Source organism: Camelus bactrianus, unplaced genomic scaffold (genome assembly GCF_048773025.1).
Source record: "Camelus bactrianus isolate YW-2024 breed Bactrian camel unplaced genomic scaffold, ASM4877302v1 HiC_scaffold_154, whole genome shotgun sequence".
In the NCBI taxonomy this organism is placed as follows: Eukaryota; Metazoa; Chordata; class Mammalia; order Artiodactyla; family Camelidae; genus Camelus; species Camelus bactrianus.
The window spans coordinates 674,373-746,461 of record NW_027413924.1 but is presented as its reverse complement, the minus strand read 5'-3'; the positions used below and the strand labels follow the sequence as shown (position 1 = coordinate 746,461).

The 72,089-nt window shown below is 39.3% G+C and overlaps 1 pseudogene; it reads right to left on the bottom strand.

Moving 5' to 3' along the window:
- Positions 1 to 14,186: 14,186 nt before the first annotated feature.
- Positions 14,187 to 53,979, bottom strand: LOC141576643 (large ribosomal subunit protein uL16-like; annotated as a pseudogene).
- Between the last annotated feature and the right edge of the window lie 18,110 nt (positions 53,980 to 72,089).

The window sequence follows — 72,089 nt, the reverse complement described above, 5'->3', positions numbered from 1 at the left end:
CTGTGCTGGTTAATTCCAGGACGGTGATGTCTGAGATTTTTGTTTTTGTTTTTTTTCTTTCCCTTTTTAAAGGTAAAATTGCACCATCCTGGAAATAGTTATCTCAGGGTATTAGGAATTATTTTTTAAAGCATTCACCTCTCAAAATTCCTTCACTGGGCCTGGCAGCACACACCATGACTCTATTGCTCTTTAGAGCTGTATTTTCAGAATATTTTATTGATGTATATTTGATTTACAATGTTGTGTTAGTTTCAGGTGTACAGCAGGGTGATTCAGTATACATTTTTTTTTCTTTTTCAGATTCTTTTCCACTGTAGGTTATTACAAGAAATTGAATATAGTTCCTTGTGATATACAGTAGGTCCTTGTGCTTATCTATTTTGTATATAATGGTGTGTATCTGTTAATACAGCCTCTTTTTGGATGCAAAAAACATAGGTTGGGGCTCGAAGCCTTGAAAAACGAACACTACTAAGGCCATCCGCCCAGGCTTTGGGGGCTTTCTGAATTTGTCTGCCCCTGCAGGGGAAGGCAATGGCACCTGTCATGGGATGTGATGGTACTTGGGCATCAGGGCTCTTTCCTGTAGCCACGGCTGGGTGTCCTCAGTGAGCAGGGCAGAAAAATTGATGCCTATGCTGAAGTGGACGGGGGGTTCTGTGGACAGTGTGTTCTCACAATATTACCTTTTTCTGAGTGGCAGGGGATAATTATTTGACAACTTCTGTGTGACTGACAAGAAATGTGTGTGGTAGAGTAGCCTTTCACATCTTACTTCTTAAAGCAATCACTTTCCCTCCCTTTTTGTTACAAAAGAATTTATGTTGTTGGGAAAACTACTCGTTAGGTGGAATTACCATAGTCACAGCCTTATGCCACTTAAACATATTTTCTTCTTGTGCTTTCCAGAACATTGTAAAGCTGATAGAAAGAAAACAAGCAGGAGGGAATACTCCCAAACTCATTCTGTGAAGCCACCATCAGTCTGATACCAAAAACAAGCAAAGACACCACCAAAAAAGAGAATTAAAGACCAACATCACAGAAGAACATAGATGCAAGAAATCCTCAAGAAAATACTAGCAAATAGAATGCAACAGCACATAAAAAAGATCATACATCATGATCAAGTGGGGTTCATCCCAGGGACACAAGTGTGATTCAACACATGCAAATCAATGTGATACTTCACAACAAGAGAAAGGACTAAAACCACATGATAACCTCAATAGATGCAGAAAATGCACTTAATAAAATTCAATGGAGAACTATAAAACATTGATGAAGGAAATTAAAGAAGTTTCTAAGAAATGGAAAGATACCCCATGCTCCTGGATTGGAAGAATCAATATTGTTAAAATGGTCATACTGCCCAAAGCAATCTACAGATTTAATGTGATCTCTATCAGATTACACAGGACACTTTTTATAGAATTTGAACAAATAATCTTAAATTTATATGGAATCACAAAAGACCCAGAATTGCCAAAGCAATATTGAAGAAAAAGAATGAAGCTGGAGGAATAACCCTCCCAGACTTCAGACAACACTACAGAACTACAGTCACCAGAACAGAAAGGTATTGACATAAATACAGGCATATGGATCAGTGGAACAGACTAGAAAGCCCAGAAATAAACCCACAGACCTACAGTCAATTAGTCTTTGACACAGATAGGCAAGAAAATACAGTGAGTAAAGACAGTCTCTTCAACAAATGTTGCTGGGAACACTGGACAGCAGCAGGTAAATCAATGAAGTTAGAACAACTCCCACACACTATACACAAAAATAAACTCAAAATGACTTATAGAATTAAATATAAGACAATGTAAATCTCCTAGAAGAAAACCTAGGCAAAACATTCTCTGACATAAATCATAGCAATGTCCTCCTAGGGCAGTCTACCCAAGCAATAGAACCCCTAGACACCTCTTCATTCCACGATTCCACAGTGTTCAAAGAAGTAATTCACTTGTGCAGCTGGGTAATAAGCCACAGCTGCCAGATCACTGGGCTTTTCTAGATTTCTTGGAATGTCAAAGAAATCCAGAAAAGTCATTAGCTATTTGAAGAAATCTTTGGTATCTCATTTTACAGTTAAAATTTTTTATTCCATTTTTCTAAAATTCAATACTGATTATATTAAAGCATAATCATACAGACATCATTTTCAGGTGTACCCACTACACTTTTTTCTTATCATTATAAACAAATCTCTATTAATCAAGAAGTTACAATGAATTACAAATTATGTGCTAGGAAATGAAGCAGATACATAATATGTGAAAAAGAGCAATCTTTATGATAGTTTGGAATCTAGATGGAGACATAAGTACTATGTTGTACCATCAAACAATTACTTGGTTTTGTGTTATATTCCAGATATATAAAAGAAGTTCCAAGAGAAGAAATCTTGTGTGACTAGAAACATGACATATCTTTGCACCTGAAGGACACTCAATAAATACTAAAGGAGGGAACAAATGAATGAACAAGAAGAACCAGCATAGCTGTGCAGATACATAGTATTGAGCAGGGTTTTCAACAACCAGCAACACAAAATCTGCTCCTCGCCAAAGAAGAGCCCTCAAGTCTAAATACACACCTGAAATATTTCATTGAGTCTAAAGGCACATATATTTTTTCATGTCTCAGCTTCTCAGAAATTGATGAGATGCCATAATTTAAAGAGTAGCATTTTTTTCTTTCTTATAGTTAAAATAAGTGTGTATCTCATGACTCTTAAATTTGATCAAACATATCGATTGACTCTAAACAAATGTTATTGTGTGTAATATGATTTCAAAATTAATCACTTAATACATGCAAATTTAGATCCCTAATTATAACTTTTAATATTCATAACAGCTCAAAAACCTAATGAAAACTTGGGATGTCAAATTCTGTGAGTTCTAATTCTTAACATTTCAAAATATAAAACAACAAAATTACAACCACTACAAACTCATACAGCACATCTTAATATCTAGAGCATGCAGAATCTGCAATGTTACTGCAAACGGTGTTGTGAGGTAAATAACCGCAGATACTGTAAACAAATCTGTTATAGAAACAAAGAAGATATTCTTTCCTTTTTATACTAAAAGGTGGAAAGCTGGGGAAAAGAAAATAATTTTTGTTGCTATAATTTTATCTATAAATAAAAGAATAAAATACTGACCATCTTAACATGAAGAAATTTTACTGAAAAAAATAGAAATGTGTTAACTTCACATTAATGAATTTCATATTCATTTATAAATTACTCTAAAGGAAGACTCACACAATCAACATAATGCAGTAACATAAAACAAGCAACCTGCTATATTTTATTTTGCCCGGGGGAGATGCCATTTTTTTAAAAAGGAAGCAATGAATTTGCCAATGTCAGACTATTATCAGGCAGCTAGGGAAACATTTTATAGTCTACTGGAAAAGTGCAAACAGGCATGAGTTAAACTGCTGACACAACCTTAGTACAGCGTCCTATTCTAATTAGTATAGGAAGTTACATCAAGGAGAGAGCTTCCCTACCAATTTTTTTTTTATCATTATCAGCCTTAATATCTGGATAGAAAAGGATATGAACTAGTGAAACGTTAATCAATTAAGGGAATAATAAACCTTAAATCTGTAGGAGAAGCTGCATTTATCTATGAACCTACAGTTATGTATGTGTGTATAGGAATTTCTCATAAGAATTACATAGTGAATCTGACTTTTGCTATGTACATGGGTAGCTAGTCACTTAGTATTTTTAGCCTTAAGATTCATCACTAGAAAATGAAATAACACTTGTTGAGTTTCTGCAATATGCCCATCACTGTGCTAGATGTTTTATGTAAATTATCTCAATCTCCAAAAGAATCCTACCAGATAATTAGTATTTACTTCACATAACCAAAACTCATTCACCTAAATTTGATTCCACTGGCCAAGTCAGCCAAATCCTAAAGCTCTTTTCCTTTACTACATGGTGCTATGTATATATAAACATGAATGTGCACAAATACTGTCCACTACATGAATCATGACATAGCAATGGGACAGCTAGAGACTGCTGTCTAATTTTTTTTCTACATAACACACTTCTGTAGTGAGAATCAGTTCATTCATCATTAAGTGATAAGGTCAGTATAATGTGAAAGTCACATTGGTCCAGAAATAATTGTCTCCATCATAACAATGTTTTAAAGCCTTGAAGGATGAGCTTTCTCACAGAGTCTTAGCAATAAATGATGACCTTAAGGAAAACACCTGACAATCCTTTGGAAGAGGGCGAACAGAGGCCAGTTAATGGCTTCAAGAACTACTAGGATTTCTACAATGTTAGACTACCTGGCTGAGCTGCGAACACAAATAAACCATGAAAATGTTTCCCCATGTTTTCTCAAAAAAAAAAAAAAAGAGGGTAGTATCTAAAGAAGAAAGGCTACATCCTGGATCAGAATTTTTAATTTTGACAATTTATCTTTAACAGAATTGAATGCCATTGTGGACTTACATTTCAAAGGAGAAGACTAACTGATATTGGGTGCAAATATTCAACTATAGTAGAATTTTATGAGAACACTTACCAGTTTTGCTAGTACAGAGATTACAAAGCTGCATAGTTCTGAGTGGCTTGTCTGTATTTTTAGGGTATGATTTTGCAGAAGTTTAGGTTTTTTCTAGAGACACATATATTGTTTTACAAGAGAACTGCCTGCATTATGGTATTGTAGAAAACTCAGTTTCACCACCAGCTTTATTCAGACCTAGTCTAATTTCTTCAGTATTTGCTGTTACAGAGTAAAACCAATCTAAACTGAGAGGTTAAATAAACTTTATTGCTGCTAAACCCTTAAGAATTACTTTGTCAAAGCAAATCATTGCTCATTTTTATTTTTACTTTAAGAAATAAGAAAGAGTTGGAGTGAAATATTTGAAATAAATAAAAACTAGAAAATAACATTTTAAAATACAGATTATATTAATAGAAGTAGAATATATGATCTCAAAATTCTCAAAATTATTCTAAATTAAATGTAAATTCTTGTATATACTATATATAAAAAAAATACTTTGAGTCTGTTTAAATTTTTTTTAATTCCACAAGGCAGATGACATTCATTACAATAATAATACAGGTTTTTCCCTTAGAATTAGTCTATAGGTAGCATACTTGAGATTATTTTCCTTATGAAAATGTCAAATTATTAAGGAGAAAACAATATTAACCAATATTGGCCACAGGGAATACACTTTACTAAGTTGGCTTCTTCATTTAAATCTTTTTCTGTAATGTGTCTAAGACATCACTAATACTTTAAGAATGTCAAATCCTAATCAAATTTTAATTCTGGTAAAGTAAGTTACTAAAAGTTATGAATATTGAAAGTTATTAAATTTCCACTGTGATAAACAAAATAGGAATCAAAGTTAAACAGTCCTACATAAAATAAAATGTTTATTTAACAACTAGAGCTTACGCTGCTCAGTAAGTGTTTTACTCTCCTCATTGAGATGACTGAAGATTTCAGAGATAGGCTTCTGTCAATTTTCTACCTCTCAATCTCAAAAGGCTTTTGTTTCTTGATTCCTCCTTCCGTCCTTCCTGTCTGTGAAGAAAAAAGTGATCCCTATCATTCCCAAGACTAATATCAGTCCTTTTGATTTTGTCTACGCCATGTCTCCTCCAGAATCTTGCTCTTTTAATCATCTCCCTTCTGCTTTAAAGTTCAATTGCTTTAATCTCATTTGTCTCTCTTTCCATGAACATTATTCTTCCTAAGTTTAAGAGATAATGGTGTTCCATGAAACTTACCTGTGTTTTGTGTATTCAGATACCCTGCTGTAAAATGTCTCTTACTATGACTCATAGTAAAAAAAAAAAAAAGCTTGAAAGTTACTAAACTAATCTTGTGCCTTCATTTCATATATGTGAACATTGAACCCACAGATCTGATCTATCAAAATTCACTCACTCAGTAATAGAATCCTTGGCCTTTCAATTCCCTCTATGGACAGAACTTTTCTTTACTCTTCAAATTATGTCGTGACATGGTGTCATTTAGTGACGACGACCACTTGTCATTATCTTAAGGTTATCTGTCAATAGACACTTTATGTTAATATTAACTGAAAACTCAAGTTACTGGTTCCAAGCAAGGTCAGATTTCTGGATCAAAACTATTAAAATCTCCACTTTGTTCATGTGCATCTGTTTTATTGTAGGTCCATGAAGTGCCATTTTTTTTTCAGTCACTTTTTCCCTTTCTAGGTCATACCTCAGATAATGCTGTCTGCCTCGGAGATCAGACTCCATCCTATCTTGGGTGTCTGACTGTAGAGGAGAAGGCAAATGTGTGTATTCTCCCAGTTTTCTAGGATGCTCTTTGTCCTGTGAGGTGACATATTGGAGATACTTTACATAAATGTGTGCTGTTGGGAAAGTAACAGGACTTGCCTTACCCTGTGCTCAGGCTGGAAATGAAGGTCAGTCGTGGGCTTGGCAGTGGCAGCCGCATAGGCTTACTGAGCCGTCCTCCACCAGGGGGCAGCACTTCCTTTATTGCTCGTGGAAGGGAGGGAGAGAGTGTGGGGGGGCCTTCCAGTACCTTTGCAATAACTGTAGTATGTGCTTTACTATGTTAAAGAGCTCCTCCCTTCACTCTTGAAATAATTTGATTTCTTTGAAATTCATTTTTGAATAAAGATCTACAGAATTAAATCAGCTGTATTCAAAGAAGTTTAAAAACCCTCCTATCTTTAGTAACAAATTTACCATGATTTATCATCATGTTTGTTTAAGGACCATTTAACATTGCTTTTGTAATAGAAGAAAAAACATTTTACTTTCAAAAATAAATTAATTATTTTCTAATGAAGCATTTATTACATTTATTTTGAAGTAAAACTTGTAATCTTTAATCACTTAAAGTAATCACTGTTAACATTTTCCTATGTGCAATTTTTTAATGTATAAATAAATTTTTTAAATATACAGCTAGACTGAAGCAATATGCTGTATACCAGAAATTGACACAACATTGTAAACTAACTGTAATTCAATTTAAAAAAAATCCTAGAAGAAAACATAGGCAAAACATTCTCTGAAATAAATCTTAGCAATATTCTCCTAGGGCAGTAAACCCAGGCAATAGAAATGAAAGCAAAAATAAACAAATGAGACCTAATTGAACTTATAATCTTTGCACAGAAAAGAAAACAATACACAAAACAAAATGACAACCTATAGAATGGGAGAAAATATTTGCAAATGATGAAACTGACAAGGGCTAAATTCCCAGAATGTTAAAAAAAAAAAAAAAGCTGATACAGCTTAATAACAAAAAAACAAACAGTCCTATCCAAAAATGGACAGAAGACCTAAAGAAGTAATTCTCCTATGAAGACAAACAAATGGCCAATAGGCACATGAAGAAATGCTCAGTATCGCTAATTATCAGAGAAATGCAAATTAAAACTACAATGAGGTATCACCTCACACCAATCAGAATGGTCATAATTAAAAAGTCCACAAATGATAAATGCTGGAGAGAGTGTGGAAAAAAGGGAACCCTCCTACAGTGCTGGTGGGAATGTAGTTTGTTGCAGCTATTATGAAAAGCAGTATAGAGATTCCTTAAAAAACTAAAAACAGACCTAACCTATGACCCAACAATCCCACTCCTGGGCATACATCTGGAGGGAAATCTAATTCAAAAAGACACATGCACCCCAATGTTAATAGCAGCACTATTTACTATAAGCAACCTAAAATGTCCATCAAAAGATAACTGAATAAACAAGCTGTGGTATAATTATATAATGAAATACTACTCAGCCATATAAAAGAATAAAATAATGTCATTTGCAGCAACAAGGATGGACTTGGAGATCATCAGTCTAAGTAAAGGAAGTCAGAATGAGAAAGAAAAATACCATATAATATCACTCATATGTGGAATCTAAAAAAAAGTCACTGATGGACTCATCTACAAGACAGAAAGAGACTTGCAGACATAATAAACAGTCTTATGGTTACTGGGGGAAAGGGGATGGGGGGACAAAATGAGAGTTTGAGATATGCAAACATTAACTACTATATATAAAAATAGATTAAAAAAACAAATTTTTTCTGTATAGCACAGGGAAATATACTCAATATCTTGTAGTAATCTATAATGAAAAAAGAGTGAAATGAATATATTTGTGTATATATATGACTGAAACATTATGCTGATCACTAGAAATTGACAAATTGTAACAGTATAATTTTAGAAAAGCTTAATTGACCAAAAAAATAAAGTCAAGGGAAAGAAAAAAATATATATATATGTATGTATATTCAGTTAGATTCCTAGTCTTATCACTTAATGTGTAAGGGGAATGATTTTTTTTCCTTCTGCCACCTTCTTACAGGTTGATGCGTTAGGAGCCTCCCTGGGCCTCTCCATCACCTCTCAGTGTGGAGACTGTCCGCACTTCCCGCTAGAACTTAGGTGTTCTTGTGGCTTTAGTTACTGTCTCTATGTTGGGATCCAAATCTGCATCTCTAGTCCCTAAGACTCTTTTATATTCTTCTAAATGCCTGTCAGAAATTTTCAACTGGATGTTTTATAGGCACCTCTTCATGTAAATCTTTACTCTCCCCTGGGGCTCTTAGTGTGACCTACAAACTGTTTGCAGGCACACTGGTGTATTTCTCTCCTGTCGCCTTACTGTCCTACGTAGTTCTCTCCCAACCCTTCTGGGATGGTTTCCTAGCTTTTGAGTGTCTCCTTCCTTCAACTTGGCCTGGCTAGTCAGACATCAGCTTTCAGAGCCTGATCTCTGGGAAATGTTTTTGAACTCCTCTTTGACCTCCTTAAGACTGGGTCAAGTGCTTCAATGTACCCTGTGATACCTTTTTCCACCATAGCATTTGTCACTTCATATAGTATTATTGTTGCCTGTTTACTAGACATAAACTTCTTATTCACAACTCCCTAACACCTAGTCTGGGGCCTGGCACTTAGTAGGGACATAATAAACATTGATTGGATAAGTGAGCAGTATTATGAAATGTCCCCAATCTAATTAGCTGTAATTAGTCTTCTACAACATTATTTTTAATGTCTTTGATGGTATTGGCATTTAATAGCATAAAGGTTCACCCAGTGTTTGGGCATTTTCCTTTCTTTTTTTCTTTTGAGTACAGCATGAATGGGTTTTCATAGTTCAGTGTTCAGAAGAAGCCTCCCCTTAACTTTCTCATGGGAGACTCAGCTGAGCTTAACATGCCTGGGTGGTGCATCTGATTAGGATAACAGAACCGGAGTTGTTTCCCAGCTCTGCTGTGTCCTGCTTTATTGCCCTATTCAGCTGCTTATATAGCTCTAATGAGAACTTCATACAGGCTTCTGATTATTTTTTAACTTACCTGCCCTCAGACTCAATGGAGGTTAATTTAACAGTCTCATCCTCTCCCTACACGGTGCTGTTAGCTAATAATATGTTTGAAAAGAATTCTCTAACCTAACAACCTCCCCATATCTGTTTAAACTTTGTTGTTGAGACATTTGTGGAGCTGGCTCTTATTTATGATTTCCTCTTAGTATTTTGCTAATACCAGGGTAAGGAATTGGCCCTTGTGTACAGAATGAGGTACTTTTCTTTTGGTGGTTTCTGACCGGCTGGCAGTATGTGGCTCATAAAAAGCGGCCCTTACCCCCACTCCACACTTCTCTAGCCATTCCTTTCCTGGTTCTCTTGTTTCCTGAATATGTATTTCCCAGGTGCTCTTTTGGGCCTTGTCTTCTCTTCATCTTCATCTTAAAACAATTGCAAAGGTTACTGACAAATTTTACTTCTTGGTTATCATCTCAGATTGCAGTTGCTTCTTGCATACCCCATAAACCTGACAGTGAGGCTTAGATAACTCAAGTATCTTACATGATTAACTGATTAAGTGGGGCTCTTCCCCCTTCACTGAAGTTCTGAGTTGCTCCTGTATTTGTAGTTTTTGAAGACTGTGACTATCACTGCTGTCATCTGGGCTCTGAACCCGGCCAGATCATGCCAGTTCTATTTCCCATAACATCTCCTGAATCTCTCTATGATGCACACCCTACCACCGTCAGTTCAGGAATAAATTGTCTCTGACCTGCTCACCACTCTTCCATCTGGCCTCATCCTCCAATGCCTTGTGAAGGTGCACATTCACAGGGAGCCTCGGGGGCTTGACTTTCCTAGCTCTGCAATGCTAACCACCTGTTGCAAATTGCATAGCCCTTAACATTCCTACCAGTTCTGCCCCTCTTTATCAGGGCCTGGCAGTGCCTTTTCATGTAAATTCTCTGATTGTAAAACTTAAGCACCAGATGAAGATCTTTTGTAACTTTCTTTCAAAATTGTTCCAAGCTTAAATAGACCCTTGGCTTTTAGCTATTATCTGCTGTTAAAAAACAGTGCAGTGTTTTTTGACTGGAGACCGTGGGCTCTTAAATACTGGTGCACCTCTAGAAAGATCCAAGAATCATTTGGAACTGTTGTGACCTTGTCGACAGTCTTAAGTGAGTAGGCCATGGGACCGAGGTCAAAGTTCACAATAACTTGCATGTGTGTGAGGTGGGAAGTAAATGTATGCATGTGCCAATAGCATGAGAAAGTATTATGAACAATACGCTTGAGCGGGCATAATAAAAGGACAAGTGCAAACGCCCGAGGACGCGCTTCACCCGCTTGTACTGCAATAAACTGCTGTTTTGCTCCATGTGAGCTCCTCACGCATCATGTCAGCTCCTTGTGCATTTTTTCCAGTTGGGCAGCTCCCCTCCTCGCATCACTCTCCAGCCTCCCGCGGCTGAAAGACCTAACCCAGTATTTCTCAAATTATTTCTAAGGCTGTAGTTTTGTTAATGCTACTTCCCGGTACCCCAAAACTATTTGGATTCCCTCTGCTTTCAGAATGTTTACATAAGTTCCAGATAGCCTGGCATTCTAGGTGCATTACATATTGGCTTAGAACTACGTTTCCAACCTCATAACCTGCCATTTTACACCATATTCCTGGTATACCTCCTGTCACAGCCAGATAGGTGTATCTGAGGCCCGCTGGTCTGGGGTGCCCTGTTCATTCCCTCTCCCACACCCTTCATCCTCTACGTCATAATCTCTTCAGTTCCAGCTCCATCATAAGCCTTCTCTGGCATGCCCAGATGAAAATAATACCACACTTATCACCTCTGACACCTAAAATTTGTAAATTGGATGATAGTTTTTTCTATGCACTGCTCCTACTCACTGGATGTTCTCACAGCCGGACTTTGTATCCCTACAGCACCCAGCACATAATAAGCACTTGCTATTTTTTTGATGAAGAAATTGTCACTTAATCAGTTTCCACCTGTGATCCACCTGTTTGTAAGTTGAGAGTACTGTGGATTCATTAGTTTAGCTCCACACTATGAAAGTCTTCTTTGTGGAAAAACTTGTTCATAAAGGTTTAATTTCCCTTAGCTCACAATGATTCTGTTCCACTAAACTTCTAACTCATTTTGAAGTTTACAGATAGGGCATGTGAGTCAAAGTGAGCCTGTGGGCATATATATTTTTGCTTGATAAGTTGTAGAAATTTACCGGTATATTGAGAAGATGATCAGACTAGGACTCAGAATGCAGACCTAAATTTGAGTTCTACATTTCCACCTAAGGTTAGATAAGTCATTTAAAATCTCTTGGTCTTAGTTTCCTGTATAAGGGAAAAGTTGCATAAGATAGTTTCAACTGTCAGTTTGGAACAAAAAAGCCTATATAAATGCAACTTTTTTCTTTAAAAGACCAGATAGTATTTTAGGCTTTGCTAGCAATGGAGTGTTTCATCTTCTCGACTCTGCTATTAGTAGCTTGAAAGTGGCCATAAACAATATGTAAACTAGCATTTCAGTATTTTATTTATGAGAACATTACTATATAGTTTCATTTTTATGAAATTATAAAACAAGCAATACTTATCTGTGCTTGAAAAAAAGCTCAAAATTATGTCTGCCTCTAGGATGGTGGGTGTGGGGATTGACTGGATAGGGACATAAGAGAGATTTATAGGTGATGGTAATGTTCTCTATCTTGATAGTGGCTTGGATCTTATAGGCTGAACTCAAGTAATGGTACATTGGAGGTTTGTGTATTTCACTGAATATAATTTGCTTTCTCAATTTTAGTTAATATGCATGGAGTGTTTAGGGGTAAATTGTATGGACATCTGCAACATGAAATGCATTAAAAACAGATGGTGAATAGATATAAAATAAATATAATAGACTACTGTAGAATCTAGGTTGGTTTATGGATGTTCACTTACATTTCTCCTAACCTTTCTATGTATTTGCAAATATTTCTAATTAAATGTTGCAGAGAAAATAATAAACGAATAGATTGATATTTCCCTTGACTGCCTTCTACCAGTCACGGATTCTTTCCTGCAGGTAATGATTGCTTGTCAGTTTTCCTACCAGTGATTTTCCAACACATTTATGTACGTCAGTCTGTATGTCTGTATGTGTGTGTGTATAGATGGGTCTATGTGGAATATGTAGGAATCATTTTCTTTTCCACTTTTACATGAGTAATAGGAAGAATGTATGTTCTTGAACTTATTTTTTCCCACTTAATGTCTTGATTGTGTTTCCTTGTCTTTCTGTATATATATTATGCATGTATATCTCCTTTGAATCATTGCAAAATATTCCACAGTAGAGGGATACATATCCAAGACTATATATATATTTCTTGGTGATATATATTTAGATTTTTCCATTTTTCTTTTACAAATTGCTGCAGTGCAATTTGTAAAAGAACAAATTATTTCTCTAGGGTAGACACTGAGAAATGGAATCACCAGTTTGTAGTATTTTATTTTTATATTAATAGATTGTCCTCCTGTAAAGCTGTACCAGTAGTCCCTCCAGCAGAGATTAAATTACCTGTTTCTTTTCAACTTTCTGAGCATTGATTATCACTTTATTTATTTATTTATTTATTTATTTATTTATTTATTTATTTATTTGCTAATTTGATAGGATGCTGGTATCTGGTTGGGTTAATTTGCAGTGTCTCTGGTGACTGCAACTGAGCATATTTTTATGCTTGCACCATTTCCATTTCTTTACAGTCTTGTGCTCATCTTCTTGCTCTCTTCTGTCTTGTAATTCCTTTATTTTAGAAATCGTACTTGTTTTAAATTAATATTTTCATTTTTATGGGCTATTCCTAATCATTTATCTCAAAATATATTGCATAATCTGCCATTCCTCACTATTTCAATTGCCAATTGTGTTGCATGCAAAACTCCATTTTATATAGATCCTTTCCTAGACACTGTTCTGTTTTGTTAATTTCTACCTCTGTTCTGTGCCATTATCACACTGTAGTATGTAAGCTCTATGTAAGTGTTTGTAAAATAAAAGTAATGTGTGAAGTTTGTGTGAGTACCGTCTCTCCAATTTTGGCATCTGTGTAGTATTAGCTTTATAAAAATCATTTAAGTAAACTTGCAGAAAAGGAAAATATGTTTAGAAAAATAATGTATTTCTTGAAAATTGGGAGAACCAACTAAAGACATATGGACATTAGAGATAGAGCTCTATTTATTTTTTTCTAAGAACTCCTGATTTGAAAATGTTAACCAGCTCTTACATAGATGGTACCAGTAGGTCTCACTGCTTTCTCTTCTCACCGTTGCTTTATATAGTATCTTGTCTCAGATTTTTTAAAAGAAAACATTAAAAAATGAAAAATATACAATTACATTAAATTTCTGGAATTTAGTCTATGAGATTTGTCCTTTTTCTCATGTTAGACAGATACTATATAAGAAAGTTTTCTCCCCCAACCAAAAAAAAAAATATATATATATATATATATATGCCTCTAGAGGGCAGCATTCCTCATACATCAGATATGACAAATAAAAAAAGAATTCCACTGTCCAAGAAGTTTAAGAAACAAAACATAAACAAGCTTTTACAAGTTTCTTTCTTGTAAAATGTCTCAGAATCTTTAACATACTATTGTGCATTATGACTCATCAATAGGCCACTATTATGGTACTCAGTGTTTCTTCAAACTTAATCACAGAAAACTTTCTTCAAGGGCCATATCTAGTGACTACTCCTACAGAATGCATTTGGAAACAATCTGTTAGAGAAATTCTCTAGTTGACAAGTTTCAATTCCTTTTTTTATTCATAGACTTGCTCCTATGATTTTTAAAACAGGTCTTTAGACATCCCTCTCTATTCACAGATCATGACTGAGAATGGAATAACTATTTACATTTATTTTGGGGAAATCAGAAACATGGAGAACTTACTGCTTGACTTGCTCAAAGGACAACAACGAAAGAAAGAAAAGAAGATAAAAGAAAAAACAGGAAAGAAAGAGAGAGAGAGAGAAAGGCTGGTGCTATAAATAGTTGAGAGACCCCTAGCTTTAAAAACCACAAAGCAGTTGAGGTATGCATAATAAAACATGTTCATACATACCCAAACTCAGAATATTAAATACTTGAATTCCATTAACCTCTTTCCACAGTCCATGTCAACTGAAATTAAATTTCCTAATTTAAAGATATGTTGTAAGCCTGATGAGACCTCTATAGACTTCTATAGATGAAATGTTCTTAAATTTTAACTTGTGTGAGAGCTCTTAAACAAAATTACTCCCCTCTTTTGTTGTCATTTGGTCTTTCACTGAAATGATGAAAGCAGGTTTAAAATATAGACATGCCCCCACTCCCCAAGTACTCCTGCAGAATACTTGGAGAATAATGGGGGATGAGCCATGACTTCAAATATAATACATGTGTCCAAATGTTTGATTACGAAATAGTATTTATCCATAAACAATGTTTGAAATGTTTTTTCTCTTTTTAATTTTGCATGACTATGAGGTACGCCACAAAGAAAATGCAAGTACAGGCATACCTTGGAAACACTGCAGGCTCAATTCCAGACTATTGCTATGAAGCCAATGTCACAACAAAGCAAGTCACAGGAGTTTTGGGGTTTCCTAGTACATATAAATTTATAGTTGCAATATACTATAGCCTGATAAGTACACAATAGCATTATGTCTAAAAAATATACATACCTTAATCAAAAAATACTTTATTGTTAAAAAAATGCTAATCATCCACTGAGCTGACAGTGAGCTGTAATCTTTCTGCTGGTGGAGGGTCTTGCCTCCATGTTGGTGGCTGCTGACTGACCAGGGCGGTGGTTGCTGGAAGCTGGGGTGGCTGTGGTAATTTCTAAAAATTAACCAGTGATGTTTGCTGCATCAATTGGCTCTTGCTTTTACAAGTGATTTCCCTCTAATGTGTAATGCTGTTTGATAGCACTCTATCCACTGTAAAACTTCTTTCAATTCTGGACTCAATTCTCTCAAACCCTACTGTCACTTTATCAAGTTTGTGTAACATTCTAAATCCTTCTTGGTCATTTCAACAATCTTCATAACATCTTCACCAGGAGTACATTTCATCTCAAGAATCACCTTCTTTGTTCATCCATAAGGAGCAAATCTTCACCCATTCACATTTTATCCTGAGATTGCAGCTAATTCAGTCACATCTCCTTGCTCCACTTCTGATTCTCATTCTCTTGCTATTTCCACCACATCTGTAATTCATTCCTCCACTGAAGGTTTAAACTCTTCAAAAAGTCATCCAGGAGGATTGGAATTAATGTCTTTCAAACTCTTGTTAATGTTGATACTTTGACCTCTTCCCACAAGTCAAAAATTTTCTTAATGGCATCTAGAATGGGGAACCCTATTCAGAAGGTTTTCACTGTACTTGACACAGATTCATCAGAGGAATCTCTACCTATGGCAGCTGTAGCCTTGCAAAATATATCTTAAATAATAAGACTTGAGAGTTGTAGTCACTCTGTCCATGGGCTGCAGAACATGTTTTGTTAGCAGGCACATAACATTGATCTCCATCAGAGCTCTTGGGTGATCAGTTACCTTGCCAATGAGCAAAAATATTTTGAAAGGAATCTTTTTTTTTTCTGAGGTCTCAAATGTGAGCTTAAAATATTCAATAAACCATGTTGTCAATAGATGTGCTCTCATCTAGGCTTTGTTGTTCCATTCATAGAGCACAAGAGAGCAGACTGAACATAATTCTTCAGGGCCTGATGGTTTTCAGAATGCTGGATAAGTACTCGCTTCAACTTAAAGTCACCAGCAATGTTAGACCCGAGTGAAAGTCCTACATGGCATCTTCCAATATAAGGCTGTTCCATCAACACTGAAAACATGTTGTTTAGTGTAGACACCAAAATGAATTCTCTTATTGAGATATTGAGGCTGACTTGCTGTACTTTCTCCATCAGCCTTTATTGTTTCCCCTTGTACTTTTGTGTTATGGAGATTGTGTCTTTCCTTAAACCTCATCAGCCAACCTCTGCTAGCTTCAGCCTTCTCTTCTGCAGCTTCCTCACCTCTCTCAGCCTTCAGAGAATTAAAGAGAATTAGGGCCTTTCTCTAGATTAGGTTTTGGATTAAGGGAATGCTGTGGCTGATTAGATTTTTATCTAGAACAATAAAGCTTTCTCCGTATCAGCAATTAGCCTGTTTCACTTTCTTATTATTTGTGTATTCACTGGAGAAGCACTGTTAATTTCCTTCAAGAGCTTTCCTTTTCTCACAAACTGGCTCATTTGCACAAGAGGCCTAGTTTTCAGCCTATCTCAGCTTTAGTATGTCTTCCTCACTGCACTTGTTTCTAGTTTTTCATTTAAAGTGAGAGACATGCAACTCTTACTTTCACTTGAACACTGGGACCACTGTAGGGATATTAATCACCCTGATTACAATATTTTTGTGTATTAACTAATAGGCAGGCCTGAAGAGAGGGAGAGAGATGAGGGAATGACCAGTTGGTGGAGCAGCCAGAACACACAGTCTTTACCGATTGTGTTCGCCATCTTAAATGGGTGTGGTTTTTGGCACCCCGAAACAATTGCCATAGTAACATCAAGGATTACTGATCACAGATTACCACACCAAGTATAATAATAATGAAAAATTATGAAATATTGCAAGAATTACTAAAATGTAACACAAAGACATGAAGTGAGCAGATGCTGTGATAGCACTGCCACCGGTACAGTGAAGTGAGACTGGAAGAAAACAATGCACGAATTTTAACATGAATAGTAATCACAAGTATCTCTGGTAAAGCAAAATTTAAAAGCTATTACTTATATAAAAATATTTTAAACAAAAAAAGTAGACAATATTAAGAGACATTTTCAGGAAACACATAGTAAATTTTCATAAGAAGTTTCCTAAGTCAAAAGAGAAGCAAAAAACTTATTCACCTGAGATCAGAAGTAAATGTCCAAAAAACATTTTTAAAAGATTTTTAAAGAATATGGGCTTATTACTCTAGTAAGCTATAAAATGACATGGATTCTTGCGAAAAGAAAGGGAGGGAGGGAGAGAGAGAGATGTAAGAAAGAAAGGAAGGATGGAAGGAAGGAAAGAGGGAAGAAACCACATTTAAGTAGAGAGATGGTAAATAAATTATTTCAATTATAGATATGTTATTAGAAAATTATGAGGAATACTAAAACAGATATTATAGAAAAAGTAGAAGGCCTTCAATTAAGCCACCAAACTACTGTCCATCATATGGAAGACCTGTATCAAAAATCAGTAGATTCAAAATATGAGAAATTACTTTTCTTTTAGCTTTAGATAAGCCATGTGATACAAGAGACACTACCAAAGTACAACTTTAGACGCATTTTGTTTGAAAGAACTTCCAAACTTAAGAATAAATGTCAATATGAACCTTAAAAAATCAAAATTGTAGCATGGATTATTTTTCATCTTTTACACAGCCAAAGAATTTCAGCTATATATTAAAATATTAGTCTCTGTCTCAATAGACAGCTCCAGCCATGTTAGGTTAAAAAGCTACACTTATTGGATTTTTAAAAGAAGAAACTGATACTCCTCTTATTGCTCTGCTCCATTATATGACATACATAGAGTAGATTTGTGAGGGGGCGAGTATAGCTCAGCGATAGTGTGTGTGCCTAGCATGCACAAGGTCCTGGGTTCAATCCCCAGTGCCATCATCAAAAATAAACATACAACTAAACCTAATTACCTCCTTCTCAAAAAATAGAATGAGAAAATGTTTGTGCTCAGCATTCTAAAGCTATGAAACATAGCATGTATTAAATTGTTAAACTGATAAGTATGTGCGTGAAAATAATAAGAATCCTAGCCAGCTTGCAAAACTATTGAAAAAATAGAAAACAATACATTTAAGAATCTTGTGTTCCTTGCTCAATGGTTGAGTAGAGGAAGAATTTCACAAAGATTTACTGTATTATTGCCGCTGATTAAGAAAGTATTTTTTTCAATATTCAATAATCAAAGACAAAAATGGCAGTGCTCATGTTTTCTCAATGGTATCTCAGTACAGGTAAACAACCATGGCCTGAAGTACCAAAGAAAGAGAAATTGTACCTATGACCTAGTTACACAGGTACAGACATTTATGTTGAAATTGAAAGTTCTTATAATTGTGGGAGCCCATGATTGGGTTAACAAATTGTAACAGATCCCAGCCGCTTATCTCCTTAAAGAAGACTTGCTTAGTAACTGCCTTGAAGTTTTAGCAATGACCCAGGTCCATGGCTATAAACGCTGGGCGTGCCTGCTGTTAGTCTTCTATCCCCAAAACAGCCTTGGGCTGGAATGGTAAAAATCTGCAGACTCTGAGGTGAGAAGGCTGGGTAGCCAATGACAAGTAAGATCCCCTGAGGGTGGCAACCTAAGACAGGCACAGCCGCCTGAGTCCAAGTTGTTAAGCAGCTGATTCTCATACGTTCCGCCCTGATGAGCTGAAAGGCTCAACACAAACAGGATTCACCAAAGAGTCTTCTGACCTTGAGCCAAACACCAACAATAAACAAAGCCTTTGTACTCATTGTGATCCCACCCTATCCTTCCCTAAATCCCTGCATTCCTCCTTTGACTGTACTCAATAAATGTGGGAGATTGGAGAGGCTCGAGGCTCCCAACTCCCTCTCGCTCTCTTGAATATTCCACAGAGTCTTGAATAGCTATTCCATCTCGGTGGGACTTCTGCTGGCCAGAACCCACAACTGGTGATGAATCTACAATAATATGATTTGATAATAAAGATTTTACACTTTTCCCTAACATGAATCAATGTACAGAATATTTTATTTACAATACAGAATGTTGTAAAAATTGGCTGCAAAAATAATCAGAAATAGTTGAACACTTTGTTGTTTTGATCGAGTTTAAACTTGTTGTTCAACTTATGCAATATCCTTAGGAAATGATGTTAATAACACTAAGTTGACACAAGAATTAGTGAATTTGCTTAATTAGCACAGATTTGAAACTGTTAAACTTTTGCTTCAAATTCAAAAAAAGCATAAACAAGTTTTATCATTATAAATAAAAATAGTAAAAGAAAAATTTTTGGCACTTAATTCAGATATTGAAAAGTATAAGTTTCTTTGGAACAACTTAGTCATGTGAATCTACATTTTCAACCATAAATTGTTTGAAGTCTCAACTAAGATCAAATATTTTTGATGAAAATTTGGTGATCCAATCAATATGTAAAAGACCTACTAGGTTTCAAGGGATTGGTTTAAAAAAGTAAAATAGATAAAGAAGTTTATACTGTATAGCACAGGGAAATACACTCAATTACTTATAGTAGCTCATGGTAAAAAAGAATAAGAAAATGAATATATATATATATATATATTCATGTATGACTGAAGAATTGTGCCGTACACCAGAGATCGACATAACATTGTAAACTGACTATACCTCAATTTAAAAAAAAATTACAAAATTTATTTAATAAATATAAAGTGAACACATAGTTCCAAAAACTTGAAAAGGTTTTTAAAAAAAGTAAAATATCTCAATCTTGTCATATTATTTAAATGTTAGAATGATAATATCCTGGATATGTCAGATTAAATAAAATACATTAAAATTATATCTAGCCCTTTTTAACTCTTTTAAATGAGGGTACTAGAAATATTTAAATAACATATGTGGCTCAAATTATATTTCTATCACACAGTGCTATTCTAGGCAAGAGTAACTAAAGATAAACATAATTAAGTTCTTGCAAGAGGAGCGCATGCTTGAGAACATCGCTATCAACTACTAGAAATTTACCCTGGAATTTCACATTACAATAGCCCATCTCACTATCTGCAAAACACACAGTGAAAAAGTCTCAGCACCAGAATATAAATTTGCCCAAGACAGATTCCGTGTTTGCAGATGGATGGGTAAAAACATACAGAAGGAGGCAAACTTCAGTAGTATATTGGCTTAAAGTGTCTTTCATAAAAAACTAAAACATGAAAGACCCATACTCTAGGAAACTAGTTGCAGAATATAACAGAAATGAATTATAAAAACATAACAAGAGTAATAAAATTAGGTGCTTAACGTAAAGATACAAACTATACAACAGCAAAAAAAAAAACTATATCTAAATTTTACATCTTTGCTGCAACAGGGATAAGCATCTCTTATACTATACTAACGACATCATAAGGGTGGACTCACATGAAAACATAGAATGGCAAAGCAAAAGTATAGTACTTTTAAAGTAAATGAATGGAGTTGCAAGTTGTTAGAGAACAGAAACAAGTCTTGTGCATTTTCATGCTTCCCTCAGAAGCCCAGGAGTGTACATATCAAATAATACTAAAGTTACTTCTTTATAATTTACTAAGTGCAATATTTTAAATGTTTAAAGTTATTCATAATTTTAGTCTTATCAAGAACAGAAAGTTAAAATAACACTTAAAGTGCCTAAAGAAGTTTTTTAAAAGTATATAAAACAGCATGAGAAATGTATCTTCAAAACAACATAGTACATAAGAATAGACATATACACCAATGAAACAGTACTGAAAGTCCAGACTTTAAGCCATAAATCTATTTTCAAGTGATTTTGATTAGGGTGCCAAGTTCATTCAATGGAGAAAGAAAGGTCTCCTCAACAAATTGTGCTGAAGCAACTGGATTTCCACACATAAAAGAATGAAGTTGACCCCTGCGTCACACCATATACAAAAGTTAACTCAACATGGACCAACAATCTACATATAAAAGCTAAAATCACAAAACTGTTATGCAAAAACACAGGGGTAAATCTTCATTATCGTGGATTGCCATTATCACGGCAGTAGCTCTTAGATATGACACCAAAGTACAAGCAACAAAAGAAAAAATAGATAAATTGGACTTCATCAAATGTAAAACTTTAAAATAAATAAATAAAACTTTTGTACATCAAGATATTATCAATAAATAAAAAGATAACCTACCTAATGGGTGAAAATATTTGTAAGCCATATATCTGATAAGGGTTTAATATCTAAAATATATAAAGAATTTCTATAACACAACAACAAAAAGACAAACAAATTAATTTTAAAATGGGCAAAGGTCTGGAATAGACATTTCTTCAAAGGAGATATATAAATGACCAGAAAGCACATGAAAAAATGCTTAACATCATCAGCCATTAGAGAAATGCAAATAAAAATCACACTGAGACACCATTTTGCACCTACTGGGATAGCCATAATTATTTTAAAAATTTAATACTTTTTTTAAAACAAAATATAAGCACTGGCAAGGATATGAAGAAACTGTAGATTGTTGGTGGTAATAAAAACAATACATACACTGTGGAAAATAGTTTGGTATTTTCTAAAAAAGTTAAAAACAGAATTACCATATGACCCTCAAATTCCCTTCCTAGATATATACACAAGATTTGAAAAAAGTCTCTAAAAAATATTTATACACCAACATTCATTGCAAGCCTTATTCACAATAGCCAAAAAGTGAAAATAACCTGTGTTCATTAACAAATGAATCGATAAACAAAATATGATATATACATGCAATGGACTGTTATTCAACTATGAAAAGGAATGAAGTTCTGACACACATTCTACAACATGGATGGACCTGGAAAACATTATGTTAAGTGAAATAAACAAGGCAAAAGGGACAAATATTGTATGAGTCTCCACTTGTATGAAATACCTAAAATGAACAAATTCATAGAGACAGAAAGTAAATTTGAGGCTACCAGATTCAAGGGGAGGAGAGAACAGACAGTTAATCTTCAAAATAACTCACTACCCCTACAAGCTAGGTAAAACAGATAATATAAAACAGCAAACGGATAAACTGGCACTCTGTACCTCCAACAGTAATTGGAAACAATTTACAGGAAATGGACACAGCAATGTTTCTCCTGCATCAGGATCACCTGAGGGCTTGATAACCCACACTACCTCCTCTGGGTGTTACCCGAGAAGGCTACACTTCTAACTAGTTCCCACAGGAGGCTGGCACTACTAGTGGTAGGGGACCACACTTTGAGAACCACTAGTAAAGTTAATTTACAGATGTATACAAGATAAATTAATGAAGAGTATGAATGAAATCTGTAGTGCCAAAACAACTCATTCTAAGAACATGGGGTACTAATGCCTCCCTTAGTTTTAAGTTCAAGTGTCTAGGAAAGAATGACTTGTAAATAATAAATCTTCAATCATGTTTCCATGAAATAACATATTTGGCACAGTGGAACCTGTGCAGAAATCCTCCCGCTTTAATAAGTGCAAGATGAATCTGCTGGGAACTATAAAGAATCTATTACAAAGGGAATTACTGGATACAAACTAACTTCTCTACAGCAGAGTTACATACCCATAACCTCCAAAGTAGTTTTATATTGGAAAGATTTTTTAAAAATGCTGAGATACAATTATCAGGGAAAGAGTATGGAAGAATTCCAATCTTCAGTAAAGACAGCTAATCTTCCTTGGTGAAATGGCTAATTCCAGGGCTAGAGCAGAGAATGCACAAGATGAGCCTGGGACATCCTGTGGTACTAGAAAGACAGTCAATCCTCAAAAAATGATGAGCCAGAAGCCTTCTTGAAAGGGTTCCCTAGAGCCAAACCTAGAGTAATTACAGCACAAATAGTAATGATGGTAATAGATTGAATCCATAGACTAAGAATCTGTTAGTATATTTGATATAAGTAAAATAAAAATCCTCAAGGCTATTCTGATATAGATTTAATAATTGAACACATAACTAAGAAAGGAAAGCTTTTCTTTTTTTTTCTTTTTTTCCTTTTTTTGATTGAAAGTAGATTTATTCAGAGAGATACATTGAAAGGCAAGAGAAAGGCCACGAGGTGTGGGGGTTGGGTGCTCAGATTAAAAGTAGGTACATACTCCATAGACAGAATTCGGGCTGTCTCCAAAAGGGGGGGGTGGCCTCAAAGGCGCCGTGTTGCTGGTTTTTATGGGCTTGGTGGTGAAAGCTTTTCTTTATAGGAGATCCAACCAATAAATGCAGAAGGAATGATGGAAACAGAAAATCACCATTTGGCAAACACCACAGTAATAATATCATTTCAGGTAAGAATCACCAATGAAAATAAAAATTAGAGAGTATGATGAAAAATGAGATAATTACCTGGTCACAAAGTGTTTGCCTACAGAACACTTATTAATTACAAAGGAAAAGCACAACTACAGCAGACAACCCCAATTGTATCACCTAAACCAAGTGAACAAATTAGCATCACTAGTAATTGTAAAAATCAGTAGCACGTGCCTCCTAGTAAGCTTAATAACGTCACTTGTAGAGTTCTCTTAACCAAAAATGTTTAACATTCATTGAATCATGGGGAAACCACACAAATCCAAATTGTTGGGCATTCTACGAAATTACTGACCAGTACTCTTCAAAGTATAAGAGTCTTGAAAGACATAGAAAGATTTTGGAATTGTTTCAGATTACAGAAAACTAAGAGGGGACATGACAATTAAAATGCAATTGCATCAGATCCTGGACAGAGGGAGGACATTACTGAGACAACCGGTGAAAACTGAATACAGCCTGGAGACTAGGTAACAGTACTGTATCAGTGTTAGTTTCCTGATTTTGATAACTACACTGTCACTGTGTAAGTTGTTAACATTTGGGGAACCTCAATGAAGACTACATGGGAAATCTTTGCAATATTTTGGTAGTTTTTCCTGAGTTTGACAAAAAAAAAAAGTAAAACCACCAAAGAAAAAACAAAGCTAATAAATCAGAATAAAGTCTTGCTTTTATATCATATCAAGTTATTTCTGTACCTGTGAAGAAACTGTTACTGTTGACCCAGACGTTCATGGGGATAATAAAAAAATGACATGTGCTAGGGCAGATATTCAAGTTAAGTAACTTAAACTACCATTGCTTCTTGCTAAAGGAATGAGAAGATAAAGAGAAGCCAAGAAAATCAGAAAAAAATCTTATATAATTTCTGCCAACATTTTTATAATAGTTTTCAACTGGCTGCAGTATTACCCACTTAATGACAGTTGAAGAGGCTTTGTGAGTCAGTAACTATACACGACTGTAGCACAATGGCATCACAGTGGGGTAGGGGACCAGAAAAGCACGGGGCTCTCTCACCAATGGGTTGTCTTGTTCAAAACAAATACTAATGGCACCCTGACTGACACACAGCCCTAGAGGAAGGTGGAGAAGTTGATCGCGGGCAACAGTGAAGAGTGATTTGTTACCACTGTCCCAGGTCAGTCTGAGAGGCCCAGATCTGCAGAAACTCCTGCTCAGGAAGGGCCAAGGGCTTGTCATCAGTCACACACCCCTGCAGGTAATCAGCTGTGACTTTAAACTGAGCTCTCCTGTGCTCCTTGAAGTACGAGGAGGGAAAATGTAAAGCAGAAAACTTTCCTAGCTACAGCAGGTAAGACACTTTTTCAGCACTCATGAGTGTGTAGCATGTACACCAAGATACTCACTGCAGCATTTTTTATACTAAAAATCACTGGGAACAAGCTAAACATCCAGTAAGTAGGCTATAACATACCTCACCACTGTGCCAGGAGAGCTGGGGTAGGTTTAGCAGCTCTCTTGTTAGTAAACACTAAGTCACAGGCTGCAGATGTGCTGAATTTCTATCAGAACAAAGAATTTTCATCTCTAAAGGACTCACCTTTCAGATAAGGTTGTATGAGCATATCTGTAGCGCTCAGCTCCTGGAGGTACAGCTCCTGAGTCACAGGGCATCGGCACCTTATTTCAACAGATAATCCAAAAAAGCCTGCATAAATGTACAACTCCCAGCAATGGGGAGAGGGGAGTGAAGGAGCACAGAGAAAGACAGGTCCCTCCTGTAACTGGCCACACCTAATAAGGGACGAGAACACAACTACAGCTTTTGTAACTAAAACACATCAGGAAAGCTGTGAGCCTGCCCCAAGTTGGTGTTAAGGAGCAATTACAGAAAATACAAAACTGTGGGAGCACAAACTTGGGTTAACAAACTTTGATATTATAATGATTGTTTAACGAAATCATATTCTCACCTTTATGTAAACACATAAGAAATGTATAATCAAAACCCAAGCTTTCTGTGTTTGTCATTATACTGCTCCTTCAAAGCAAAATGTCCAAAAGCACAAAAGACTGAACTCTCAGTGCCAGTCACCGCCTTAACTGAGGGATTTCGCTCAGCTGCCTTGAAGCTGCTGTGCTAGCAGGGACCCGCTAACTGTCTCCTCGCCGTGAAAACAGAGACATGCTTTGCTCACTTTGCTTAGTTCAAGGTCACAGACTCAGGGCTGCTTCTGCTTATGGAAAACCATAGCTCATCCCTCGCCCTAACCAGCAGGACGTGCTTGGCTTACCAGGCGCAGGTGGATAGTGTAGGTCACTCCTGCTCACAGAAAACTGACCTAGCCCTCAGCTGGGGGCAGCTGGGCTGCGTCGTGTGCTTAGATGATTTCTGATCATAGTATGGAGACTCTGTTGTGGCCTGGGGTTTCATTATCAATTATTCAGTAAACTGCAGCCTTGCTCATGATTGTTTGAGGCTTAAAATAACCATTTGTATTATCAATATTATAACCTTCTAAGTATAAATTAAGATTATAATGTTTTTGTTTTTCATGAACTGAAACTGCTGACCGGCATCCCTGCACATACACCATACCCCTTACACATTCCTATGATGTATTTCACTGTGATTAATTTTTTGACTATTCTCAATAAATATAAGAGTTTTGGAACAGCTTGGGAGTTGGTCTCTGGCTCCCTCTCACTCTCTTTACCTGATAAAGTCTTGAGAAAATTCACTCTTCTACAGTGGGACTTTTGCTGGAGAAAACCCATGACAAACAGAACTCACACAAAAATACAGTGATCAAGAAAAAAATGAAATTTTCATGGCTGTACTCACTCAGTTCAGTCTAGTAAGAAAGCTAACCTCACAAAGTCCTTTTATATTATCTTTTGTTTAATTTGTAAATTATTTTTTATGTAAAGACTGAAGCAATGAACAGGTGGTGTTGTTGTTGTTTTGACAAATTAGAAATTTGTTGCAACGTAAGTCACCAAATCACTGGGGAGGGTACAGCTCAAGTAGTAGAGTGCAACCCCCAGTGCCGCCTCTAAAAATGAGGAAACCTAGTTACCTCTTCCCACCAAAATAAAAAATACTTCTGTAAACCAATAATAAATAAATAAATTTTTAAAAAATCATCAGATCATCCATCTTCTCCCTCACCAATCTGAAATGCTGCCTGTGATAAATACCTATGTATATTGGGGTCTCTTTTTCAGTACTTTACTCAATTCATCCTAAAGTGTTGTTGTTGTTGTTGTTGTTGTTGTTGTTGTTGTTGTTGTTGTTTTGACAGGAAAGTAGGATTTATTGGTGGTTGTGTGGAAGGAGGGGACAGCACCAAGGCTCTCATGAGTGCAGGGCCTGCTATTTGTCCAGGGGGCCACGATTTGGGATGTAGTTGACCATGCAGCCATCCGGGATGAGCCACTTTTCTGCCACCATGTTTTCAAATTCATTTGTGTTAAACTTGGTAAATCCCTACTTCTTTGAGATGTGGATCTTCTGGTGACCAGGGAACTTGAACTTGGCCCTGTGCACGGCCTCAATCACATGCTCCTTGTTCTGCAGCTTGGTGCCAATGGACATGATGACTTGGCCAATGTGGACCTTGGCCACCATGCCCTGGGGCTTTCCAAAGTCACCCCGCATACATGTCTGGACCCTTCAGAGGAAAGCTGTTCATATTCATCTGACACTATTTGGCCACAGAGTGGGAACTCATCCACTTTTGCCTTCTTGAGCCCCAGGTCAAAGATGCGGATCTTAGCATCAGGGACACCTCAGCAGAAGCATGGCTTTGGGTGTGGCTTGTTCTTACAGCACTGGTAACACCAGGCGGGGTGGCGGCCCATGGTGACACCAGGATCTTCAGTGGCGCACAGAAGGGAAAGAGCTAAAGTGTTTTATTTACTATCATTTCATGATACTTTTTTATATCAGAAATAGTCCTTTTGAAGATTGAAAAGCACACCTAGAGGCTTCAGAATGCAAAATTTCTTAAAGGACTAATCCAGAAAATAAAGTCTGGAATTCTATTATTTCTGTTGAAAAAGAAGTTGGCATGATTTCTCTCTCCTTTTTTTCATCAAATGCAACATGGATACAGCAGGGAGGCCAGGAGCTTGGAAACACCTAGATTAGCATAAGGACACTGCGCTGGTTGCATGATCCTGGGCAATTACTTAAATTTTCTTATCTTCCATTGTTTTAACCTATAAACAAAGTCCAAACATCTGCACATTGTTTCCTTTTTCCCATTTATATCCCCTTCTCTCTTTTTCTAAGTATAGGTAATCACATTTCAAGTGGATACACATCTTAGAGAAATTATCCTGCAGGAAAAAAAATGAGAATGTTCTCAATGTACTATTATGAAAAGATTTCTAAGATATACTGTAATTTTTTTGTCTATATACTGTGTTCTATTTTTCCATATAATGGGAGAAAAATGCCACTGTACATTTATATCTGTGTGTGTATATGCAAAAAATAGTCGGGAAATAATTTTTAAGTTTATATGAAAATATTTCCTTTTTAACAATTTCAGACATGTCAAAAGGGGAAAAAGATTGACTCTATCTGGATTTAAAAAAAAAAACAAACAGAAAAACTGTGGCCCCAGAAAAAAATAACCGTGCTAACCAGAAAATGAATGGTTTGAATGAGTTCCACATATCAAAGGCTGACTCAAATGAGGTGCTTTTTCACATTATATGAAAATGAATGTCTCTGTTTGACATTATGGTCAAATCCAGAAAATTTTTTTCTTTGTTTTTCTATAATGTTTCACTTTATTCTGTTCTAATTCTACAGACTAAATATCTACCTTCAATCTACTCTTTGGTTTGTAAATAAAGTCTTTATTCTTAAAAATTTAGATCATTTAAAAATGAATTAAATTGATGAAATTATATATATCATTTACATAATCTATATTCATATGTAGCACATATTTTAGAAATAACAAACTACAACACAATGGAAAAGAAGGTTGGAAAGGAAAGTAGCAAAGACTTTTAATGCGAACTAGGCATCTTCTATTTTGTTGTACAAGCAATAGGGAGCCCCTGAAAGTTTTGACAAGAATGGGACATAATATGAAGAAAGAAATGTTTTTGAAGAATGAATGTAATCACAAAAACTAGATTATCCATAATAGCCAAAAATTGGAGAAAATCAAAATGACCATCAACTGAAGAATGAATAAACAAAATGTGGTATCAGCATACAATGGAATATTACTCAGACCTAAAAGAATGAAGTACTGATACACAATACAACATAGAAGAACCTTGAACATTATGCTAAGTGAAAAAGGCCAAATATAAAAGGCCATATATTGTATGATTCCACTTATATGAAACGTCCAAAATAGGCAAATTCATAGAAATAGGAAGTAGATTTGTGGTTGCCAGGGAACTGGGAAGAGGGGCGATGGGAAGGGACTGTTAATAGGCTTGGGGTTTCTTCCTGAGGTGATGAGAATGATAAAGCATTCAATAGTAGTGATGGGTGCAAAACTTCATGGATAAACTAAACCTCACTAAAATGTATACTCTGAAAGGGTAAATTTTCTGGCATGTGAATTATATCTCAACAACACAAAAAAGGTGTGTGCGTGTGTGTGTGTGTGTAAAATACTACAGGTAAGAAAAATAGAAAGCAACCATATTGGTTTAGCAATGAATACGTAAAGGCCATCAGGGCTTCTATTGTTAAGCCCATCTAGGGAGCACCATTCAGATAACCAGACTCCACAGAGGACCTCTCACAGGGTCCCCATGGTGGAATATAGCCTGGGACTCTGAATGAGTAAGTGTAAGCAAAGGGGCAAAAGGACTGTCAATACCAATAAATATATGAATATGAGGAGCAAGGAAATAAGACAAAATAAATCTCTTTTCTGTTTAATTGAAAATGAAACATTCACAAAGAGGAAATTCAACAGAATTCAATACTTACCATCTTTGGATTAAGAAATAAAGGCAATCTGTAGTCTCTTACACAGGCTTTTTCAAATTTTCAACACTAAGCTTACCTGTAAAAGGAGGAAAATGTATAAAAATGTATTTGTCTTTATTAACAAAGTATTTTATATCTCAACCATAGAAACCATTCTGAAATACACAAGCCCTAACCTATTAGAGAGTCAAGCATTGTTAAAGCCAATTTCTTGTGGAATCCATACACTACTGTCTTAATGGGAAAAGTAAAGTTCATAACCTACATCTTCACTGTCCAATATACCAGCCAAAAGCTAGTAAGCACTTGACATTTGGCTAAGTCTACACTGAGACGTGGTGTAAGTATAAAATATACTCCAGATCTCGGAGTTAGTACTAGAAAAAGAATCTAAACTATCTCCTTAATAAGTTTTCATAGTTTCATATTGATTACATGTTGAAATAATAATATTGTGATATATTAAATAAAATATATTAAAAATTAATGTCACCTGTTTCTCTTTAGTTTTTTCATATGGCTACTAGATATCCGGCTTGTATTATACTTCTATTGGACAATGTTGTGTTAAGTGGCAGCTAAAAGAGCTTTCTGAGAGCTTCATGAGTCCTCCCTTGGTTCCCTTTTTCTTGTGCTCCAGGAAGTAAGACTTTTCCCAGAGTGTTTCCTGCACTGGAAACCGCTGCACACAGCAAGCAACATGAAACAAGCAATAACCCTAAGATGTGACTAGGAGGGAAATCGCTTACAGTTCCTAAGATTCACACTGTACTATGAATCTGAACAACAAAAATGGAGATTCTCTTGGGGGGTAAGACTGCCTTAAGTAACAGGAGAACAGCCTCAGACAGCAATGATGTGAAATGTTTTAGGAGCTTGGAACTCCCAGCTGAAAGCCGCCACCGTTGCTGGGCCTCACACAGACAGCAAACAGAGCAGTGGGCCAGGGAGCCACGCACGCACATGTGTGGGGCAGGACAGCCAACTCCGAGAGGTGGTGAACAATGCCCAGGCAAAGTAGAAGCCAGCGGTAGCCCACGGTAGTGGCCAGAAAGCTTCACGGAGAATCATTTTACCCCCACGCTGAAGGAATAAGCCTAAGACCTAAAAAGGAAATTATTTCTCTAAGAATGAGGAGGTCTGGAGAAAACCCCAAAATTAAGAATACTGTCCCCATAAACATTTATTCTCACTTAAATACCAGAAAATGCTAACTAATCTACAATGACAACAACAACAACAACAACAACAACATCTATAATTGCCCGGGGTGAAGGAACTGACTCTTTTGAGGCTGATGGAAATGTCTTCACTGTGGTAGCATTTCCATGAATACAGTTGTCAAAACTTATCAAATGAAACCCTACATGGGTGCAGTTTACTGTATATATTATATCTCAATAAAGCTGATTGCAAATAAGTAGGAAACAAACAAAAGCAATCACCATTTGCCCTGTGGTGGTCACAATGTAGCTGTCATTCCCTGGGCATGTGCAAATTTGGTCACTGACAGTTTATATCATTGTAAGCTTTGCTGAATTATGTGTACTTTGTGTACACACATGTCACATTTATGACCCAATTTTTAATATCCTCTAAAAGATTACACTATGATTCAGCATTAAAAAAAAATTGATGCTTGCAAAAAAGCACAGAAAGGCAGCGGTGGGGACTAAGTTTGATATTCATGAAGCAAATATTTGTGATTAGATGAATGACCACAATTCTATTTTTGTTTTTTTTTTATTTTTGGGGGTTTTTTTTGGACAAAGCAATATCCAAGTACTTATAATGCACTCTATCATACTTTAAGCCAGCATTTTTCTTCCTTACTGACAAATAAAATAACAATTTGTCTTATAATTGATCATGTGGTGGGCAGAATTCTAAGATGGCTCCCAAGATTTTAACACCCTGTTTTACACACCTTCTCAAAGTTATTCAACCAAATAGTAATCTAAATTCTGCTGTGAAAGGATTCTATCAATGTAATTAAAATCCCTAATAAGCTGACTTTAAATTACTGAGATTACTGTAGGTTGGCCTGACCTAAAAAAATCAGTTCTTATGAGAACACTGTCCTTAAATAGCAAACAGCCATGCTGTGAACTGTGCATACAGAAGGCCATGTGGGAACCTAAGCGTGGCCTCCAGGAGCCTCTAGGGGAGTGTCTGTTACTCCCAGCCAGCAAGCAAACAGGAATGCCATTCCTACAAAGGCAAAGAATTGAATTCTGTGAACTACCAAGTGAGCCTGGGAGAGGACTGTGAGCCTCAGATGAGCTCGCAGCACTGGCTGACACTTTGATTTCTGTCTGGTAAGACTCAGAGGACAGGACCCTGCTAACCACGCCCAGACTCCTGATGGACAGTGACTGTGAGGTGAGCTGCTAAAGCAGCAATGCAAAACTAACACAGAAGGCTTCTTAGATTTGAGGAAATATGATTTATATTATTTCTCTTAAAGGCTGCTGATATGCTCCATCATCAGTACAATTTCTCACACTTCACATTATTATGAGTGATGTGATTCAATTTCACAAGGCAGCAGGATGAGGTAATACTACTCTCAAAATTTTACAGGTAAAAAACTTTAGAACACATAATAATTTGTTTCCTCCAGCAACTGGGCATACGATTTAGCATATTTGCCTCTGTCTTTCTAAACCAGTATCATTCCAAAAATAAATAAATAAGTAAAAATCTTAGTCCTTATCCATTTCAAAAGGAATGAAAATAAAGTTGAATGTGTGGTAAGAAAAGCTAATTTTGAGATCTAGCAAGGCCATATAATTTGAGGCAATCATCTAGTTTCTAAGAACTTCAGGGAACTCAGCTATTAAAAGAAGGACTAGTGGAAATTTAAATCAAGTCTGGAGCCTAATTTATAGCAGAAAAATATACAGACATATATACAGACACAAATGGATAATGACATGCTCTGCCAACCTTATAGAGTGTATAATTAAATGCCATTGCAAATGGCCTGCACTTCAATAGCCCTTGTGTGCCAGACACTCATCTATAAATGATATATGAAGTGTACAGACAAGGACTACCATATAGAATAGTGGTGAGGGTTTCCGGCCACAGCCCCAGAATTCCTGGCTGCAGCCCCGGGCCCACCGCTGACTGAAGGCGAGGTCTTTGGCATGTCTAGCAACCCCTGTGCCAAACCTTCAGCTGTAAGACAGGGACATGGACAATATTTATCTCCGAGGGCTATGGTGAGGATTGAATGAGTTAATACATACAAAGCACACAGAAGAGCACATATTAAGCACTCAAATGCTGACATCAATATTGTTTACATAATAGTGCCATATTAATATTCACTTCTAAGAAAGGCAAACTGTGCATCTATGGAGGATACTAACGGACTGTCCCCCTGGGATGGCTTTTACTTTTATTGTATGAATTTGCCAGGGCACTGTTAAAATTTGTTACTGTGTTTTTTACCTTAGTGAAATGTTTATAGGTTCAAGTAATGTATCTATTTCTGTGTTAAAAATCTAATTGAAACATATGTGGAAACATTAGACACTGACATTCTAGGGCTTTGCTATGCAAAATAGAATTTTGAGGACCACCAATTCAGCATCCCCCAGCTGCTTGTTAAAAATGAACAATCCCAGAATACACAGTACATTTGGCCAATATACTTTATGTTTCTTTTCCATGGGAGGGATAGTTTCTCAGGCTTTTCTCTTCTTCTTTTAATACTCAGTACTTCCTTTTCTGTGCCTGTAAGGCTCCTGGATGCTATTCAGTCTATTTATAGAAGGTGCAACACTAGTTTTCAAAATTTTTCAAAAATCAAATAACATTATCTAGGCCATAGAAGCCTTTTACAAATGTACTTTTATGCAAATCAGATACTAGGAGACAATACTCAAATCCAAATAAATGTTGCTTTAAAGCTCATGTTGTTGCTTTATAGCACAAAACAGTGCAAGCCAAGAGGGAGGAGTAGGTAACCAATGCAACATGAAAAACTGATATCTAAGATTGGTATTGCTAATTAAGGTTACAAGTTCAAAGCCTTAATCTTTATACACAAGTACTTGAACTTCTGAAATAAGTGGTTTGCATCACCTCATTACTACAGTACATTGGTTCTCAAATTCTCGTCCCCTAATCATCAGTATCACTTGTGAACATGTAAGACTTATACTCCTGGGTTTCTCTCCAGACCTGCTGAATCAAATACCAGGTTTGGGGACCAGCATCTATGGTCCTACAAGCCCCCAGATGATCCTGATGATTGCTAAATTGTGGGAACTACTGGAATAGTGGTTTAGGCACAGTACATTTATGCCGAGTTTTTCATCACTAGTTTGAATTTAATTCTGCCTGGTCAAGTGTGAAAATGTATGAATGTTGGAATAGGACACAAAAATAAGGAAACCCAACATGTATGCCTGCAAATAAGTGCATCTATGACAAATTATAAAGAATTATGTGATTTAAAGCTGATGTAATTCAAAGTCACTGCACATTTACTTGATTGTCTACTATGTATGTTTGCAGAATTATTTATAAATTTTCTATAACCTTAAACTTTTACAAAAATATAAGTATGCAAGCTTACAAGGTAGAAATAAAACCTGATTGGTTGACGGGGGTGGGGGGGAGAAAATAAAGATAGATAATGTGAAAAAACAGTAAGTTCCCTAAGACAGGATCCTTAGGTCTTGACAGGATTATCTGTCTCCCTCTACACCAACCATAAATTCCTATTTACCACAATTTATTTCATTCAGGCATTTTCTTCTTTTTTTTTTTTTAATTGAGTTATAGTTAGTTTACAATGTTGTGTCAATTTCCAATGTAGAGCACAATTTTTCAGTTATACATGAACATACATATATTCATTGTTGCATTCATTTTCATTGTGAGTTATTCAGGTACTTTTAATCTTTAATAGACCATCATTCAGCACACTGCTTTTAGTGTCTGCATGTAACTTTTGATAAAATTTTACAAAGGCTTTGAATTATAATTCTGGAAGTAGCAAAGTTCAAGTGTATATAACTACAGTTAGAAATACAGTATTTAAAACACAACCAAGAAGAAAGAGAAAATCTTCTATAAGACATTTTTAAAGACCAATATCCAGGTTTAGCTCTTTTTAAGGTAACAAAATAAAATTCAAAACTATTTAAATCTCCTAATGAACAAATAAAAATAACAGGGCACAGACGTCAAAACTATGTTCTCACTATATTTATTAAATGTGAAACAACTATAAATAAACTAATTAAGGAATAGTCCCATACAAAGTATGGGGAAGAAGGAAAAATGAATTTTATTCTAATGACAAACACTATCTCAGCAAACAAAAATAGTTTAAAAAACCACATAATAAAAACACTCTGCTTGTACCCACTGACTTACTGTATATCTTAGAGACTAACAAGTGCTCCTTCCCAAATTTTCTGCTACCCCTTCCCAGCATGGCAAACCGTACATTTCCAAATCTAAATAATATATTTCTGAGGCTTGTCCCGTAAATAAGAATCTCTTTCAAAAGATTTACCTCTAATGACAAAACACATTTTACACATAGAAAATAATTATTTATAAACATCACTTTGCTCCCTAAGCCTTTAGATTTGACCGAGACAGGCTTCTTCTACTGCTAAAGATGTATCTGGGATGCCTGTCCTGATGATGATACCAAGGGCAAGACTGAATTTAATTTAAAAAATGCAAATTACTGCAAGTTGGTTAAATTACAGGTTTAAATTTCATAATTATTTTGTATAAGAAAATAAACGTGGAAAATGCTTTTCAAGAGTCTGTTTATCTTCTAATATCTGTATAGGATTAAATCTGATTATTTTCCCCTCCTATTTCCGTACTGCAATTTTCAATATAAAACTTTTCACTGAACGGGGAGGGCATAGCTCAGTGATAGAGTGTGTGCCTAGCATGCACATGTTCCTGGGTTCAATCCCCAGTACCTCCTTAAATAAATGAATAAATGAATAAATAAATAAATTTAATTATCTCCCCCAAAATAAATAAATACAAACACAAATAAAAAAAAACCCTCCTCCACTGAAACTTAAGAGGCAGCAGCACGGTGACTAAAAGCATAAACCACAGTCAGATGATCTGGATTTGAATCCTAGTTCTGTGAATTCAAATTCCTAGCTATACATTATTAGAAAATTCTCTGAATCAGCTCTTCTCCCATAAAAAAGGCTTGTTAGTATCTATTTCATAGGGACTGCTCTGAGAAATAAATAACGTATGTATATATCCTTAGCAGAGGGTCTGATATATTGCAAACATTCAATAAGTGGTAACAATGATAATCAAAACAAATAATGATCAAATTATTAATTTATCAAATGATCAAATCTACACTTTTATCCTGTAGATTCTCAGCCCTCTCCTAGTTAATTCTTTATAAATAACTAGGGGCAGCTCTGAGGTATAAAATCAATCATCAAAAGAAAGAGACGTAGCAGGCACCTTCCTCACCCTTGTTCTCTCCCATGTTTCAACAGCCTTAGTCATTATCCAAACTTGAGAATAAAGACCTGCTCACACTTGGCAGAGGAGATCAGAGGCCATATTTAACACCTGTACTTAATGATAGCTCACCCACGGTGTAAGGCTGATACCATATACTCATTTTTCCAACACATTCAACATGAGAATGGGGACTTAGGTGGAAAAGAAATCAACCAAAAGCATCTTTCAGGAAGTACCTGTTGGATCAAAAGTCTCATTGCTGAGTCAAGAAGAAGGTCACCTTAATGCATCACATGTACCAAAAGAATAGGCTGTTTTATACTTTCTAGAAATGAAGGGAAACGTTCACATGAAATCTCTATCAACTTTTGTGACTGTCTTCTAATTCATTTAATAAATATTTTTTGAACACCTTTGGACTGACACTACACTAAGCACTTGGATACAAAAGTGACAAGATAATAATATTCTCCTCTTGCAGAGCCTATTAGAAAATCGTTCCCTTTTTTTTTCTCTCTCATTCATTGGTTGACTTACTATATGCCACTATGTGGCAGCAAATGTTAGGCATTTAGGGGAGGAGAGATTCACTAAAAAGATAAATAAGATAGAACCACTGTCGTCAAAGAACTGACAGGCTAGTAGAAGAGAAAAATACAAATACCTATGTTAAGTGCTATGAAGCCACATAGATACTGTGCATAATCAGGAGGAAAAACAACTAACTCTACTCACATTAACCAGGAAAGGCTTTCTAAAGAAGATGGTATTTAAATAGAGTCTTAAGGGATAAATGTTTCACAGAAGAAAGGAAAACAGTACTCCAGACAGAGGAAATAGCCAGGTGCAGATACATACATGAAACTATATACATGCACACACACATACACACACACAAACTGCATTAAATATATACATGTTACATACAAATGGAGATACAGTCAGTTTTTAGATGGAAGCAGTCATTTGAATTACAACACAGAAAATGATGCAATTGCCTACTTTTCCAATTCTCCCAAAGATGGTACACAGCTAATAATATATATATAAGGGAAAAGTTAGTTCCTTCCAATTCCAGCCTTAGAGCATTAGCACTTAATTCTCTCCCTGAAATAAAGGGAGGTTTGAATGCTAGGTTAAATCTGGACTAGAAAAGGCTCTCCCTTAAGCAAAGCATCAATTCAGGTTGGAAAATAAAGGAAAATAGCAAGGGTATCAAATTAGAAGCTCCTTAAATGGACAGGGTTCAATTTTAAACAGTAGGAAAAAAATTAATTCCTCAGAGAGTAATAAAACTTGAAGGAAGAAAGGGAAATCAGACATGATGCAAGGTTTCTCCCAATGATCATTCTATTAACATTGATACTTGCTTTTTCCATTAGTGTGTACTTGACTTTACACATATTTACATATCATGGTACTCACATTCTGTAAGCCCCCTAACTCTTGCTATACTTTCACGTGAATAGTTTGCCATTTAAAAAAATTAAATTCAGGCAGATGGGGTGAATAAATTTTTTTTAATTGTATAAAAATTAGTAAAATCTTCCTGGAAACCCTTCCTAGCTTCTGAATAATAAGTATAAATACTTTTACTTTTTGAGTAATTGCCTTATCATCTTAAAAAAAATCATGAAATCTGTTAATTTTCCTTTATGTCTATGTTTTAAAATGTGGGTTAGAGGCTTATCCATGTCTATGTTTATCTTTATCAATAATCAGTATTTACACACAATATAACTGGTAAAGTACCTTATACTACAAAGGAAGTAATCAAATGAGAAACGGAGAATTTAATGATGGAGCAAGTTTTCCCAAACTTGGTATATTTGACCTTTTGGACCAGATCATCCTTCATCATGGGGTGCTGTCCTATACAAGGTTTACACCTGGCCCCTACCAACTAGACACCAGCAGCACCCTCACACACAACTCTCCCCTACTTGCGACCATCAGAAACATCTGCAGATGTTGCCAAATTCCCCCCTGCGGCCACTGCTGCATGCGGGCAGCGTGCTGCGCTTCTCAGTGGTTATCTCACTTCACCTAACATAGTGTCCATGAAATAGTTGTTATTTCCCCAGCTTAACAAATAAAGAAACTAAAGCCAAGAAAATTAAACAACTTGCCAAGAGTCACGTAACCAACAAGTGTGGCAGCCCGTACCGAACCCACACAACGGGGCTTCAGTCCCTGCTCTAGTCACCGTTTTGTTGTCTCTTAATACCTCAGCATTTTTCATGTGACACTTGAAAAGTAATATTTTGAATCTTATCTGAAAATAAAAAAGTAAAATTATCCACACAAGAGGAATTTAAATTAAAAGACTCCCAACCTAAATTCAGGATAAACTAACAAGTATTTTTTAAGAACTGACTGTATGTATGCCCAGTACCAACTTTAGGAACTAGAGTGATTCAAAGAAAAAAAAACTACATTTATTAAGGATTTGGCTCAAGACCTTTTCCACACATTACCTCTCTGAAGTCTCACAACACCTCTGTGAGGTTGGTATTAGTATCGTCGGTGGATGTAGACAGTGTACCAGGTTCTTGTCCCATCCCAGAAAGAATTCTGAGATAAGATGTAGTGTTTAAAAAAGGTAAAGTGAGAACTTATTAAGGGATGGATTGTACACTCTCAAGGGGAGAGCTAGCAGGCTCAGATGAGCAGCTGCCTTGTGTTTCTCTGGCAAGTTAGTTACATAGGGTGTAAAAGTGAATGGGTGGGTTATTCATTAGGGAAGGAAGGGTTTGGGGTCAGATTCCCTGATTGTCATCCCAAATCCACATTCCAAAAGAGAAAAGAGATTTTTGTCCTTATTTAGTCTGGATCAGAAGTGTCATGGCATCAGTGCATGATGGATACTTCTAATCTGCAAGGCTAATATTAATGAAATGAAGGCATAATGAGAAAAAGTTTCATTCAGACACTGGAAGTTCCTGCCTTTTCTCACCTTTCTTTATTGGTCTCCAGGCCACTGATCACCCCTAAATGTGTGACCACTTATGAGCTTAAAGATTCCTGCTTTTCTTTCTCTGCCCATGGACCCCTGGTTCTTACATGATATGTGGTTTCCTGCATTTGGCCTGTGCCCCTCATTTCTGCCCAATTGCTGCCATTTGGTCTGTGTTCCCCTTTCTCTGCTTATATCTAGCTATCTGCCTGCTCTAACATTACTTTTTTCAAATGAGGAAGCTAAGGCTCAGAATAGAAAGGTAGTCCCTGACCTAAGAAGGCTTACAATTCAATTGAAGAGACACAAACACACAAAAAAATGTTTTTTTAAAGACAGAGAATAAGTTAAGTATCTCAGTTAACAACACAGAGGGTGAGAAATAAAAATGAGCAGAAGGAAAGTATGAAGGAGGATTAATAAAATGGCTCACTTAGGCTAACAGATTACTTATTCTTATGCTCACCCTTAAAATGGTCAACTGACCTGACTGACCGGTTGCTACTCATGGTTACAGGCCCATTGTTGAAACTGAAGCTGTTGATCTTACTGTTTCTAACTTATTCCAGTCATTGAAAGTCATCATCATGCTGGGTCTCTGAGTCCTTCTCCAAGAAGAAGGTCCAGTCACAGGACTGTCACCTTATAAAATACCCTGAATTACCAAGAAGACCACACCTTGAGATAAAGCAATCTAACCACTACCCTCCATAGAACTGATCACCTGAAGGCATCATAACACCATTCTGAGTTTTCTGATGAGAAAATGATTGTGTTGATGGTTGTCAATGCTTTATTGTTTGAGCTATGGCTCTAGAACCACCCTACCCACTCCATCCCCAAGGTGGGTACACAGTTTGGAAGGCACTAGCCTGCTGTGAATCCCCTTTGCCTGACAAAGCTATAAAGCTGCCTCTTTTATTCTAAGCTCCAAGACCCAGTCTCTGAATTCTTTGGCTTGTCAGGGACCGGGAGCCAATCTTTTGGCAACAAGCATACAGTTAGATTAGTCAGGGAATAGTTCTTAAAAAGGGTTTCTAGTATCCTCTCTTAAGAAAGGAAATGCATGAGCAAACTGTAAGAAACTGAGGAGGAGAAACACATCTGAAAACAACAAGAAACAGAAGCGTGGGGACTGAAATGTAAGCTTTGTGATAGCCAATGCAAGCAGCAACTCAGGGAAATGATGAGGAGTGATACGTGCCTTAAAATTCAGATGGAGCAGTAGCTGGAGATGAGACTAGCTCTGTGCTTTTAGGGCGCTCCTGCCACAAACACTCTAAGGCATAACTACAGGAATGAACAAAAAAGGGCTGAAGGTGAAGACTAATGGTTGGTAGTGGAAGCTTAGACATATGGAGTCAAACACCAAAATTCATAAGATGGGTGATGGGTCATCTACTTTGCTTTATGCATTTTGTCTCCCCAAGCAGAATGTAAGTTTCCAGAGGGCAGGGGGCTTTATGTCCTGTTCACTTAGATCAATGTCTGTCATAGTAGGTGCTCAGTAAATGTCTGCTGCTGAATAAAGGCAGTTTTCAAAACAGTTCACCTATTCAGAAACTAAGGCCACAAATGTATTCAGCGTTCAAAAAACAAAAAACAAACAAACAACAACAACAAAAAACCCAGCAAGCACACACACAGAAATAAGAAGACTATTGTCCTATTCAACTTTATTGCAACAACTAACATTTACTGGGCACTAACTCTGAGAAGACACTGTGATCCATTATCTCAATCCTCTTAGCTGCCCTGTGACAGAAGTAGGTAGTATTATTATGATCCCAGGTTTACAGGTTCACACAGAGAATAAATAACCTGGCCAAGGTCACAAAGCAGTGCAGCTGGAGGAAGCTGGGTCTGTCAACTCCAAGGCTTGCCTCTCAACTACTACATCACATACACAGAACTACAAGTATTCTTCTTAGGCAAAGCTATAGAAAAGTGGCCAATGAGGAATGAAAACAGCAAAACAAAACAAAACAAAATAGAAACTCCAATGTAGTCAAAAACCGTTGGTCCGCCCCTCTCCTATAGCGGCTACTGTGGAATCTCCCCACCTGGGTACCCTGACTACGCCATGCCCAGCACAACTTCAGTGGTTTAAACAATCCAGATACTGAAAAGCAGGAACTAGAGTCAAGCATCTAATCAACATTTCAAAGAGCGGTAGATAACAAGTGGTAATGCCCCAGGGCCACAGACCAAAGAAATGACGGCTGTGACCTCAGACTAAGGCTGACCTCAGACCTTCCCAAGCCCTTCTCCCCATGTCTGCCTCTTCCCTCCCTCCTATGCCCTGCGTGTCTCTCCCCACCTCTGCACCTCCTCTCTCCCATTATATGGCCTTCACAAACACTCTGAAAATTTTTGTTTCCTGCTCTAAATTTCTCATCTAGTAAGTTAAATTTGTAATATTTCTCTAATGAAAAGAAGTCTACCTGTAGACAGGTAGAAAAATGTTCTCTGCATGTTGCAGCATCAGTCCAAAGGGCACATTATCAAATTCACACAGTAGTCACTAAAGAGACCACCAATCAAACAAATTAAAACTGACATCCCACATATTTATTTATGTAGCCTTCTGGTGTTACCCAAATAGTAACTACACAGGAGGACATTAAACCCACTAGACAGACTCTGCTCTTCTCCCATCAGTCCAGTAACACATCCATGACTGCAAAGTTCTGAAAATCTCTAAAATGGAAAGAAGTGTAACTCCAGAAGCATGATTGCAATCGTTACCAACAAACAAAAATATTTAAAATATTGAATTTCCTTAAAAAACTAGAATATTCATTAAATTAACTACTTAGAGATGCACTAAAACATAAGCTAATTTAACTTCTGCACTTACACCAAAATCTAAAGCAAATGTGCCTTAAAAGCAGACAGACAGTAAGCCAGAAAGAGAAAGAAAAATACCATATGTGCTCTCTCATATGTGGAATCTTAAAAAACAAACAAAGTATAAATACAGAACAGAAATAGACTCATAGACATAGAATACAAACTTGTGGTTGTCAAAGGCGTGGGGGGTGGGAAGGGATAGATGGGATTTCAAAATTGTAGAATAGATAAACAAGACTATACTGTGTAACACAGGGAAATATATACAAGATCTTATGGTAGCTCACAGAGAAAAAATGTGACAATGAACGTATGTATGTTCAGGTCTAACTGAAAAAGTGTGCCCTACACTGGAATTTGACACAACATTGTAAAATTATTATAAATCAATAAAAAATGAAAAATGTTAAAAAAAAAAAAAGCAGTCAGAGAATGAGGACAAGAGTTGGCAAGATAAACAATACTAAGAAACATATCTCAATCTTTTCTTTCTGCCTTTGGATATTTTTCATACACTTATCTTAAATATAGAACCCTATTAAATAAACAGACTATGAAAGCAAAGTCATATTGCTCTCAAAATAGAAATACTTCCCAAATACAAAAAAAAAAAAAAATCAAGAAGCATTTATTTCTTGAATTGGTCAGCTGAAAACTGATTATGCCAAACCTAAGGAAGGAAAGGAAAGTTATTTCTGAAAACGGATCCTGTATTTAATAAATATTAAGCATGAAAAGGGAATGTCCATGTCACCTTCACATCATTTTAGGAAAAGGAGAAAAATCAAAATTCAGTTACAACAAAATCACCTGAATAAAATTTCATCAATCATAGTTTGAGATGTAATGATACAAAATAAACTTATTAAACTTCATTTTTTTAAAGCTTTTCATTTCCAAGCATTAAACCAAAGGATGTTAAAAAACTTGATAACCCAATTACAGCCTGATATTTCCAAACGGACAATTTAAATCAAAGTCACTTTCAGAGCTAATCAATGAATTCATCAAAAAGCCTCCTTTCTGATCTAAGCATACTGAGGTCTTTGGAGATGAATTCAAACTCTAGTTATGTTCAAATCAGTCTTTCTTTTCTGTAAATAATAAGCACAGTAGTTCTGTCATTTCTCCACTTTTTAAGATTTTTAAATAATATGTTAATGAATCACACACTAGCACAGATGCTTTTGAAAACACTGCAGAATTACTTCAGTTTAATTTATCAAGCTCCAGGGCTGAGTTTAAGTGTTGGGCAACATAAAGCCTGACTTTAGCCTTCTGTCTGCGTCGCACTGTAAAAGACTTTTAACTCACATTAATAGTGCGGGGCCACGCTGTCCTATGCGCGGCGCTGGGAGAGCTCTGCATGTGCTTTATATTATCTCATTTAGTCCTAACAACCCTGGGAAGGACATGGTTTTTACATCCACATGTGATGAGGCCCATAGTGAAAAAGGGTAAGTAACTCATTTCAGGCCACATGGCTAAAAATGACACTGCCTTACTAATGAATCTTCTGCCTCCACAGTGTGAATATATTTTATGAGGGAAATGAGAAGTGAACTAGCAACACGGTGCTGGCTCCAGGTACGCATAGTGCTTCCAACCACGAGATTGTTGCAAATTACCCACTACTACTAGTGAGGCAAGTCCTTCTCAGGCATACAGGATGTCATGCAAAGGTCTATTATTAGACCCTTAACTGACCTAAAAAGCATGACATTTTAAAAGTCTCATAAGATAGATACATTCTTCCAAAAATAAACCAGCAATGTGTCTTGATACTTCACATTTGGCCCAAAATATTGATGCATTCAATGTATTATCATAGGGTGATCTGCTCAGAGGAAAGGCTAAGTGACAGGAAAATATTCTGCATCATTAATATTCCCTAATTTCATAGCCGTCATGCAGAAAGGAGCATTCAGCATGACTCAGGCTCCAACAGACACAAGCTCAGAACGTGCTGCCTCCTGCCTGAAGCCACCCAGGTCTCCAGTAGCCAAACTTCAGCTGGAAAAAAAGGCGGCAGAGGCCACACAGCAAAGCAACAGACACTTCATGCTATCTGACTGATCTGGCAGCTGTCCCTTAGGTGATAGGGGAAAAGCAAAATATAAGATACTCAAGCAGTAAGGACTCTTGTGCATTTGTATTATTTTTCAAAAGCCTGCATTGCAGGATAGCACAACACAAACATAGGATCTTGTATTTACTTGTATCAACTTACAATTTTAGAGAAATCAATTGTTACTCAAAACTTTTTAAGGGAATATTTTAGAAAAACTGTCATACATTGGTTTGTCTCTCAGGATCCAGATCAAGGACAGATGTTCCCTCATGATAATTCATAAATTCTGAAGGTAATGTAGGAGGAAATTTTAAATATATTTGTGGGTAAAATTATAATTATTAGAAAATATATATCCCATAGTGTTCAGGAAATGTCATGTTGATTTAGGAAATACACTCTAAACACATGTGAAAGGGAGCATGAGAAAGTGCCCAGGAGGGGTCAGGACAAAGCAGGGAAAACCTACAACTACATGAAGGCATAAGACGGGCTGGGTTTCTACTTAGTGGGAAAAAGTCTCAATGGTGAAAGGTTTAGCAGCAAGAGTTCATTATTTGAAAACAACTTTACTCATCTGTTTGTAATGAAAATTCAACTACACTAAAAAGATAAAATAAACCAATGTTCCACTCTTCCCTGGTCCACTGAAAGTGTCAACAATATGGAACATTTCTATTTGGGATATTTGCAGATATGAGAGAAACACCTTGTGTCTTTTAAATTGCCACCCATCCTTAAGCCTGAGAATGACAAATTACCTAAAAAGGCAAAAAAAAAAAAAAGAAAGAAAGCTTTTCAAAAAGAGCAAGGAAAGAATCATCTCCTAATGAATAGGAAAGTAACTTTACAGTGACCTTCTTTCTAAAAGGTATACTAAAAGTGTCAGTTTATATAAAACTGTCAGGCACCTTTCTTAAAGGAAGAAGAATTGAAGTATCTATTACATGTGTAGAAATACTATGTAAAGTAAAAGCAGGCTTGACAATAACTAACAAGTGTCACTATTGGAAGAGTAATCCTTTCCCCTGACGGAAACTTGGGAACCCAAAGATAAATAAGATTTATGAAACCAGGCAAAAATATACCATCATCCAACGTAGCTATTCGTTGACATATGAAAAAAGTGTTGTGGTGCTAGCTATGATGTAAAATTGACCAAAGTGAATTATCCTTTCTAAACAACACTTGTGAGATACAGTCACTTAGGAAATAAAGGCCCCGCGCTGCCGTCACCACAGGCTGTGGCAGGGCTCTAACGCGCACGCGCACACGCCGTGCGGGGTCGCCTAGGAAACAGCAGCCGCCGGTAGCAGGACGGCGGAGCGGGACTCCGCACGCCGCGCCGGGCGCTGCAGGAGGTCAAGGCTCTAAGACGCATAAGTATCAAACCTCAGTGTTCTTACAGTTTGATGAATAATCCCATCTGGTTCAAACAGACCATAAGCACTTCTAATTTCACATCTAAAGTAAGTGCTTTTTTACAACTTATTTTCAGAATCTTTCAAAATTATACCCAGAAGTTTCTTCAGATACTCCAAAGACACTTCTGGCCATGATGCACAGCCATTATATCACTATGTGGTACCTTTTATATTATGGTATCTTTGAACAAGCAATGCAAGTGTCCCTACATTTTGGCTGCATCCCTTCATAGATGGCATTGCCCATGTTCCTCAGTCCATGGTTTTCATTACAACGGAGGCAAAAGTAACTTGAACAGTAGACTCTGTGCAGAATCATTTTAAGACAGCCCCCAAGGAACATATCTCACTTAGAAAACAGGCCACCTGAAATAGCCAATCTCAGCTTTGCAGTAGAGGGATGCTCAGACTGCATGCAGGTGGACTTGGCACTTGTCTACATCAGGGGTCCATAAACTATGAGCCAAACCCATACTACCTCCAGTTTTTATGCATAAGGTTTTATTAGAACACAGTCACCTTCATTCACCTACAGATTGTCTGTGGCTGCATTTGCACTACAAGAGCAGAAATGAATCATTGTGACAGGACCATGTGGTCCACAAAATCTAAAATATTTACTAACTGGTCCTTCACCAAAACAAAAAACAAAACAAAAAAAAAAAAACAGTTTGCCAACCCCTCCTCTACACAACGAGATGTCAGCGGCAGCACAAAACTTCTCCAAGTACCATCTCCAATCTACAAGCATTGGACTGATGCTAGCCTAGGCATGGGCTGCTAGCTCATCTGGTGTCAAACACACAAACAAAAATGCACACTTTTAAGTCTTTTTAATCATCTCATATCAATCCCAAAGTTGCCTGGGCAAAGCACATGACGTTACCATTTCCAACTACCAGAGTCCCACCATTCCCACTGCCTTTACTAGTAAACTATGTTAACCCAAAAAGACTGCCCTTTAAAGTTCATCAAACCATGATTTCACTTGCATAAAAATGTTGTGGAAGATAGCGGATGAGGAAGGAAGTTGCCCATATGGCATCTGTTCCAGAAACCACCTTAGATCTAACTCCCCATCTAAATTGATCTACCCTGGATGTTTTCCCATTGGAACAGTCACTCCTAAGAAGAGGCCAAAGAAGCTACAAAGGAATTGGTGAATTCAAACTAAGGAACACAAGACAGTGTGGCTATATAGAGTCCCTAAATCACAATCCTCAATCCTTGTTGGCATCAACAGTAAATTCCACACTTCACAACGAAAATTTTTAAATTGTTTTAAATTTTTAAAAAATCAGTCTTCCAGCATCTTATGCTTCAAAAATGTCAGGGTTTTTTAAGTGTCAAGTTGGTTATATTTGTTAGTTTTTTAATAAAAAGATTTTGTAAAGGCATTTTCAGCAATGCTGTGCCAGCAAAGTGCTGTCCCGTCCACTGTGTGGGACACAAAGACACACATCACCTACCAGCAGGAGAAGCAGCCTTCTTTGCCAAATATTTTAGCCCCACTTCATCATGTTGGGGACTAAACTCAGTATGATAATGAAAGGCACATTTTAAAAACATGAATTTGGTAAAACAGATCTGTCCTTTATGTATAAGTTCCTTAACAGTGAAATCCTACATATTCTTCTGAACTTAACCTCAAGAGACATACCCTACAAAAAGCTTGCCAGTAGTTTCAAAAATAATCATGTGTCCTGAGACTGGCTGTTCCTCCCTTTTCCACTTCAAGTTGTACTCACTTTAAGAACATCTATTTTAGGGAGAGTCTCATCCATCTCTGTTCTTACTATACCTTTGCTAACTTCAACAGATTCTCCTCTCCCAAGTAAAAATACCCATTTGTCAGCTCTTTGCTCTCCATCAGCACTCTTGAGAAACTTTAATACTTTGATAATGACTCCCAATTCTACATTTTCAGCATATTGCTCATAATTTTACTGTCTTGAGATTTCATCAGTATCCAACTTCAATTCGAAAATGTAATGTCCAAAACAAAGTCCACTGCCCCATTTCTGAATTACTTTGTATCAGAAACCACTAGCACCATGCTAATATATTGGGAGCACTTTTTCACTCCTCCATCTCTATCGCTCTTCAGTGACCATGGTATAAAAATGTTGGTTCCCTAGAAAAACAAAATCCGAATCCAGGTATAATGCCTTGGTTTAAAATACAATTTCTCCTCTATGGTTTAAAACTACCATCTCAGGAATATTGTTCTCAACTGATTCTTTGAGCTGTAAACACATACCCACACAAGCACAAACAGACCCTAAGCTACTCAACAACTTCCCTGTGATTTCCCATCAACCAACTTCCTAATTACTTTTGTTTCCCACATCCTCCAGTTCCAAAAGTCTTAACACTTCATCTCCACCTGCTCTTTTCTTCCACTGGCTCAGACACTCCAGTATGTTCTGTGTAGTCCAATATCAACATTTCCCCAATGAAAAATGTACACACTTACATCTATAATGTACCAATCACTTTCTGTCATATAGAGGTCACAGATTAAAAACTGGTCCATTTCCCTTTCCCTACAGTTTTGTGCAGTCTGTGTATCATTGTCTCTGCCATTCATAAGTAAAAGCATCTCAAAGGCAGGGACCCCCAATTACTTTGTTGTTTCTTTGCTCCTAAATAAATACGCAATAAAACACTGACATGAATTTTAGCCAATCTATAGTAAAAGCAATAAAAGTCTTAAATTTAGTAAGCAACTCTGATGGAGTAGAATTTACACTCAAACTATTTTGTTGGTTTGTCCTCCCTTCCTCCCTCCCAAAAGCAGCCTATGCAGGACTAGATTTCTCTTCCTATCTTTGTGAAACATGGGATACATGACTTCCTTATGGTCACAAAATAACAGATAAAGCAACAGGTGTCTTCGATCTCACATCTAATATTACAACCATTACACAATAATTTAATGTCAGTGTCTATTTAAAATAGACAGAATTTAAGGTTCATAACAAAGGCATAACAAGAACAAGGCATATAAATAAGGATAAAACAGCTGCAGAAGTTCCAGAGGAGGGCAAAGTGATTGTAAAACAGACAAAAAGAGTCAGGAAATATGATGGTAAAGAGGAACAGTGAAAATCTATAAAACCAGGAAAAGATGAACTCCAGCTCGTTCTAGCATTTCTCAAAACACACGCTCAGGATCTGTCCTGGAACTTTAAATAGACAGGTTTGGGATAAATAAATGAATTCCTAATAAAAATGAGGGCTAATAAACTTGTAGAATTTGTCACTTCAGAAGAAAAAAGTACAGGCTAAAAAGTGTTTGAGAGAGTTTTAAATAAGTTTGATCAAGGTCCTGAATGGAAAATTTAACACAGATGACTCAGGCTTACATTCACTCCACAGAGCCTCTCTCAGCAGTGGCTTCAGGACTAAGCCCACACAGCTGTCCAGGGGCCTGTGATCCTCAGTATGGTACTGTCTGCATTGTTATGTAAAATTCCACCTATGCCTAACCCTTAAAGTCTGCGTAAATATACAAAATATTCATTATCTTCCTGCACCTTAATTTGCCACTCTGAGAGGATACTTAAAATACAAATCAAAGATTCTATAGACTTCTCCTTTAAAGTAACAAAGGGGGATAAAAAATCATCCTCATTTGATAGAGAAGACAACTGAAATAAGTCACAAGTCATTCCACCAATTAAAAAATGCTGTCAATTAGGACATATGTTACCCAGGGGAAAAAAAAATTGGCTAAGGAAAAATGAAATACCTTTTTAATAAACTGGTTAAAGTACTAAATGCTCTCCCCCAAATCAGTTATGATTCCTAAGAACCCCAAGTTTCCTGAGTAACTGATCTCTGTTACCACGTCCTGCTGATACGCAGGAACTGCACCCAGGAAATGAGAAGGTAAAAAGTTCCTGTGCCGAAATGAAAACTCTCAAGGAAGAATGCAGAAAAGAAAATAAATTTTAATTTCAGGGCCTCACAGAGTCAGAGGCTTCCATTTGGGAACCCAAATAAGAGTTGCCCAGAAACAAAACCTAGAGCGCTGTTTCCCACCCGATGTACCAGGAAAAGCTACATACACAGAGATGTCCTCTGTGCGCACATATGCTCTGGCTTCCTCAGTTTCCTTTTACCAATTAATGGCCAGAAACATGCAAGTGTCCACTCTGCAGAAAGACAGAACTCCACAAAAAGAAACCTGCAGGCTTGCGTATCACACACACAGAGAACTAAAATGTTACAAAACACGGGACTGCCTGATACCTTCTGCCCACAGTGAGGACTCAGGTACCCCGCTCATCTATATGCTCCCAACACTCCAGGAAAACATCTGCAAAACACCGCAGGATGCACAGGCACCCTCGCCCTCCCCATCCCTCAACTCCCCTTCCTAGAGCCACTCACACTTTACAGAAGAGCCAGAGCTCTGTAGGTGGGCTGGTTCCCTTCCTCCTCGGGATGGAGGCGGCAGCTGCGGCAGGGCCCGCGCCTTACTGAGGAAGAAGCGGGGCAGCCACCCAGGTCTTTTCAACACCAACAGAGCAGAGGAGGCAGCGGCCCCACTTCCCTCCTCTTCTCTTTCTGGGCCTCTTCAGGCTGGGTCTTCTGCCGGGCCTGGTCCACTTGTACCTGGACAGTCAGGTTTGGGATGCTCTGTATTTTGATTTTAATAAAGTTCACTCTGGGCGAAGGCTGCAGTCGGCCCTCCAGGTCCCCCCAAACCCGCCGCCCTCGGGGCTGGGGGGGGTGGGGCCCTAAGACGTCCTCCCGGAGTCCTGCCGAGGAGCCAGGGTCCAGTGACTGGTTGAGGGAGAAGACCCCCAAGGGGGCAGAAGGGAGGGCGAGAGAAGGAAAGGATGGCGGCGCCGGTCCTGCTGATCCCGCTGCCCGGGCCACTACTTCATATTGAGGTCCCCGCCCACACCCCTGGCTGGGGGGTGGTGGCCGAACTTGGGGTCCCGGCTCATATACTCAGGGTGGAGATGCTATAGACGCAGAAAGGTGGCGGAGATGGCACTGAGGTGGGGGATCCAGCCAGCTCCGCTCGGCGCCACCCTGGCTTCCGGCTCCCACAGGTGTCGCTGAGTCTGGGACCCCCTCCCTCCACCATGGGGGTCCCTTGCCCCAGGCCCCAGGATGAGACAGAAGCTCCAGCCGCATCTCAGCGCCCTCTCACCGCGGAGCCGCTGACGAGCCCCGCCCGAGGTAGCCGCCTCCCGGCCCCCCGGCCGCCGGCTCGGGCTCCGGCGTGTGCAGCTGCCGCTGCCGGCGGGGAGGGGAGTGGGGAGACGGGAGGCCGTGGCTCCCGCTGGCCCCAGGTTGGGCGCAGGTCTCGGCTGGGCCAGCGCACAGGGGCTGGGTCCCTCGGGTGCTCCCTCGCTCTCATGCTGGCGGTGGTGGCAGCAGCTCCAGAATCTCAGCTCGCAGTCTTGCTCGCTCAGTGCCTGGGTCTGGCCTCACTCCAGAGAGAGGGGAGGAGGGAAAGCGGTGCAGACTGATGACAATTATAAGGACACTAATCCCATTCGGGAGGGCTCCACCTTCACGACCTCGTCTAATCCTAATCACCTTCCGAAGGCCTCACCTCTTAGTACATCTGAGCATCTCATAGGGATGAAAAGGAAGGGGGGTGGAGGGGCAGAATAGAATTTCAACGTGTGAACATTCAGTCCATAACGCCCTTAAAGATGTTTTTCTTAAGAAGCCGGTCTACCCCAGAGATGAATTGCCAGTGTTATAAACCATAGACATTTCTACCATAGTTTTTGTTTTAAATAGCAATTTAAAACAAATTTGGTATGCAAATATTGGTAACATGTAGAGTTTTCTTTTTGGCTTCTTAAAGTTTAAAACTTCTAGCTATGTAATTCCAGGATCATTTTTAATAAATTAATTTGTGATCTCTAGATGACTGGATTTTAATTTCTTACATTATCATTGCAAAACACATCATATTAGTGACATTTTAAGCTCTTTTTTTAGACCCATGTATAAGAATGATGATTAATTTCCCTTTTACAACCACAAATTATTTTTATTTAGTTTAAAACAATCTGAAACTTACAGAAAACTGCAACTAGAATATAAAGAACTTTTTTTTAATCTTGAACGCCCATTTGGGATTGAGTTACCAACCTGACTATAGTTCCCTGAGGCAGCTCCAACACTAGCTCCCTTTCTCAGAGGTGGGAGGTGTGGAGACGTGGACTATACCTCGCCCGATCTGCACAATAACTCCTCACCCACCCCACAACCCCCATCATTTGCATTTCTGTTGTTCTGGGTGGGGGCAGTTAAGGTCTTGGCCCCAAATTCTGGGCCAAAGGCAGAACTCATGCAAACTGTCCCCTGCCCCAGAAAGTGCAGTTTCTCAATTCGGAGGGAGGAAAAAGGCACACCCACAGCAGAGCAGGGGCAGCAGACGGGAGTGACCCCAAATTTAAAGCCCTGAGGAGCGGGTCTGAGAACAGTCTTGGCCCTGCTGTCCCGAGCAAGAAGCGAGCATCCAGGCCTCACCTACATTTGCCTCTGAATTTCGTGCTTTCCCAGAAGGTCTAAGGGGTGGACTTCAGCCCCCAGGCTGTCACATGACCCACTATGGTCACATGATTCACGGACACCGGGGACAGTGGTTAGTGTCTTTTCACCTCTCTGAGCACAGGTTGGAGTGGCCGTGGTTTCCCAGGGCAACCTGGCGGGTAGGAGCAGTCGCCGCTGCCCTGGTGGAGGCTCCGTGGCCTTCTCCTCTGTGCTCCTGGGAGTAGTGCAGTGACAACAAGGTCACCAGAGCCAAAGCAGGAGTGACAGGTGTGGTGGGCCCACCCATGGCTTCCTGGGAAGTGCAGGTTAGCTCCCCTAAACCTTGTATTTCCTCACTTCTCATCTCTCCCTAACCTTCTCCTCTAATGTCCTTTCAGCTTTCTGCCTTACAAGGGGAAGCCTGGGGAAAAAAAGTAACTTATTGGATGATTTCCAATTTGCACTTTCCACGTGTAAAGCCCAGTGTGGGCTTTGTGAGAGAAACGCAAACCTGTGAGAAAGAACTCTGTTGTTAGGATAAGGGACTGTGATCCACCATCTAGTGGACAAGAAATTGAAAATACACAAGCAGGTTTTCCTTTTCCCTTGTCTAGAAAAACAAGTGTCCCAGAAGCGCACAGCCTAGGCCTAGGCTCCAGCCTTCGGCAGTGAGTAACCAAAAGCTATGACTGGAGCCCAGACTAGGTCTTTACCTCCTGGATGTGCTTCCTGGTCCTTCTGCTGCAGCTCGCTAAGGGTTCATAATACTCCCAGTCGTGGGTTTCCGTGAAGAATTCTTGGGAGAGGATCTTCCATCCGCAGGTGTCCAGGTCGTGGCCCAAGTAGACCTGAAGTCGACGATGTTAGGTAGTTAGATAGAAATGAGCACTGGGCAGGGGGAGAGGAAGGGGGAAGGAACAATCCAGTAAATAACAGTATGTATGCATTCAGGATAAGGGACTCCAGAAATTTTCGCTTTCTCTAAATGAGGGCCAGCAAAAGAAGCCACTTAAAATCAAAATGCTGCAGCTGCATATAAGAGAAGGACCCGGTGTAACTTGAATCAATGCTCATTGTAACGTAATTAACATTACAGTCTGAGCCCCCTCCCATTGGTTTGTCTATGTGCTTCATGGGTAAAAACCTGCCCAAAAGGGGATGGGCATGCCAGAGCACAAGGAACCTGAGCTGTCAATCAACCAGAGCAAAAGGAACTTGAGTCGTCAATCAGCTTGTTAACTCAAAGAACCTGAGCCATTAATCAATCAATCACACACACACACACACACACACACACACACACACAAATGCCCCTAAGACAGGATATAAGACAGAAAAACAAAGGAGCAGCGCCATTTTTCCTCTCTTGGATTGGCCAGCTCCCAATTCTTGGGAAAGTACTATTTTTTACTACCTTTTCATTTTACTAATAAAAATCTGACATATCACACTTTCTTTCTCTCGTTAAAAATTCTTTCTTTGAGGGATGACTAAGAAACGAGGTAATTCTTATTTCCCTTTTCCCAGTAACAGTAACAGTGGCGATCTCCTGCTCAGTCACCTCCGGGACGCCCCCAAACAGCACTGTCCACATGCCCAAGATCTCCTCGGGGAATATCAGCAAGCACGGCTCCAGCTGCGAGTTCACAGGGCTTGGCTGCTGGTGCACTGAGCGCAGATCCTGGAAGAAGCGCCCGGACCAGCTTCACGCCCTGGCGGAGACTCCAGCTCCACAGCGGGCGTCCGCTGCTCCGTGACTGTGAGTCCCGGGTATGCCGGATCCGCCTCATCCTCCCTCAACATTTCTAGCACCTCAATCTAGGTGACCACTCTGCAGGCGCTCACTATCCACACTGAGGACACCTGGGCCTCCATAGGCGCCAAGGGGGCTGCCACAGAGGCACATCTCTACCTGCAGATGTGCTCAGGATCGGGCTGGACTTGGCCCACACTGGGATCCAGAGAGGGCTTCCCACCTCTTTTCCAGACAAACTTCAGGGCAGCAGGTCCCCTCGAAGGCTGCACATGCTCCATGGAAAGCCACCCTCGGTCCAGGACGGGAGCTTCTGGGGCCCAGGGCTTCTGCCCTGGGTCACTGAGGCAGTGGCCCCAGGCCAACCCCTGCCTGCTGGGCTGCACAGCCTGCAGGTCCTGTTGGACATGGGTGTGCCAGGCTTGGCGCCCCATCCCGCACCCACCTGACCGCTGGTGCCGCTCCTCTGCCTCTGGGCCATCCGGTTTTAGCAGGTTATGGCAAACTTGCCCTCAATCTCATTCCAGGAGATGATGAAGATGAACTTGTGCTTCTTCCGCTTGTAGAACACATGCAGCCTCCAGGCCACCCAGTCCAACTGGAGTCTCTCCTTGAGCGCCAAAAACATGGTGGCTCCAGGGCCAGGCCCCGGGGAAAGGGTCACCAGCCCTGCCCGCCAACGGACTCAGCAGCTGGCTGTGCCGTGCCCAACAGCACCACCTCCCCCCACCGCTTACCCTCGCCAGGCGCCTTCGGCCATCCTAAAACGCTGAGGGGCTCTCCCTGCTTGCTCGCCCGCCTCTCTGCCTTCCGACCGCCCCGCTTCTTTGTGGCGCAGCTCGCGGGAAAGAGAACACGCCCCCAGGAGCATGTAGTTCACACGGTCACGTGCAAGGGGTATCTGTTTACAAGCCCCGAGCTGCCGCAGCGCCTGGCGCGAGCCCTAGCCACCCCCTGGGGCGAGGCCGCGGTGCTGCACCTGCGGGGCTCCGGAGGTGAGGCGCGGTTCCGTGGGGCCAGGCATGTGGTCGGGAACCGTGTGTGTGTCTCCACCGCTAGTACCAAGGCCGATCTCCCCGCCCCCCCTCCTCCTCTTCCCGGCAGCCAGGAGCTGGCTTGACGGAGGGTCGCGTCTCCTAAACTTTGTGCCTCAGTATTGTCACAATGTCGCCAGTCGGCTGCTGACATAGGCTCCACTAGGACGTAAACACGGACACGTGCCGCACTCCGGTGCCGCGGTAGCGGCGGCAGCGCGCACAGCCGCCCGCGCCCGTTGGCCCCGCCCCCAGCACCCCCGCCCCGCCCCGCCCACTGGCAGCTGAGAGCCCCTCCCTTCTTCCTTCCGCGGAGCCGCCTGCGGGCTGGAGCCGCCGGTTGGCCGGCGGTGAGAGTGGCAGGTGCGCCCTGCGGTAGAGGTGGCCTCCGAACCCAGGAAAAGAGGAACAAAGACGGAGGGACTGAGAAGTTTTGAACTCCATTTATTCAAAGGGACCCTCAAGTGTAAGTTTTCCTCCATTCACCCGGGGGGATAACTTCTAAATTCAGAAAGTACTCCGTATCATATGAACTATGTGCTTTATTTTATTGAGACCCCCTAGGCTGTTGAATTCTCTCCTAACATCCTTATGATACAATTTTTAAGATATGAAAGGAAGGTGTCTGAAGACAACTCAGTAGAACTCCGAAACAAAATAAAATTAAGTGAAAGTTAAAAAAAAAAGAAACAAACAAACAAATAGAGGAAGGAAGGGAGGAAGGAAGAAAGGAAGAAAGAAAATACAGACACCCCAAGCCCTACTACCTCACAGCACCTCTATGGTTTCCCACTACCTCTCCTTTTCCTCCATTCTACAGTGGCATCTTACAATTATTTTCTTGGATTTTTATTTTATTTTTGCCATTGCTTCCTCTAAAAAAATAAGAACTTAATACACACTGGAGTTTTAGAGGACAGCATTTAGGATACTGAAAGGAAAATTGACAGCAGTTGAAATCAGTGTTGGCAGACGTAGTTAAGGACCTTATCATGTCTGTCCTGAACTTTTCATTCAGCAAGTGTTTACTGAGATACAAATATGTACATGCCAGGAACTGTGCCGTATGATAAAGATGTGAAAAATAATGGAGCTTTTTTAAACCTACTATTTACTGAACACTTAAGTTGCGAGGAGCTGTACACACATTACTTCACTTAACCCTTACAATCTACAAGAGAGTTCAATGAAATTTATAAACTTTTTCCAATATGTGCTAAATGGGCTAGGACAGTCATAATCCCTGCCCCAGTAAAGTGTTTGGTCTTAGTGGAGCAGATAGATAAGTGATCTGACAATTGCAATTCTGTATGACAACAGCTACTGTAGGAGAGGTACATGTGGCTGAAAGACATTGGAGGCCACCTCAACCCCTGGGAGGACAGAGAAAGCTTCCTAGAGGAAACAAAGGCTAAATTTGACCTAAAGCACCTAAAGGATGAGGCAGCAAAGGTTGATGAAGAGAAACCGGCCACTTTCAGTGAGAAAAACCCAAAGTTGCACAATGTCTCTGTTATCCCCCCATATTACAGACAGATAAAGTGAAGCACAGAAATTAAGTAACTTGCTCAAAGACATGGTGGCTGAACCAGAATTCAAAGTTTGTTTTCACTTCCTTGCTTATCCAACTTCCATTCTCTCATCCTCCCAGTGGTCTTTTGTCAATACTCTGAACTCTTGAACAACAGGGGTTGAACTGTGAAGGTCTATATATACACAGATTTTTCCCCAGTAAATACATGGTGAGCAGATTCCTAACATCAACTGTCACAATGCAAAACCCAGGGCCTGCACCCAATTTCTGGATGTATTTAATTTGAACAGACCCAGATACCATTGGCTAAAATGGAGGGTGAGTGCCCGTGAGAAAGGACTCTTTAATGACATAAGAATAATTATAAACATTCTACCTACCCTTCTACAAAGGGCCTTATGAGAAAAGTGTACCAAACACTTATTGGACTTAAATGATGCCCAGATAAATAAAAAGTTCTTCAGGAGGCCAAGGCTGTTGTGCAAGTTTCCTGGAATCTCAGGCCATGTGAACCAGCAGATCTGATGGTAGCTAGAAATAGCTGTGCTGATTAAAGAGAAAAAAAAAATATTGGCCTGGTTCACATGTGGGTTAAGGTGGCAAACTGATGGCAGCCATAAGTGAACAGTTGTCACACTACAGCTGCACTCAGAGCTCGCCCTAAAGGAACGCATCCCTAAAGGGACATCCTCCCAGTGGGAAGAACTCCAAACAGAACAATTCATACATTACATTATATGGAGGCAGAAGTGGCCTGAGCTATGGATATGCATAGACTACTGGGAAGTAGCAAATGACTTTTTGTCAGGGGCTTTGGTAAAGCAAGAAAAAAAAAAAAAGAAAACAGAGACAAGGAAATCTGGGGCAAGAGGCAAGTGGATGGATCTCTGGGGGCAGATATATAGCATGCAGACCATTGTCTCGTGTTAGTGCCCACCAAAGAGCACTCTCTGAATAGAAGACTCTCAGCAATCAACTGGACAGCTTAGTTTGCTCTGTGAGTGTGAACTATACTCCATCCTTAACCTTTAGCGGTCCCCTGTTTGGACGATTGGTGCATGAACAGATATGACACCATGGCTGGGAAGAGCCGTGGGTACAGCAGACTGGGATCCCTCTCCCTAATGCAGATCTAGACCCTGCTCCTTTCTGAGTGCCCAGCTTGTCAACAGTAGAGCCTGGTCCTGAGTCTGTGATATATTATCCTTCAAGGAGACCAGCCAGCCATTTGCTGTCAGATTAACTTTATTGGATCCCTTCCACTCTAGAGATGGCAACAGTTCATCCCTGCTAGAATTTAAACCTACAATGGTAATGCATTTTAATTCTCTGCCAGCAAAGCCTCCACCAGCACCATGAATTTGGGGCTTACAAAATGCCTTACTTATTGGCACAACATCCTCTACAACACTGTGTTTGAGGGATTAATTTATGACAAAAGTTGTGAAACCAGGGGTGCATGAGCACAGATTCCACTGGGATTACCATCTGTCTCATCACCTAGAAGGAGTTGATCTGATATAGTGGTTGGATGAGCTGTTGATGGCTCAGCTCAAGTTTCAGGTTGGGGAAAGTGTGTGCTATGTGTGCTGTATCGATGGCTGACATATGGTGCTGTCCTGTCAGGAACCAAGAGGTGAGAGTACAAATGGCCCCATTTACCATTACTCCTAGTGATTCAATTTCAAAGTTTATGCTTCCTGTGTCTGAAGCTTTAGGCTCTACTGGATTGGAGATCTTGGTTTCCAAGAAGGAAAACACTTCCACCAGAGGACAACATAAGCATTCCACAGGAACTGACTATCATCTAGCCACTTTGGGCTCCTGATTCCAGTGATTGGCCTTCTCATTCCTGGATCATCAGACAAAAGAGAATTAATATGTTAATATATTTTCAAGATTAACTTGCCCTTAGTAACTTGAAGAACCTGGGTCACTGCTGTATAGTGGAGGCAGGAAGGAATAGTCACAAACTTCACTGATGCATCACCTGGTGTTTTGTGACAAGTGATAATGGTATCTTGGCATTTACAGCAACTATGTCCTCATGGAGGTAAAGCAAATCAAACCTAGATGAAGAAGGTCTGGCTCACTCTACCAGGCAGGCAACCTTAGATCAGCTGAGACACTGGTCAAAGATGAGAGAAATTTAGAATTAGTGGTGGGGAGGAGAGATGCTGACTCTCAGCAAGGCTTTGGGAGCAGCTGTAGCCACCAGGATATTCCACAAACCCTCTTATAGAGATTGCAGCTGGCCAGCACCTGGAAGGAGACTCAGGGGCAGATTAGAGTTAAGGGAGAGAAAAGGTGGGTCTGAGGAGTCCTAAGGCTCTAGTGCACCAGCACCCACTCTGAGCATCACTTAGCACCCTCCTGGCCCCGTGTCCTACTGCAGGCACCTGTCCTACTACCAGTTCTTGGAGACTTTGACCAGCTTCCTGCAGGTGCAACTGGGGAGTCCCTTACTCTGGCTAAGGCGTGAGCCTCTCCTTTCCTTTCCTGGAAGCTTTCTGACAAGAAATGCAGGATGCGGAATGTGCAGCCTACAAGTGCTTATGTGATAGTCAAAGTCCAAGGGCCACTAAATCCATGGCAGGTGGAAGCCTGTGGGAAAAGCCTTCTCTTCATTTCCTGGCTTTCATGAGGCCTCCCAGAAAGCCTGTGGACTCCAGCACAGGTCGACCATGGTCATTGTGATAACATATCCATACTTCAGCATTTCCTTCTTCCCTGTTTTCACCGCCTTGTTCATTATTCCTACTCTATGGGTCACATTCCCAGATAAATTCCCTTTGAGGAGGCCTTTTTGGGAGGAATTCATGTCAAGACAGTAGTCTTATTAACTAAGTTGAAGTAATGAATTCAAATAATTCAGATCTTAATATACAATTTTGCTGCCTTATTCATATGTACAGGATTTAGGAAAAATGATGGTTTTGTAAATTAAAATAATTGTTTCAACTTAGCCAAACTTTATTCAATTTCCATTTGAAAGTTAGTAGTTGCAGGAGTAAGTTGTTATATCAATAAAATGTTCATTTTACTGTATGTAATGTGCACACATACACTTTGAGATTTATACACTGTGAATAAGAGGGAATTCTTATGCTTCGAAGTAGTATGAAATTGTCCAACACTCTTTCTATATTGTTGAATAATTAATACCGTTACATTCTCAAGGTAAATAAATATGAAAAGAAGGGAAATGATCTTCAGTAACAAGGTAAATGGAATTTGTGGCATTATTTCTGTTGATATTTGTAATGTCAATTTACATTTCCACCATCAGAGGTCATGAAAGAAAAATGGTGAAAAGAAAATTTGAGCTTTGTTGAAAAAGCTGAAGTTTGAAATCTGAACTGTAACATTCTTAGTTTTTTTTGGTTTTTTTGTTTGTTTGTTTGTTTGTTTGTTTTTTACAAAGGAAGAGCCACAGTCTACTTAATTTTATATGTAAAGGAAGAAAAATAATTTTTAATAATAAACTTAACTGATAGATTACAAAAACATGAGGTTCTTATTTGACTTTGGTTCTTTCAAATTTTAGTTTAAGAATAAAATTGTAAATGCAAAATGGTGACTGATTGTCTTGGGAATATATAATATTTATTTCAGCTGGGTTTGTGGGTCTGTAATTGATGGAAATTATCCCACTTATTAAAAAAGAAAGGAAATAAATACAATTAATACTTAGAAATATTTAGGAATACACTTCTTTGTGAAAATAATATCCACTTCATAAAGCATAATAAAGTGTGTCTCAAAGTTTTCATTTGAGAAACTGACAATGCAAAGTGTATCAAATATCTTATTGATAATAAATTTTAATATAAGTGTCTAGTATTGATATATATTTTGTTATTGGTAGCATGTGTTGATTTAAAACCTTTCTTGCTCTAAGTAAATGATTAGAAATTAAAAAATAACAGTGAGTTAAAATCATTATTTGAGTTTAAAAAAAGCACAGAAGTCATCACTTGTCATGACACTTTTTGGGAGATAGTAATAATTTTAAAAACCTTCTTATAAAATGAAAATAATATGTTTGCATTATCATAGTTTCATATGTTTTCAAAAACTCTGTGACACATTAAATAAGGAAGTCACAAGAAGACAACTGCTGTGTGAATTTACTTGTATGAGGTATCTGGAGTAGACAGAGTCATAGAGACAGAAAGGAAAATGGTGGGTCTGTGCATTATTTACTGGGTATTGGATTTCAGTTTTGCAAGATTTGAAAAGAGTTCTGAAGATTCTACAACAATGTACTTGTTCTTAACATTGCTAATCTGTACACCTAAAATGGTTAAGATAGTGAATTTTATGTTATGAGTATTTTACCACTATTTTTTTAAATGGGAGATAAAAAATACTGTGCATATAAATTGACATCAGACAATCAAAATCCTGGTAGGGGGAAATTGTATTTGACTTACACAAGAAATTTAGATTAAAATGTGACACCATCTACCCAAGATTCCTCATTGATCCAACAAGTGTAACAAAAGAATCCACACCATATTGTCATGAGGAATAAATTAATTAAAACATTTAAAACTGCTCATCGGTGACTGTACATCACAATGCTCAATGCCCGTTAGCTCTCGTGTTGTTGTTGTGAAACACTTCCTCGTATGCTGCGCCTAGTACCCAGATTTAATACCTATTATTATCATCATTATTAGTTGTTCTATTTTCCAATCTAGTGTATAAAAACACACTTTTCGTATGTATCTTGGAAGCCCAGGGACGTCACAACCATCAAAAAGCCTTAAAAGTAATAAAAACAGAAGTCTTTATCTCAAAGAAGAATTCATTTTTGTGGGCTATTTGTTTAAACAGCCAAAACTTAGTCTTCACTAATGTCCGTACAGGTGTCCCTCCCCTTGCTTGTCCTCTTTTATTGAATCAGTTCTATCTTATTGGGTTTAAATAAAGTTCTGGCAGCACCCATACTGCTTACATGTGCAGCCTGCTTCTGTCTGAAGTTGTTCTCCGTGTTACAGGCAATGACCGTGGGGGTGCAGTGGATGAGGAGGCCGATTAGCATCTGGGACTTCAGAAATTTTCACCACAGATTTCACTTTAATTCATGCTCCTTTCTTGATAAGAGTCACTATTCTAAAGTCATTCTTTGTTGTTGTTGTTGTTGTTGTTGTTTTAATTTTACTTTTAGATTTTTTTGTTTCTCTCACTTGTTTATTTCTTTAGTAAATTTAAGGTCCATCAATTTTAACATAAAAACAGATTCTGCTACTTCTGTGAATACTGATGTGTTCTGTTATTTGAGAAATATTTTATCTTGGTTTGTTTTAGGTTATAAAATCAATTTCAAGAGGAAAAATATAAATTAATATTTGATATGAATTGGGAGAAAACTTTATTTTCTTGAAGTCCTTCTTTGAAGACTCCATTATCCAGAAAGTCAAAGCACACATGGCATTTTCTACTCTCCACATAAATCTCACTGATGGGAAACAAGATTTCTTTGAAAGAAGAAGACAGTATAAAGAGACTGTTTCTACAATTCCACCAAAACTTTCACCAATGCTTCCCAAAAACTTCCAAAAGTAATTTCAGCTCCCTCCCCTCCCTTGTTTGCCCTCTGCAGGATGTTTTAATGAGCAGTGAGCTGGTTCTCATGGTGAAAGACAAAGGAAGAAAAATCCTGAATAGCCTGCCATCTGCATTGTTCCACATTCGATAATTAGGGACATTAAGAGTAGCGTTAGTACTGTAACACCACTGCCTTATGGAAGGAATCCATTTACATTTGGGAAAACTACAAAAGGGACAAAAGAACATCCAATTCAACTTTATTTCATGCTCATATCCCCAAGCCTTCAGTGCCTTCTTATGCTGTAAGTTGGAAATGCCAGCTCTTCTTTGTTTCTTTTTCTAGTAGAGAATTCATTTTTTCAGTATTTATGTATTTACTTACATGCTTACTTACTTGTTGAATACCTGCTCTTTCTCTTTCTCTTACTAGATCATAAATTCTTTCAGGGTGGGTGTTGTGTTATCAGTTTTCTGTGTAAGACCCATGTTTTGCACTAGTCAGTGTTACATAGCTAGTTGTTGAAACCATTGGCTTTAATGTTTCAGTTACACTTTATTATCTCATGGTTTAAGTTATAAGTTAAAACATTTCTTAAATGATTGTTCTATGCATGGGGTAATGGTGTCCCACTCCCCCACTAACCTACCACTATGTATTGGGGAGAGAGTCCTTTGGCCTGAGCCTGGGAAGCCACATTATTTCTAGGTGGGAAGAATCACAATCACAATCTAAATGCGGTGATGATCCATTATGACTTTCTCTAACTTCAGAGAGAGCCATGAAAACCAAATGTCTAGGGGGAGCACAGTGAGACATGTGGGAACTGTAGCATCATTTCCATCAGCTCAGCAGCTACTCAGAGTCAACCCACATTTCTCCGCCATCCCAGGGTCTAGTAAATGGATGGATGAGTATCTTCTCATTATGGATAAATATCGCACCAAAGGGAAATTGTTCTCATTTTATGTCTTAATTCTCAAAGGTTCAGAATAAATTAATAATATTGACTAATTGCTTACTATTTCACAATAGGGTTCCTTCTCTAGAATCAGAAAGACCATTGGTGATGACCTATGTGATAAGGTACCTGTCCCAATATCTTTGAGAAGTCTGAAGAAGATTTGCAATTTTCACCACATTTTTTTTTATAAATTAAATTAACAAGGTAAAGAAACTGTCTTCAGGAGTTTAATTTCCTACCTCTTATAAAAAATAAACACATTTAGGCTGTTCACCCACTCTGAAAAGCTATTTTTTAAACATAAGTAAACATTCAGGATTAATGCTCCCCTCCCCGTGTCCCCACTGGGAAGAAAGGAGATAATGATTTATTTTGCTTAAAAAAAGAGAATAAAACCCATGAGATTATGACCGCCATATTTCAAGGTTGTTTCCGATCTCTTGATACTATTATAAAAGAGATATATTTGAGTTAATTTTAATTGAAATTGAGTCTTTTATCTAAAAATATGTAACATGGAGACTGCAAGAAATAAAGAAGTAAAGTCATATATTAACAAAAATGTACATTTAGTGTAAATCTAAGAAGAAACCTTAGGCTTATAAGGGGGACTTTCATGGCAGACTCAGCTATGACTTTAAGCGTGGCGGTAGACCCTATATAGAGCTTGGAAACGCCACCATCACAAATATACTTTGAACCCAAACATCAAGGAATATGGCAATTGAATGGCCAGAGATGTCTGTCATCCTGGAGGAGAAATTTGGATGGTCTGAGAACTCCCAGTCCTGTGCAGCAGAGCCACAGGTAAGTGAATCACAAGACTGGGGAGGCAGGGCTGGCAGGGTCAGCAGGCAATTGAATGGAAAGCAACTTGGGGGAAGGCTACTGAAAAGGTAGCATCTGACATTAAAAGAGAATTATATATTTTTGGCTCAGATCAGCAGTCTTTTTTTTTTTTTTTTTTTTTTTTTGGTAGAATCTTTTTTTATTCAGGAAAAATACACAAAAAAACAAAAAAGTTATCCAACCACACAAAGGAAGGGTATGAGAAGAGGGAGGTGTCCATCCAGCCCTGGCCTCTGACCATGTGGTTTGGGCAGCAAAAAGGGGTGTGGGGTAATGGTCCCAAAAATAAAAATGGTGTATGTGGGGGGGAAGGAGAGGGGTGCAAAATCAGTGGGGAGCAGTAGGGGAAGGGACAGATGAAGTCAGTACTGGGAACACCACAGGAGGGAGCCATTTTATAACATTTCTCGTTGATCATACCACCGTGGGCACCTTCTTTGCCCATCAGCAGGACTAGCGTCTTGGCAGTCACGGTGACCATGATGTTGAAGGTGAGTGCGCCACCTGTGATCTTGGTACAAAGATCCATGGGAAATTCCCCATCCTGCAGCAGTGAGTCCCGGATCACAGAACATTTCTGGCCCCCAAGCCTTAGCCCACTCATGAAAAATCTTGACCAGTCTTTGCCAATCAGGACACCAACCTCAGGTGGTGTGATGCTAGCAAAGGTTTTCCTGGGGTGGCGGCCCAGATGTGGGGCGAGTCCTTAGAGCCCACCATGGCCGCATCCTGACAGGTCCCGTCCACGAGCAGGTTGTGGATGTAGGTGTTCCCCGGCGCTGCTGCTGGGGCCGCAGGCGGGGCTCGGGAGGCCTCGGGCTGGCGGGCGGGGGGAGGCGGATAGCTCGGGGCACGGGCTGCCCACTGGACGGCGGCTCTGCGAACTGTCCCAACGGTCTTCTAAGGTCTGGATCATATAACCAGAATATACTGCAAAACTGGAGTTTACATTTTGAGTTCTGGCAACTCTTCAAGAACAAAAGGCTATTTTATTTTTGGTTTCTTTTCTATTTTGAAAAGCTCTCTAGTCTTTAAAGATTGAAACCTCTGGGTTATATATATATATACATATAATCCCCAAAAAACAGTCTGCAGTCTCAGGTGCACACTTTGGTCAGCGGTGGACACAGGAGGGGGTTGGGGGTTTCTCAAGGCCTGGAGGGCATCTGCATGGACTTTACTGGGGTCAGGTGGACCAGAAACACTAGGGAGTAGCTGGATAAGAGCTGGGCAGGTTCCAGGAGGTCATTTCTGGGAGAAAGAATGGGCGCCCTTCGTGGTCTTTTGATGGCCCAGCCCTGCCACCGGTCCTCTCTGGTCCATGGAAGGACAAGAAAGGAGGGGGAGAGGCTGATGTTTGGTAAGTGAGAAAGTTCCTGAAGACCGAGGCAGGTTTTGTCAGCTCAGGCCTCGGCTGCCCCATCCGGTGGTGATTGTGTCACTGGAGGGGCAGCCCAGAGCCACAAAACTGTCTTCCCCGCAGAGCCCTGAGGAGGGCTGATGTTCCCCTGCCTTCGGTGAGGGCCTAGTGGCTGGGCTTGATTACAAAGTTGCTGCAGATTGGATAATCTCTGGTTCCTTTGTGTGAATGTGCCCGACCCTCCTAATCGGGAAAAGCACGGTGCACTTCAAAAGATACTGACGGTGTTCACACCAGTATAAGAAATCTGTTGCTATTAAATGGAAACAAAAGGAACAGGCAAACTGTAGCAGAAGAAGCCTTTCCAAATACAGTTATTAGAAAGGAAGAAGGAAAGGAGGAGGGGAAGGAGGGCGGGACGAGGGCTTCTTCCTGACCTGAGCAGAAGCCCCGCTGCTGGCTCACCCACATCTCCCGGGTCCGGGTCTCCGCCTCAGGCTCTACTTCTGTGAGGCCGTGCAGTCATTGTCCTGCTGAGTTTCTTCTTAAAAGTTTTCCCACTTGACACCTTAAAATAAATGACAAATTTAATGATGAGATGGAATTTACTGTGAGTCAGTGAAGCCTTGTGGCTGCCACTGGTCAGCCCGCTGGGCTCCCCGCATGGCCCCAGGGAAGAGGGAGACACGGGCTTGTGCCCTATGTGTGTGTGATGTGTGTCTGCATGTTCATGTTTGTGTGTGGGGTGTATGTGGTGTGTGTGTGTATGTGGTGTGTGTGTTTATGTAGGGTGTGTATGTGGTGTGTGCCATGTGTGTGTTTGTGTAGCACCCAGGGGCCTGAGTCTGCAGGGTGACCCTTGCAGAAGTGAAGGGCCAAGTCCCTGCTTCCTCTGGAGGAGCACAGGCCAAACACATGCCCCCACATGTGGAGACCCCAGGGACAGCGTCTTGGACCCCCATGGGTCAGGTGGCCTTTGGCCTGTGTTACTTGAGGATTGGGCACAGACAGACCCGGGGTGGCACCTGATGTTTGGATCCCAGCTTTGGTACCCAGGACACCTCCCTATGAGGGAGCTCCCATCATTTCCAGGCTCCTGGGAAGAAGGGGCCACCCCCAAGTGAAGGCCTGTGGGACAGTCATGAGGATCCTCAGAGAGGCTGAGCCAAAGATTCCAGCCCAGTTCATGTGGATCGGGGTAAAGGGGGTCTGCCTGGGTTGTCCTGGAGGGAAAGGAGGCCATAGGGCCGCCCCCTGCAGCTTCATCTGCTCTGCCCCATCAGTCCTGCCCCTCAGTGCATCACCCCCCCTTTCCTGGGCATTCTGGCCAGCCTCTAGTCCCAACCCCGTGGGCTCCAGCTCACGGAGCGCCCGCCCAGCACCAGGCCGTGCCCCAGGAGGGAGGCGGCTCCTCACTCCCGCCCTGCAGTCGGGAGACCACTGGGAGAGGTGACCCTATTTACCCAGAGTCACAGAGCTGGCAGCTGGTGGAGGCTGCATTCCCAACATCAGGGTTTTAACTCTTCTATTTCCTCTGTGATCACAGAGTCTAGTATTTACATGTACATGTGTTTGTGAGTTTCAGTTTCCACATTTTTACATCTAAAATAATTATTAAATACAGTGTAAACCCAACATGATTATAATTTTAAAAGGGGATATACAAATTATTGTATATAAAATAGATAAGCAACCAGGATTTACTGTGCATCATGGGGAATTAAACCCGATATCTTGTAATAAAGTATAATGGAGTATAATCTGCAAAAACACCAATTCATTATGCTGTACACCTGAAACTAACACAATATTGTAAATAGCTATACTTCAATAAAAATAGAATACAAAGAATACATATTACCTTGTTAATTAAGATATTAGGAAAGTTTCAAATGGGACAGCAGAAGCTAAAGTGCTTTAAAACAAAGGTGCTGTGGCAGTGGAGAGGTGGGGGCTGTATTCATTGCTCCTCTTAGTATTTTATTGTATTTACATGATTCTTTCATTGGAGGAAATGGGATTAATGAAAAGCCACAGGTCTTTGGTCTGGTGACACAGAGGGTGGCTGGTGACTGGAGACTGAGGTAACCTCCAGCCCTAGGAAAGTGAGCACCTTGGGTGGAGATGTCTGAGGGGGGCCCTCCTGGAAGGGGAGGCTGGGTGGCAAATGGGATGGTTTCCATTTTTCTGTGTCCATCATTTCAGAACGTGGGGGCAATGAAGACAGTGCCCTGATCCATGGACAGCCACAGTGCCCCTAGGGAAAGTTATTTGACAGGTGCTAAAAATGGAACACTGTATTCAGGAGGAACTCTCCAAGGGGTGACATGGCTGGGGGAACCAGGCCCAAGTCCAACTTCGGCCTAGGCCAGAGGGGGTTACAGCCCAGGAACAGGGTAGGGTCATGGATGAAGACTCACTGAGAGGAAACATCCATGGTCTGGGCTCTGGCTGGCCCTTAAGGGGTTCCTGCTGCAGGCAGGCCAGATGGTCAGATTTCTTTGGGTGGTCATATCCCAGCCCTGGCTAAGCTAACTCAGCAGGGGACTTTCCTGGGTGACATGGGCCCAGCAGGATGATTCTGAAGGTCAGATGATGGAGGTCGAGTCTGGAGGAGCCACGGTTTGGTCAGGGAAGGGTCGTGTGCCTCGTGGAGGATTTGTTTGTCCAGGGGGAAGTGCTCTCAGACTCAGACCCTGGAAGCAGGTGCTTCACACACTGCATGTATCCAGAGATGTCCAGAGGCTGTGAGTTAGAGTCTGCACTGGTGGGGGCTTTGTAAGTGGATAAGAAATCAAACTAAGTTTAGAGGCCTGGAAATTCAAGGCTCAGAGAGGGCAAGTAACTCTTCCAAGGCTTCACAGTGAATGTGTATTGCTTCTTTATACTGAAGACAAGTCTCCCATCCTCATCTCCCCTGTGAGGCGTTCCCACTACTGCTGCCCCGAAAGTCCTAGCCCAACACACTCAAAGGACTCCCCACGGTCAGCAGGTCAAAGAGCAGAACTCTTTATGTTTGCCAAGGACCTTGTTAATTTGAACAATACAGAAAACTACAAAAACGGAAAACAAGTTTCCCATAAATAGGCATGTCACTATTAGTAATATTTGTGTTGTTCCTTATGTTTAACTGCCGGAACGTGAGCTTGTATATATTCGCCATCATTATGCGTACATTATGATATGCTCACTGAGGTCATTGTAGGGTTTTAACATGAAAAATAAGATAAATAATTTAGAAGAAATCAATCATTTAATTTAAATGTAAATTACATCACATTGTGAAATTGTTGCAAATTCCCTCTCTGTTGCAATGTGTAAATTGTTTATATTTTATAGAGTAGCAAATTTCTTAAAAATTCAAAACAGCAAATACTTTTTGAACACCTGCATACACACTAGGTATATGCTATGTATGATTTATACATAATAGAATGTCTATGTGTCAATATTCATGTATATAACTGCATAGACCTAAGTGTAGATTTCTCACACTGTTCCTTGGGCTTACTTCCTACATGTAACCAGTGTTGAAGTTTGGTGCAAATCCTATTCGGTTTGTTTTGTTGTTGTTGTTGTTGTTTTTAAGTAGAGCTGAAATTATAATCCTGGTCAATGTGCTCCAAATTCCGTGTTCTTTCTATGAAATGAGATAATGCACATAAAATAGAAGGAATGCCTGGTATGTAGCAAGACTCAGCATTAGCTGTCATCCTGTTTCATTTCTATCAATATTGTTAAATGGAATTAGCTGCTTAGTCAGTGAATACTTGGTGCACACGTTGTTCTCAGCACCACAGTAAGTACAGAAGGTATCTGAGAGGGTTTCAGTGACAAAGGCTATGCAATGTCATTTTCATTTTAATATATGCCTACAGTTAAGCATAGCATAGAGGCCATTGTAATATATCAGGTTATAAAGTAGATCCCAAAGGCCACATTGATCTTAAAGTTTACAGATTGCCTTCATTCTCCAAATATTACCATTGCCCCTCCCTTGATATTGATAAAGACAGGTTGTAGGAGTGTGGCAATTTCTGTGTGGGTCTTTGCTGCAGTGTGTGTAACCAGCAGCACACAGATACACCTGGCTTTGTGGCCCACCTTTCCAGAAATATATGATTTCAAATCTGGCTGCTCTCCTGTTCAGATCAACCTCTATACCAGCCCACTTGGGATGAGGAACTGTCTCCTGAGGTGGCTCAGATAGCTCTGATTGCTAGAAAGTTCCATGTGGTGGCCTTTAAATTTAATTTGGCCCGAGTAAAATCTCACTAATTTGAGCTTTCAGACAGAGATGGCACACTTGATCTTTGTTTACACAGACCTGACGCCAGCAAATTTTCAGGATTCTCATCCAATAAAGGTCATTCAGGTTAATGTTACTAGCTTCCTCCACAGAGGGCTCAGTACACGGAAGTTTCTTTAATCATGTGCTTCTAGATGCAGAGATGGGCTCTTAGGTGTAAGGGTTGTAATTCTGTGACACTGTGTTGTGAAAGGTGCACTTCTTATGAACTTTAATAAAAGCATGAGTTAATTTAATTAATAAAACTCATAAATGAGTGAATGACTAAGGTCACATTCCTAGAACTCCTGAAAACTGCTCAGAATTTCCGAATGCCTGAAGCTCTGGGACAGTCACCTGCCCCCACCCCTTGCATCAGGAACTGTGCTTTGTGTGGGTGGCCTTCCCTGCTGTGTTCTGGAAATAATGCAAAATGTTGTTTAAGTATTCTGGAATTTAGCTTTTTGATTTAGACAGCCTGGCCTTGTTCCAGATAAGATGGCCTGGATATGCAAGGGGTTACAGTTTAATTTACAAAGGAGATGTTCAAAGCACAGGAATGTGGACATGCAGACCTAAAAGATGCCAGTGATCTGGGCACAGGTCCCTGTGCTGTGTTTGGGAGAATCAAGGGATCCACATTATTTGTTGAAGTGTTCTGAGTTGGTTTCCCATGTTTTGTTTGTAGTGACATTGAGGGGGCTGTGTTTGGATCCTGGCTTTGTTTTGTAACCTCAACTTTATGGTTTTTGACTCATCAATGTTTGTTCTTGCAGTGGATTTATTTTGACAGTAGCCCTGTGCCCGGGGTACAGGCTCATCCTGTGTTGGCAGTACTTGCCCCAGCCATTGCCATGTGTACACTCAGGGTTTCCATTCCTGAACTCTCCCCAGCCCAAGCATATTTGACCTGCTTTGAAAAGGTGTGCATATATACATTTTTAACATTCTTCAGTATCCCGATTAAGAAGGAGGACTTTAATTTCTACTAGGTAGAATGTTCTTTTTTCTTCATATTTTTTTCTTTTGCAGTGGTCCTGCGTGCCTGCACAACGTGAGTGTGTCCTGCCACGCTGCTTCACGCAACCCCACGCCCCACTGTACCACCGGTAGAGTGCTCCTTAGTTCGTGCTCTGTGATTTTACATCTGTTTTTAATATTGATGTCAGGTGGATCCAGAGGTCCTGGTGATTGTCTGTGTTTATCTCATGACCTTATTGTTGCAGAAAGAATGGCCCCTGTCCCTGACAAGCCAAATAACACAGAGACAAGGTCTTAGAGTTTAGAAGAAAAGAGGAAGCTTTATTAATTTGCCAGGCAAAGCAGACCCACAGCAGGCTAGTGCCTTCAAAACTAAGAAGCCATCTTGGGGATGGAGCAGGGTGATTAGCCATAGCTTAAACAATGAAGCATTTATAACAACCAATAGGATCATTTTTTCATCAGAAGACTTAGAATGGCATCATAATGCCTTCAGGTGACCAATTCTATAGAAGCTAGTGGTTACATCTCTTTATCTTGTAAACACTTAAGATGTGTTCTTGGTTATTTGGGCTACTTTGTAAGGTTACAGTCCCGTGACTTTCTCCCTGGAGAAGGACTCGGAGACCAAGCATGATTATGACTTTAGATTACTGGAATAAAATAGAAACAGTAAGATCAATGGCTGTAGTTTTAACACTGGGCCTGGAACTGTGGGTAGCAACTGGTCGGTCATGTTCATTAACCATTCTAAGGGCAAGCATCAGAATAAGCAGTCTTTTTACCTAAGTGCGACCATTTGATTATTCCTCTTTCATCATGACTCATTGAGAATGGAAAGTGGGGACTTCTGGGCTTCTTGCCACACTCTTGCTTTCCACCCGACATTTAAAATTTAGCTTATCCCACCCATCTCCTTGGCTCCTCCCAGGCCCTAACCCTAACCCTGCAGCCACTGAGTCTGTCCTTGGGGCCCTTGCAGGCCTCTCCCAAAGACAAACTCAGAGTCTCTACATTTTCAAGTTTTGCTGCTAATCACTTCTGAAAAAAAAAAAAAAAGAAAGTACATTTAATTTTTTTCCAGGGTAGTAAAGTTATAAAGCTCAAGAAAATATTTACAGAAGCCTAAATTTCAGAATTCTTTTTATAAAATGTATTTTTAAATTCCTCAGGTAATACATATTTTGTGTGAAAACATAAGCAATACTGAAATATATGGAGTAAAAGTTTCTCTGTAGACCTTAGTTTGCTGGTTGGAGGGTTTGCACATTAAAAATTTGATAGATAATAACAAATGGATGCTTTCCAAAGGTGTCATACCATTTAAAGCCCACCACCACCGGCAGCCTTTGAAGGCTTCCCAGCAGGTTTCCCAACACTGGGAAAGTCTTTGCAAGTGTTTACCAGTTTGATAGGTTGGAAAACAGCATTTCACGTTTGATTATATTTCTCTGATTATAATAGAGTTGAGTATCTTTTACTATGTAATTGTTTGGCTCTTTTCTGAGACAGGAAATAAAAGTACTGGGAAGGTGTGAGGTGCTGTTACTGAGTCTAAACATGTTCTGCTCACCATATGACAGACCAATAAATGGGGAGACGAGGTGTTGGAGCAAGGAATAGAGACTTTATTTGGAAAGCCGGCCAATTGACAAGATAGCAGACTAATATCCTGGAAAACCATATTCCCCAGTCAGAATTCAGGCTCCTTTTATACTAGAAAGTGTGGGTTCTATCCAGCAGTAGTCCCAATGAGATGGAATGTATTACTCAGGACTCTGTGGAAAGTCAAGAGAGTGAGAAGGAATCAGGGACGAACTCAATTGAGCCTCTCAAATGCTCTCACTTTTATTGTGTAGCATGAAAGAAAAAATCGCCGACAACTGTGTGAAGGATGCAGGAACTTTGCTCTTGAGCCTTGGGCTCCTAAGAAGGACATGTTCAAAGCTCCCGTCCCCCTTCCCTCTGCCCCCAGATGAATA